Raw genomic sequence first — 72,089 nt, 5'->3', positions numbered from 1 at the left:
GCAGGCTTATTTTTTGACTTGCCTGTATGTTCTGGTATCAATGTACACATGTCACAGTAATAGTGAACACTGTGGATAATGCGTTAATAATGGAGACTGGAAATCTCTAGCAATCACACTCAGATACAGGCATTGCAATACAAACACAGATAATGATGTCTCTATCTGATTCAGATACCTGTAGTTGGTTGAAGCAACATTCAGCCTAATATGTACAAGTTGCAGTAGCTGGGTATTTCTGAGCATTACTGGAACCATCACATATTAACTGCAGGCAGCAACACCCATTTGTACATACCCAATATATGAGCCAGGGCCTAGACAGCAGATAGGCGGTAATAAACGGGGGGTTTTTTGGTTTAGTTGCAATAAACATTAGCATATTAATGTTGAGAAATGCAGGTGCATGCCGTTTTTTCTCTTGAGGCAGACCCTGTGCATACTGGGTTCGTTGATATCACCCTCTACTAAAGACAGCTCTCTATAAGTAAGACCCTATGTTTAATGGCAGCATTTTATTGTAATCCCAAAAGAAAAGTAGAGAATACATAAAATTCTCTTAAGAAATGCCCATTGGCACAAAATGTATTAGCGGGGGGGGGGGGGGTAAGGGGTCATAGAGCAGTAAGGCATTTCTGTCACTTGGTATGATGTGATGTTATATTTGAATTTATTTTTAAATTTACTTTTATTCACCAAATAATTGTTTAAGTAGCTAATAGTCCCCATCACGTGCACACTGAAATAGGGCTAGAAGAATGCATTAGGGCTTCAAATATTAGGAAGTCCCAAATTCTCAATATCAGCAAATAATGGGAAAAGCCCATACAACATGCCCAAGTTTAGAATATAGCATGTAGCACATATTAGATCTTCTATGAATTTAAATTTATGTGGGGTCAACTTTTGATCTGTTTATAGTTGCCTGTGTGTGCCATACTCTGCCTGCCCTACCTTGCCTGTGTGTGCCATACTCTGCCTGCCCTACCTTGCCTGTGGGTGCCATACTCTGCCTGCCCTACCTTGCCTGTGGGTGCCATACTCTGCCTGCCCTACCTTGCCTGTGGGTGCCATACTCTGCCTGCCCTACCTTGCCTGTGGGTGCCATACTCTGCCTGCCCTACCTTGCCTGTGGGTGCCATACTCTGCCTGCCCTACCTTGCCTGTGGGTGCCATACTCTGCCTGCCCTACCTTGCCTGTGGGTGTCATACTCTGCCTGCCCTACCTTGCCTGTGGGTGCCATACTCTGCCTGCCCTACCTTGCCTGTGGGTGCCATACTCTGCCTGCCCTACCTTGCCTGTGGGTGCCATACTCTGCCTGCCCTATGCTGTCTGTGTGTGTCATACTCTGCCAGCCCTATGCTGCTGTGTGTACCATACTCAGCTTGCCCTATGCTGCTTGTGTTTGCCATATACAAAGGCAGCATAGGGCAGGCAGTACATACTAAAGGTGCGAACAATGAGGGTGTTTACAGTCTGAGCCTGAGGTGTGAAAAATGCAGGGGGTTAACAATGCAGAGATTAAAAGGTGTGAACAGTACAGGGGATTACATGTTTTAACAATACAGGGGTTTACAGCCTGAATCTGAGGTGTGAACAATGCCAGTTAATCTCAGTATTGATACCATTTAAATCTTACACAAAGGTAAGCAGTCACAGCAGCCAGACAGGTGGGGGGGGCCACACGGAGGGGGGCTGCGGGCCGCCAGTTTGACAGCACTGTTTTAGACAATTTTGGCAACTAATTGGACCATGTATGAGGCCCTTCTGACTGCCTGACTGATATCTGCCTGAAAATCTGGCTGTTGCGTAAGGACCATATTGATGCATTGAAGTGGTTTTCTCCCAGTGGGTTGCCATAGGTCCCCATTATGATCGAGTTCATTGACCAAGAGGTCAAGTGTTCGACTCCAGCCTGTTGGTCGCTAAATCATGTTAAGGTCTGATTATTTGGCAATATTGACAAATAAGTGGGTCTTAAAATAAAAGCTTAACTTGTCTGTCTTTTGATCCAGTTTGTATCCTGGCTCTCTTTTTTTCTATGCTCTGACACCCCTGCAATTATTTTGGGTGATTTCAATTGCCATATAGATGACCCTTCTCAGGCCTGGCCATCTCGATTTCTCCATCTAATCTCCTAATTTGATCTCCAGCAGTGGACTAATACAGCTACCCATAAGGATGGTCATTTCCTAGATCTGGTCTTTTCCAAAAATCTAGATCTTTCTGCATTTAACAGTGAGCCTTTTCCTCTTTCAGATCAACATATTATCTCTTTTTCTATCTTGCACATGTCTCCTTCTCCTTCTAATAACACTCAGCTTAAAACCCTGATTCACAACACTCGAATGGTTGATATAACTGCTCTCTCTAACTCTCTTAGTTCTAGCCTCTCCTCCTTCTGTGCTTTCTCTGATCCTGAGTTACTAGTAAATACCTACAACTCTATTTTAATATCCACAATAAACACCCATGCCCCGCTGCAGCCGCAACGTGCCCACAATCCCCGTCCCTGGCTTAACCCTCAGATGCGATTTCTGCGCTCCTGTGCATGATCTGCTGAGTGCATTTGGAGGAAATCTTGTGCAAAAGCAGATTTCCTCCACTATAAATTTCTTATGGCATGTCTCAACGCTGTCCTATAAGGCAACAAAAAGCAAAGGCACTCAGGGCTACAAGGGAACAAACCCTTTAAATATTTATTGCGGAGGTGCAACGTTTCGAGCAAAGATAGCCCCTTTATCATGCATGCTTGATAAAGGGGCTATCTTTGCTCTGAAACGTTGCACCTCCGCAATAAATTTTTAAAGGGTTTGTTCCCTTGTAGCCCTGAGTGCCTTTGCTTTTTGTTGCCTTGCAGTTTTGGGAGGGTGCTGATCCCTCTAGCAGTGTGCACCGGGCGTTCAAGTTTGGAGGGCCAGGGTGTGGGGAAACCGTCTCTGTTGTGCTTATCAACGCTGTCCTATCCCAGGCCAAGCAAGTATACTTTAATACACTAGTAAATAATAATAAATCAAACCCACAGCCATAGGCGGATTTTCAATAAGGCTAGGGGAGGCTAAGCCTCCCCAAACCTGTTTGGCACCTTAAAAAAAACAAACAAACCAAAAAAAAAACCCTCACTCCATTTCTGCACTGTCCTGGAAATCTTGTGTTCCTGCAAGCCGTTTCTGCTGTGCTCTGATTGGATCTTTCTTCTTGTGGATTCTCCAATCAGAGCACAGCTTTCTTGACAGCAGCAAAATTGACCAATCAAGGCACAGATGCAGAAAGGGATCGGGAGATATTACAAACTAAGGGCAGTGCAGAAATGAAGACTAAAAATGAGAATCTGCAGGCTGTAAACTTTACCTAAGAACCAACTCTGAACTTTTGCTGCAGATTTCATGTGCGAACGCGCGAACAACCCCCCACGCGGCAGTGAGTGCGCATGCGCAAACAGTTCAACGGAGCAGTGGGGGGCGCCCATAAATTTCTGCCGCCTTAGGCCTAGGCCTTTGTGGCCTCTCCACAAATCTGGGCCTGCTCCCAGAGGTACTATACCCAGGTGCTATACGCAGGTACTATACGCAGGTGCAATACGCAGGTCAAGGTCGGACTGGGGGGTGCAGGGCCCACTGGGGCTCCCGCTCCAGGGGTCCTGTGGGTGCCCCAGCCAGCCGTGTCCCCTACCCCCCAGGGCCCCCCCTAACCCCCCCACCTGACGTCCTCCCCAAACACGTTTAAATTGAACGCGTCAGGGGAGGAACAGTCAGAAGGGGGAGCGCTGGCAAAGGTCGGACTGGGCCACCGGGGCCCACCGGGATTTTTCCCGGTGTCCCGGTGGCCCAGTCCGACCCTGGCGCAGGTGCTATACGCAGGTGCAATACGCAGGTACTATACGCAGGTGCAATATGCAGGTACTATGCAGGTGCTATACCCAGGTGCAATACGCAGGAACTATACGCAGGTACTATGCAGGTGCTATACCCAGGTGCAATACACAGGTATTATACGCAGGTCCAATACACAGGTACTATGCAGGTGCTATACGCAGGTACTATGCAGGTACTATATGCAGGTGCTATACGCAGGTGCTATACGCAGGTGCTATACAGTTCTAAAGGCTGACCCACTAGCTGAAATTAAATTGTTTTTTGCCTGACCTGACATCTATAATATCCCTATCACCTACCCTAACAGATGGATGGTAAGTTAACTATTTCCCCCTGAAAAAGCTCATTGTGCTTTTATACATTTGTTGTTGTTTTTTGCACTTAATATTTTTTTCTACTTTTGTCATTGTTTTGTTCATTTCTAGTTACAGTAGAGCCAATGTATCAGTGCCAGTGTTATAGTGCCAGGGCCTGAATATCTGCCATCCGTACCCACTGCTTCTCACTGCATATAATGTGCTGGTTTTGTAAATACAGACTGCGTCTCACTGTATATAATGTGCCTGGGATGTCAGTACCCACTGCCTCTATCTCTATAAAACTAACATAAATGGGAGGTTCATTTTTTACACCAGTGAATCCATTTAGTCTCACATTAGCTGTAGGTCAGTCTATGTATGGCCCATCTTTAGCCTCCCCACAGCTATGCCCACACCCTTTATTTTCCATATTTAACTCCCTACTTCATCCTTCACCTAATGAATCAATCATATATAAATATACCCCAGGACTTTGCTGACTTCTTTAAAAGCAAAGTCGATTCTATCCATAAACAATTTTACCAACCTTTAGATACCAGTAATCTCAACCTTCTAAAATCTCCTCTTTTGATATTCAGCTCCTTTGATCTCGTAACAGAGTCTGAAGTTTCTCAGCTTCTCCATTCCTCTCCACCTACTACCTGCTCACTGGATCCTATGCCCTCATCGCTACTAAAACAGTGTGCCCCTGCCCTTACTCCAAGCTCTTACTCACATATTCAATTCCTCACTGGCTTCTGGTACTTTCCCCTCTCTATTCAAACAAGCCTGTGTTAAACCCATTCTTAAAAAGGCTACAATGGACCCATCCTGCCTATTTACCTATTGTCCGGTCTCTCTCTTAAGCTGGCCATACACGTGGCGATCTGACGATGTTTCATGCGACCATCGACCATCGGTCACACGAAACATTGTCAGATCCGCCACACACCATTCAGGGCTGAATCGGCAGGTAAGGAGGTAGAAACAATAGGATTTCTACCTCCTTCTGCCGATTTAGCGCTGAAGGGAGATTTTGGTCAGGCGCCTTCTATGGCGCCCGATCAAAATTTTCAAACTGGTCCGATCGGCGAGTCGGCCGATATCAGCAGCTTCCTGCGATATCGGTCGACTCGCCGACATACCATACACGCACCGAATATCGTACGAAACGAGGTTTTGTACGATATTATCGGTGCGTGTATGCCCACCTTTACCCCTCGCCTCAAAACTCCTGGAACATCTTGTCTTTTCTCGTGTCACTAAATTCGTCCTCCCTGTTTGTAATTGTGTATATTGTAAGATTGTACAGCACTGCATGTCCTTGTAGCGGTTTATAAATAAAGGTATACATAAATATACATAAATAACAGAATGATACAATATTCTGTGAGAATTATATTCTACAAACTTTATTTAGTCCATAATTCCCATGTGCAAGAGTTATAATCCTGTCAGTCACATCTTTCCTTCACAAAAGCTAGGGAGTTCAAACATGTGCTACCTTTTGACTTTGTTTTTTTTGCTGTTTCTATTTTGAAAGGACGACTTGGAGTTCAGACCTAAGATAATGGAATGTTCAATATTACTGAGGTCACTATATGGCTTTTTGCTTAAGCAAATCTACAAATAGCTTTAGGTGGAAAGATCAGAGGTGGTAAATGATAGGAGATAGGAATAGACCTTAAACCCTTCTTTACACGATCGCTTTCCATCCCACCAGATTGTATCGGTTCTTTGCATGCCTCATACTAACAAGTTATACACACCATAAAAGGGAAAAAACTTTTTTTGCACTCAGGTTAAAAACAAAATGAATTCACAGGAAAAAAGGAGGCAGGCATTCTGGTATCCACAGTATGTCAAAAAGTCAAAGGGAGCAGCTTGTAGTAGTTAAAAAAAGTTTAGAATTTATTTAATCCATAAATAAATAAGCTAATGAGATGTGTTTTGTGATTGGCTAAAAACAAAATGAGTCATATAAATTTGATACCTTACTATAGAAATAATACAAATAAATGTTTCTGGGCTCTAAGGTCACATCTTTCTTTGCTTACATTTTATAAAATGAATCTGAAAGTATAGATAGGTTGATGATAGATAGATAGATGTACTATTGTTTTTGAATATAGCATAAAAGGAAAATGGAAAAAAAGGCTGATGGAGTCATACTCTTTAAAAGAACTGCGCACAAAAAGGAAATAATATCAAGGACCTGAGTTCTTTTTGTCTGTAATTTAAAATTTCCTTTAAGCACAAAGCTTTCAGATGACAATGATCCGAACCACAGACGTATCCTCCAACTTATAAAGCAAACTTGGCTAGCAAAGTTGTCAGAGTTTCAGACACACAAAGATACCATAATTCTGTGGTGGTATCAGGGTCGGACTGGGCCACCCGAACACCGGGAAAATATCGCCCCGACCCCGGTGGGCCATACCCGACCCTGTTGCTGCTTCCCCTGACCGCTGTTGTCCTCCCCTGATGCGTTTCACATGCGGCCATTAAGGGTGCATGGCGGGGGCCTCTGTGGGGGATGCGGTCAGCTGAGGCACTTTGGAGGGTGTGGGGCCCCTGGGGCTGCAGCCCCAGTGGGCCCTGCATCCCTCAGTTTGACCCTGGGTGGTATTCACCTGCAAACACAATTCTGCTGGAAACTGTGAGGGTATAGTGGCCCTTTAAAGGCAATAATCCATGTTATGCTCCCATTTTCTGGGTAGAAAAGGACCTAGAACACCCAGAGTTAAATCAGTTACCATTGCTGTCAGTAGTATCAGTGTCTATACATTGTAATAGGCCAGTCTATAATATGATGGTTCTGCACTTACACTGACCAAAGGTTCACTACAATTGGCACTATTCTTGCCTAAAACTTAAGTTAAGTTTTAAACAGGGAACAGGGAGAATTGTCAGTGTGTAAGGGCTTGGACCTCTGGGTGGATTGTGCAATAAGGGACTGTCAACCTGCGACGCTCCAATTGTTGTTAGACTATAATTCCTAGAAACTCACAAAAAGTAAGTGCAAGGAGTTGATCGCCAATAGCTGGTAAGCTGACTCAAATAATAACTAGGCCCCCTGGTACTTGCAGTTTGCTTGCTCCATTTTTTTTCTTGCCTAAAACTTTCAAAGACCTAAAATAGCACCCCCCCCCCCCCCCAATAGTGTCTACAAGCAGCATGTGAACAAGCACATTTTCTATTGTTCTATTAATAACATTTCACTTTCACCCTATATGCAGCCATGTGTATGAGTAAACCTGGAACGTGTGTTTCTGCTGGCTTCATCCCCATTGTCCTTCACACACACACCAGATATACATGGCAAAAACTAAAAAAGTCTTTAAGTAAGCTTATCCAGGTATGATGTGCTCTTTAGAAATGCAAAGCGCAAGTCAACAGGCGGTGTGTGAAAATGATAACTGATGCCAAAATATTTAGAAATTATAGATCTATAATTAGAATTCTCAGTTTCGTGGGTGTGTTTGAGGATAAAGTGACTGAGCGCATACTTGCATGACTTCCCAGGCTAGGCATGCAGCATGCTATATCCTGATCTTCTGCTTCCATAAAGACTTCAAAGATAACATGTTAAGTGCATGGTATGGGAAAATATAGCATGACTATTATTTTAAATTCAACCAACACATTCTAAAATAGCTTTGAAACATTTCTAAGGATTCAAGGTTATGTAATAATTTACTATTAGATGACATGACATAGTAGATACTTTAACACGGGCTTTAAGAGTGTTAGGACAGATGGCAACTTGCATGAAGTCTCTAATCTCTGCATAAAAGCTGCCAAAGCATCAATCACTTGATGCCGTATGTGAGCACAGTTATATCCCTTTGTGCCAGCGGCAGTAATGAACAAGTCAGTAGGTAGCTTTATCAATAAGTGTGAAAAGGGATGTTATGTGCATATGTCCAGCAGAAGCATCTGTACCCTAAAAATCTGACAGAAAATAATGCAATTTTAGAATAGAAAACACAAGGAAGTTGGCACCATAATCATGGGTTGTAAAGACTACAGTCAGGAAGCCCTAAGACAGCTCACCATTACTAATTATTACATGCTGTTACACATTTTTTTCTGGAGGTAAAAACAAACAGTGCATTGATGAAAAACATGTGGATTTTATTATCATGGAATAATTACTTCCTAATATTGACCCTTTGTTCCAGCCAAATTTCTGATGGTATTGAGTAAACACTTGTATCAATGGACATCCCTAGACTTTTGGGTTGTTTGTGAAATCATCCATACACCTAAAAGTTCCATACAAATAAACAGAGAAATGTGAAGTTGAAAAATTTCCTCTGGAAAACTATGGCGAGAGCAAAATGTTACCTTTTGAGAAATATGCCATCCAATGACATCACAGGGATCTATCAAAGGTTGGGCAGAGTGGCAATATGAACATTGTTTGGGATTATATAGACACCTTAGAGCTCTTTGAGTCTCTATAAGGGTCCTGGCTTTTTTTTCTACTGACTTGCACCAGAGAAAAACACAAGAGCAGCTGTGTGAACAATTCTATAAGTGTGGATGTTCTGGTACCCAGATATTATCACTTATTCCATACAGGCATAGAAAGCAGTCTTGCACCAGAATTGTTGCCAAATAAGCACAACATTTTCGCCAATTTCTGTCTCCACCCGTGTCTCCAGAGTGGCTCTATGTGAAAGAAACACCAGATAGTTGTAAGGTCAATTTTTTTACACAAGCAACGTAAATTAGTGAATCCACTGGGGAAGAATGATACTTATAAATGTACCATTAGTGAATACTAATAAATTACTGATATTACAGGTGTTGAAGTTTGTCTTCTCCTGTGTTTTACCTGGCACTGATTTCACTTCCAAGCCCTTTGCATCCAGTGCCAGGCAGAGAACACCCTCATATTAAATAGGCCATGTTTTCCATCTTGCTAGGTTTTCTCTTTTATGTAACACTACTATTCATACATTATTGCACCTTTGGGAAGGTTCTGGGTTGTCCTACAGATGAAGGTACATGCTGTGCATACTGAATAAGGCATTCATTCCAAACATAGATTTCCAACTCCACATATCAGTAATAAACAACAAGCTCCACCCTAATTCCTAAATTAGTATCCTATGAACTTTTAAAATTAAAGGTTACATCATACACATATAATATATAATAATGGTAACACAGAGTGGGTAGGACATTTAAGGGAGGCATACCAAAATATCTGACCACACATTTTAGAGGTCATTTACACAACTGTGCCCCTAAGTGATTCTGCTCCAAACATTTGCAGCCAGATTTTTGCTGCACTCTGTGCCTTGCACCAGTTTCAATATTCAGCACACTGACACAAGGATAGGGCTGGTGGTAAGTAAAGGGCAAGTTAGGGGGTGGGAGAAGATATTGCAGTTTGCTTCAGTCATTAACATGGTGCTGCCAAATGCAGAAAACATTTATTAAAAACCTTTCCCAACATACTGTGGAAGGACAGAATTAAAAATACACAGCAAAGTGTACCTTTAAGGTACATTATATCAGTTGGTAAGAGGTGCCTAACAGAAAAAGCGTTACTCAGCCAGGTATTTAGGTGGCAGATGAGAGCTTGGCTAATATTGCAGGTAAAAGGGGTGTGTTCCCGTGTGTGTGAGAAGGAGAAATGGCTCCTCTGTGGGAGTGAGAAAGTGAGTAAGGGGTCTCTGAACATGGCCCAGGGCAGGAAGGCTACCTGCTTATGTTAGGAACTCCCAGAGAGGTTTGGGGTGCTGTCTGCAACTGCAAGGAGCAGGGGGAGCAACTAAGTAACTGAGGAAATGAGAAAAGCCAGGTGGTTGAGCAATCCAGTTTCAGACTGGCCCACCAGGATACCAGGAAAACTCCCAGTGGGCCCAAGTGTCAGTGGGCCCTCCTATTTATGACTGTTTGGCCTGTTTCATGGTCATTCCCTATTTCTGAATGGAAAGAAAGAGGAGAAATAGATGGAAGAATAGATGCTAGCATGTAAATAAAGGAGACTAGGAGAATAAAGAGGTTGGGTGAGGAAAGGAGGAAAAATAATTTAGAGAGAGGGCCTCTGGTCTAAGGTTTTCTGGTGGGCCACTTGGGTTACAGTCCGACAATGGAGCAATCCCCCAAGAAGAATCATGAGTACAGGGGTAACCCTTACGTATGTATGTAGTCAGGCCCAGTGCAGCCAGGGAACTCACCAAATGTATGCAGGTAGCGCCCAGAGCACAAGAGTTATTTTTATGATTTATGTTTTTTAAACTAAAATATGCACCCTGGTTTATTAATAAACCGCCCTAAACTGGAGAAAGTTGTGGATCTCATGGGTTTACAAGACATTTCCATCAAAAACCATTCGGCAGCTAAAACCTGTCATTTTTCATTTTATTATGGTTAGAAATATTGGAAGGCAGCATATAGGTCTAACCACACAACTGGGTTGTGATATCATCCAAAACAATGAGCAAACACTGAACTAAATGCAAGTCTTTAGGTGACGTTACCAGTCAGTACAACTTTTTATCATTATGATTCTCAAATGGCGTCAGAAAAGAATGATAAATCCTGACTGTACTTTTTATGAGTGGCAACTATCACTACCTCTCATAAAAGAAGAATACTACCTGATAACTGTGCCTTCAGGTCTACAGCTTATTTGTGACATATTAGCAAACCCATTTCTATTCTGTAAGAGATACAGTGCCAAGGTAATTTATTATTATTATTGGGCACTACCAATCTACCAGTTCTCTACTGGGCTACAATAAACGTAACATCCTAAAGACTTAGCCTGTAACTCCCAACCCCTAGGCAAGTGTTTAATTTCACTTTATGTGATATGTCACCTGGAAACCTTTAGCTTAACTAAATATTTCATGTTTATAGTAATAAATTAGTCATAAATATTCAAACACTTTCATCTGTCCTTTAGGGGGGCATTTACTAACGTTCATATTTTTTTATGATTTGTGGTTTTTTTTTTTTGCACTAAAACTCAAATTCATATTAAAAAAACCCCCACAAATTTTTAATGATTTATTAATCATAAAAACCATGAAAGCCACTAATCCAATTCACCAAAAAAACTATTTAGGTCATGTAGAAGTCAATGGCAGTTGTCCTAGGCAAATTGTTTGAAAGTCCACAAAAATTCATGAAAATATAAAAAACTTAGACCACGAAAAATGTTGGTTTTGTGTTCTTTTCATTTTTGTTCTGCATTTTAATTTGTTTGTGCTGTTTTAGTTCTAATTTTTTAATAAATGACTGGGCATTTGTGGTTATACTGGAAATACGTTTAGCTGTGGTTCCAAAAACCTCTAAAACCACAAAAATCAGAATGTTAATAAATCTACCCTTTAATGTTAAGGTAATGGATTTGAAATGTATGTGTTCCTGAATGGTGGGTATGTATGGGATCTGCTAGCATAATGCCCTGTTCTGGAGTCACATTGCAATAAGAGGCCAAGAGCAGCCCTTGCTCTGCACTGTGTAATGAAAACAAAGGAAAATGTATTTCCCATTTCCTTTTCTTGATCAATTTAGTCCTGTCAATTTGTGAACATTTGTCTCATTTTTACATATTTGCAGAGAATATTCTATAGTTACAGAAACAAGATAAAGGTTATTCCTACAAAGCGCCCAATGGAACAAGGGATGTAGTGATTCCAATATTTGATTCAGGATTCAGTCAAGATTCGGCCTCTTTTAGAAGGATTTTCCTCTGGCTGAACAAAATCCAAATCCTTAAAATCATGTGACTTTTTGTCACAGAAACACAAAAGTTTACATTTTGTTCAACATGCACTCTTCATGGTATGCAGTTCTCTTTAGCCCTTCCTTGTCTCCATTTGCATATGCAAATTACGATTTGGATTCAGTTCGGTATTCGGTGGAATCTTTTGCAAAGGATTCGGGGGTTTGACCGGATCCTAAAATAGCGGATTTGGTACATCCCTAGTATTGATTAAGCTTATACATTACCATTTGAGACCTAGTTGAATCTCTATTGGCTTATTACCCCAATGATGTAGTAGCTCTAAACAAACTCTTATTTATAGGCTTCACAGCAACACAATTTTTGCTTATTTGTTGTAGCTAATATTATGCCAGAGAATGTAGAAAGAAAGTTTTTAGGGATATAATTTACAGGATATTCATGACTCTTGTGTATTATGAACACTATAAATAATGTTGAATTCAGGCACAATCGTGGACTTTTTTTTGTAGACTGTGTCCTTTTAGGTGCTAATGCTTCATTTGGGACTTTTCTGCAGATTAATATAATGTATGGAAATGGGATTTATTTGATCTTGTTGCCAGTGTGGTGCAGTTCAGCCAGGCTACACTGACACCCTATTAAGCAGAATGGTGGGACACATTCTGACAAACTGTCACAGGTATCAGCTTTGATAAATGTGTCCATTCATTAACTGTCCGAATTGTCAGGAAAATTCTACTGACATGAAAGGATTGAAAAACAGGGAAACTAAAACCGCTCGGAATCTGCACCTTTGTTCTAGCAGTCATTTTCATTTATTTACAAGGAAACTTAGCTATTGGCATTGGTGTCTGTTTATGAATTTTCAAAAATGAAAAGAGTGAATAAGACGAATTTTTGGTTTAATATCAACTTTTAATTCTTTGTTTTACCTCTTCACACCTCTTCACACTCCTCCCCTCTAAAAACCAGACAATTTTTACTTCTTAATTATTGCTATCACATTTGTCATTTTACATATTTCTATCATTTAACTACTCTCTTTGTCATTAATACAGTTTAACACACCCTACCCTATAATTCTGCCTTCAGTACACTAAATCTTTTACTTTTTCCAACATCCACTCCCGCTTTCACTGGATACACACCTCCTGCACACACGTTGTTATTGTAAACAATTTGCATATCACTTAGAAAACATTATCAAGTAAAATACAAGAGGAGCCAGCCGGTCCCCATGGGCATAATAGCTTGCTGTGAGAAGAAAACACCATTAACCTTTACTCATTCCTACATAAAGTAAACTTTCAAATGCTTTTCTTCATACCCCCTCTCAGTCTCTCAAAGAACACAGTCCTTTCTTAAAGGAATAAACACACAGTACAAGGGAAGGAGTAAATTTGGATTAAGAAGGCCCTCCAGCTGAAAGGACTAAAAGTCTTGATGAGCTATTAACATCCAGGAGGGGTCCTTTCCCCCTGGAATTCTGAATGGCTCATCACGTGGAGTCCTTGGACTGCCAGTCACAGTGAAAGAAATAAGACAACAAGGCCAAACAAACAGTCACAGACAGCGTCCCCTGGGGCACCATTAGGGCAGGGGTACACAGGGAGATTAGTTGCCCAGCGTCAAATATTTGTTGCCGCGGGCAACTTATCTCCCTGCAATGCCATCCCACCAGCTAGAATTTAAATCGGCGGTGGGATGGCATACGTGCCACTGTGATGTCCCGCAGCCGCCCGAAGTTTCCTCTCAAGGCAACTTTGGGCAACTGCGGGACATTGCAGCGTATGCCATCCCACTGGCGATTTACATTCTAGCCAGTGGGATCACATTGCGGGGAGATAGTCACATCGAGTGGCCGCATAAGATATAAAATACTCTGGGGGGCTTCTGCACCCGTGTTCCATTTGGCAAGTCAATGTCAATGCTGAAGTACCATACTGGGGCCCTCTTTCCAACATTGTGCATAGCATTTTTCAAGAATGTACAGCCCCACCACCACTCCAGTGCAGAGATCCCCAACCAGTGGCTCGTGAGCAACCAGGGAGTTATTTTTGAATTCATGACTTGGTGGCAAGTTTTGGTTGAATAAAAACAAGATTTACTACCAAGTAAAGCCTCCTGTAAGCTGATAGTGTGCATAGAGGCTGCCTAATAGCCAATCTTAGCCCTTATTTGGCACCTCCATTAACTTTTATGATGCTAGTGTTGCTCTCCAAGTCTTTTTACATTTGACTGTGGCTCACGAGTAAGAAAGGTTGGAGACCCCTGCCTTAGTGAAAGCCTAAAATCTTTCCTGGGCATGTTGCCTTTTAACAAAGTCAAGGCAGGTGAGGCAGTGAGGGTCCATCTTTTCCATATTGATGTCAGTTTCCACCCACTCCTCAAAATAGTCTCCAATTTGCTTGTAAACCAACACCGGAGCATATGGCATATAGTAGCCCCACAACTTGCACACTTGGAGCATCACAATCCTCTGTACCTTAGAGATGGCCCTTAAAAATTATGGGTCTGCCTCTTATCAGCAGCATTGACTTGTTGTTGCCTTGCAGGCCTCAACCTCCACTGCCACTCTTCCTACCAGGCATCTGCCTCTTTCTCCTGGTCATCCTCAGGGTCTGATACTCTATTTTCCTACACTGCCCCACAATGGACACTCTCCATCCAAGTTCCCCCATGACGTAGAGGTTTGAATCCTACCAACTATGCCAAATGTAATATTGGTACACAGGGTTATCACATTTTCTTCCTGGGACTGGTGTAGGCCTTTACTGAAAACTGCAATCATGACCACAATGTAGTGCGTTGAACAACAACCAACTTTATTGCAGGCTTCTCTCAATGCATAATAGGACAGACTGGAGTAAACCAACAAGGAAACTTACAGTTTCAGGAGTATGAGTCACACACACTTTCATACAGCATATTATCTCTGAAGCCTTAAGGACCCCCGTCCTCTTACAGTGCCCAAGCTTCACCCAAGGTGTGTCTCTCTACAGCTCCACTACCAGATCACACTCATGCTTCCTGTCTAGCCTAGCAAGAACATGTGCCTACTTGATTTAACTTAGTAGCATCTGTCTCTCTGCAGAAGTTTCCAGGCCAAAAGAGGAAGTGCCTCAGCAAGGTATTGTATTATATTGGCTCTGCAGGTAGACTTGGTGCCACCTGCTAGCTGAACCTATACAACATTTACATGACTATAATAACCCCATTTTACCTCTTTACAGGAACACCAGCCCAGGGTATCAGGTAAGTGATTACAATTACTTGGGGGTGAATAACATTTGGCACCACCTTGTGATTTACACCTTCCTTCTTTAATGCCATGTTTACTGAAGTACCAGATCTGATATGGAAACATGTTATCCAAAAAGCTCCATATTATGGAAAGGTCATCTTAGACTCCATTTTAATCAAATAATTCAAAATTTTAAAACATAGTTCCTTTCACTCTGTAATAATAAAACAGTACCTAGTACTTAATCCTAACTAAGATAATGAATCCTTATTGGAGGCAAAACAATCTCATTTGGTTTATTTAATTTCAAATGATTTTTCAGTAGAAGTAATGTATTTAAAGACTCCTTATCCAGAAAACCTCCGGTAAGGTAAAGTATGCATAAGCCAACATGCTTCGTCAAGGCAGTGTCCTTGCGTGAGTGCTTACAAAGTGCAACAAGTTTATTTCACTTGGGGGGAGAACTATACCTGTTAGTCTCTATATTTGGCATGACCTCTTCCAGGGAAACCATTCACCTTTTGAGCACCTTCTTATCTGCAGGACATTTTCCCTTCAATTTTTGCAAGATTAGGATTTCATTTTCTCTTACAACTACTGTATTTAGTGGAGTGCTGAGGTAATGTGTGTATTATATGATACAAGCCACACCTACATGCACACAACTAGTTTTAACTGAATTATACAATTATGGGGTGAGCAGCATCATTGCTTAGTGTGTATATGTGACAGATATATTAGATAGACCTAATTCAAGGCAAGTTTCAAGAATAATGCAATGCCAATTTCTATTTATAATACCCCTAAAACCCAGTATTCAGATAATTTATTCCCACAATGAATGCAGTTTCAATTCACTGTAGAATACCCAGAGAACACATGGCATAGCTTTCTGAGTTTTGTCAATATATTAATTTCCTACAGATTACAGATCTCAGACCTGATATTACAGTACCACATAATTATTGTATACAGGCGTAGTCTAATCAAACAGGTTGCTTTTGGTTCATGACTTTGATTGCCCTTTGCGGACACCGTTGGTTTGAGCACAGTCCTGTGGCACTGCATGCTGCTGATGTTACAGTAGCTAGTCTACATACATCAATAGAAAGGTTGATAGCAGAGACATAACTGCAATAAGTCTAAATTTCAGTTTAAACTCACAAATCATCTAAACAACACAAATCATAAGAATTGTTATGGATAGCTTTTGTTTCAGTAACTCTTATGTAGATGCCCCATGCCCATTTTAAATTGCTACAGTGTATCATCGCTTTCAGTGCACGCTAATATGAAGTAATGTCCAGATGCTTGTAGCAAGAGTTTATGATGAAGGAAAAGATGGTCAGTACACTTCTCATATTCTGTGTTTGCACAGGTTGAACCCCAAAGTCCAAAGATAATTCTGACCTATGATATCATTCATCTCTATAAATATGCCAAAATCTGGGTGATCCCTTGCAAAAGATAAAAGATCATGCAAATTGTTGCTTTTGTAAATAACCCTAGCAGGCAGTATGGGAATACTGAATGAAGCCTGGTGATCAGGTCTCCTGCTCCTGCCTTGTGGAACTGGGAAAGATTCAAGAGACTTAAAGGACAATGAAAGGTTAATATAAATTAAAAGTAAGTCTAAAGGCATTATTTTTAAGTACTTACTGCATATCTAAATTCTCAGATCCCTGCTTGCTTTCTCTGAGATATGGTGCAGGCAGCCTACAGCAGTGTGATTACAGCGACATCACTGAAATCTCTCTTCCCTTCCTGTAGGTGCCAGCGGCAGCCTTCCTATTCTCTGAGCATGTGTGTAACTTGATCCTGTCTGCTGTTCTGAGCTACACATGCCCACCAGCCAATCAGAAGCGGATCTGGCAGAGGGGAGGGGGGGAGGGAATGAAACACATGTGCAGTATGAAGCAAGGAGGGAAAGGAAGGGAGAATACCTTTTTAGAGATGGCTGCCTGTTCTAGAAAATGTGAAGTAAGTGTGACTGAGTAAATATTTGATTAGGTGAGCCAAAAGTGTGGCATTTTTACTAAACAATAGGAGGACCATTGGGCAGTATGCTTTTTAAATTTTGACTTGCATTCTCCTTTAAGCAAGAATCTTAGATGTAATCTTGACATTATGATATTATGTTGTACATACATGTAGAAAGCAACTTTTTTATGAATTTGTCTATTCCATGGAGATAATACATTGAGATTATGGAGAAGTCAGGGAATAGATTGGGCTCTAGCTGTATAGTCAATTTATGGACCTATAGTGTTAAAGGAAAACTATACTATAAATAAATAAATACTTAACCAACAGATAGTTTATATTATGTTAAGTGACCTATTAAAGAATCTCTCCAAACTGGAATATACAGTATATATCAGTAAATATTGCCCTTTTACATCCTTTCCCTTGATCCAAGATTTAGTGGTGGGCTGTGTGCTCCCTCAGAGATCACATGACCAGAAATAATGCAGCTCTAACTGTAACAGAAAGTAGTGTTGAAGCAAAAGGCAGAATTCTGTCCATTAATTGGCTAATGGGGCCTAGCATGTATGTGTGCCTTGGCTTGTTTGTGCGCACTGTGAATCCTATGATCCCAGGAGGCGGCCCTTAATTCTTAAAATGGCAATTTTCTATTTAGGATTACCCAATAGTACATACTACTAAAAAAGTATATTTTTATGAAAATGTTTTATTTAGATGAAGCAGGGTTTTACATGTGATTGTTTATGCAATATACAGTATTTTTATAGAGACCTATGCCTTATGCCTTTCCATTCTCTTAGATAAAGTAACTGTTAATTTATTTACATATTAGTATTACTGGCCCATAGGTTTACTTCAGAGAAGTAAAGGTAAAATCACTGGGGGGGGGGGGGGGGGGGAGTGTGCCAAAATGGTAGGCACTCCCCAGTGATTGTAATCGCTTACCACATAAGCTCCTGTTACGAGAAAACCGTACCAGCCTGGGGTAGCTGCGAGCAAGCAATATTCTTCCATCTGTCTTCGTTCCTCTGAATCCTGGGAAGCACCAGCCCAGGGTATTAGGTAAGCGATTAAAATCACTGGGGGGGGGGGGGGGGGTGCCTAACATTTTGGCACCCCCCAGTGATTGTACCTTTCCTTCTCCTTTAATACACTGTTGGCATTTCCTCTTTGACTTTCTGTTGAACCAGGTGGATGTGTCTGTGGAGCACGGAGTTAACAAGGTCCTGGCAGAGTTCTGCCACAGAGGTATAACCCTTCTAGTGTAAGTTGGGAAACAGGGACCTCACCAATGAGGTTAGTCATTGACAGGATAGAAATTGTTAGAGCTCTTTCTAGGAAGACAGAAAGATGCAGTTAGCAAGGGCAGCCTGTGTTCTAAAAAGAATTGAGCCAAACTAGCTGTGTACACCAATGCTCATTTTAAATCCATACAAATATCTTATACCACACACATGTACAGATGAAATACAACCCCATTCACAGCATTTAGACCAATGCTAGTTTGCTGTTATGATGAGAAAGTACGTTACCATTTTCTATTTTATATATGTGGGTATCATTGGCCCTTAGAAGGGATGACCACTTCCTGCACACTCTAATATAGTATCTAGCAGGAGATGGGCACTTCCTCTTTGACCTTTCTCTTTCTATCAGAAGGTTGTATTCCAGGAAGCCTACTAGGCCCAAAAGCTTCTAGCCCTAGAGAAAAACTACATTTCTAGGGAGCAGGGACCCATGAATAAGCCAGTGTGCAGAATATTAATTTGAAGAGCATATGCTAGGAATGTGAGACATTTCAGCTTTATTTAGAAAAAGCAGTTGTGTGCACCAACTAGCATGTATTAGTGGGAGTAGTTCTCCCTAGGCTCTGCTGTTTAGTGCAACTCCCTGATTCAGGTTCAGGTTCAGGTCCAGGCCATTTAAGTTGGAAACCCTTGGGATTTCTTTTTGTTTTACTACATTGGTCGCCACAGTGGTGCTACACTTCTGTTGTTATTGACTGCACCTGATAATCTGCAGCACTACCTCATTGCTGAGAGTTTTCACCCTGCAATTCTGTTGTTTTGGACAATAAATCAAGTTCCAGTTGTTTGAAAAGAACCACTGACATCCCATTATTATTTTTACTACATCTGGAAGTAGAGAGGTGTAGTTCAGCCACACCTCTCATACTATAGTGAAGGCCCATCCTGTGTGTTAGAGTCCAGTGTACCCCATGCTCTATATCTATCCATCTAGCTGGCCATTGTCTGTTTTACAGGCAAAAAGGGGGTTACATATACTATAAAGAAGAAAGCCTGCTATTACAGACTACCTACCACCTCACTATCTTTTGGTGTTTTGTGTGCTACTATAATTTTAATCCCTAAAGTGCAGCACTGTGTACCTCACTTATTTGCAGGCATATCCCATTACTAATGTGCAGGTTATATAAAAAGACATTCCCCCCCACTTATTGCAGTTCCCAATCATTCATTTTGTATTAATACTCACTCTTTATTGTCAGTATGACTATTACAGATATACAGGTCCCAGAGTAAACTGAATCTACACTTTCTCCCTCACTTCCAGTATAAAGATATACAGTATATTTAATTCCTTTTATAGATCTATTCAGTAGTTTAAATGTCATATTAATCATTTTGACAAAAATACTAGCTTCCTCGACACTTTTCCATTGTTTTTATATCTATAGAAATGCTCTGTATCCTGTGTCTATATATCTAATGTACCTATAGCAGAGCTATATTTCATGTTACACCAGTAAATATGCAGAAGAGAGACCTCTTCCGCACAGCCTAGCACTCCAAAATACTTTTGCCCGGTGCTCACTGCTGGGGGGATAGGCACCCGCCCAAAAACCAATTGTAGAAAGAAAAAGCAAATGGCATTCAGAGCTGCAAATAAGGGAATAAACCCTTAAAAAGTTTCGGGGCAAAGTGACCTCTTTTTCAAGCATGCTTCAAGCATGCATCACTTTGCCCTGAAACGTTGCATCACCGCAATAAACTTTTTAAGGGTTTATTCCCTTATTTGCAGCTCTGAGTGCCATTTGCTTTTTCTTTCTACACCAGTAAATATGTACATAAATATGTATCCCTGCGCAGACTAACCTATGCAAATATACTTTGGAAGATAGTTATATAAAAATAAAATGAAATTTAGAAAAACATTTAGTACATTTTCCCTTTTTTAAACGTTTTATTCCAATTTTGTTTTTTTTTTACAAATAGCGTTTTTACAGGGAGAATAAATACTTTCACTGTGTTAATGTCTGCTCATCATGTATCATTGTGCCCAACACACTACATTTATTCTCTGCTTGATATACACACCAAACTAATTGATGCGAGGCCCAACCCAGTGGTTTCCCTTAATATGATTTCTTTGATAAATATATCCCGTAGCACAGCGTTGGTTGCCTGCAGACTGTGTAAAGTACTTCTTTGCACCTCTCTTCCTGCTGTGTCAATAACAGCAGGATATAGCCTACTGAAGTGAAAAAATATTACTTCCCACAGTATGCTTAAAACAGGACAAACATCACCATTTATCATAAGTTCTGGAAAGGCAAACGCTAATAATGACTTTTTTTTGTATTCATACACCCTTATATGGTACCTGTGTTACTAATGCAATGCTGGTATGGGATCTGTTATACAAATACTTGGAACTTGGGGCTTCCAGATATGGGATCTTTCTGTATTCTGGAGCAGACCTTATGAGAAATCAGGCACCAAAATTATAAAGACAAGGCTGCTATCCCGTGTATAGTACCAAACACTTCTTAAGGTCAATCCTTATGAGGAACTAGGGGCCAAGTCAAATATACCTTTTTGCTTCCTCCTTAAGATGAACCATTTGTATGGGAGAATACATGGGACTTCAGCCTTGTGCTAGGGATGACCTGGTCTGACTTTTGGAGGCATTTAGCCAAAGCATATCTACTCTGTGAAGGTAAATTGTCAGTTTACTCTCAGCATGTGCCCCTCCCTGTATTTCTATTTAGATACTTAAGAATATGTTATTGCCCTGTACAATTTGACAACAACCAAATTACTAATCTTTACTGTGGATTTTACACCAATAAAGAAGCAGCAATTTTTAGTACTGACAACTGTGTCTCTGTACTTGGACTAATCAGTACAAACAATCTGAAACAGAGATATTACCCCTCCCTGTTGGAATTAAATAGACTGATTACTTTACATTTTCTGTATTTAATCATTCTCTTGCCTTTTCCTTCCCTTATCTTTGTGGGCTTAATTTATATTTAAAATATATTAATTAAAAGCCTAGCACATAGATTTTATTTTTTTGTCAACAACTTAAAATTCTATACTATAGGATGCAAAAAGTATATTGTCTAGCACAGCGTTTTTCAACCACTGTTCCGCGGCACAGATGTTGCCTGGTGTGCCGTAGGCAGGGCACCAATGTACTAGGGGGGCACTGCTCTTGGCACCAATGTACTAGGGGGGCACTGCTGCTGGGCACCAATGTACTAGGGGGGCACTGCTCTTGGCACCAATGTACTAGGGGGGCACTGCTGCTGGGCACCAATGTACTAGGGGGGCACTGCTGCTGGGCACAGAGTTAAATTTTTTAACATTTTCTAATGGTGGTGTGCCTCGTGATTTTTTTCATGAAACAAGTGTGCCTTTGCCCAAAAAAGGTTGAAAAACACTGGTCTAGCAGCATGTGGTTTCCATAGCAGCATGGCAGAGACAAGGTTAATGCGAATATGGTTACTAAATATATAAACACTCAAAACCCCACAATAGGGCTATTTAGACATTAGCCTAATTTCCATCAACTATAGGTGCTGTTTTACTGTCACGGAAAAGCAGGTCTGTCAAAATTAAAAAATTTTTAAAGGGTAAATACCACCCCTTGTGTTTTTTTTTTGGTTGGGCTTATGTAGAAAAGTTGCATAAGCACTATTTAAAATGCCACACATAATTTTGTTTTTATACAAACTTGCTTGATTCACAGACTGAAAGGAATCCATGATACTCTTTCCAACATCCTTTATGTTCACAGTGTAATGCAATGGATTCTGGGACTTGAAGTGGTGCATAGATTCTCTGGAAGGCAGAGGGACTTTAAGTCCCAGAATCCATCACGTCCCAATGGAACAATGGGGAGGAAGGGGTTGCATTATACTGTGAGCCTAAGGGGAAAAAACCTATTCCAGCAGACAAAATTGGACTCTATGACAGACAGCCACTGCCCTATTTTAGTGCTTTCAGGATAATTAAGTTTTGTATTATAGATCCCATAACTTAACAAATACCAACTAAAATACATTTATACCTGTAAGTTAAGGCTTGGATGCACATTTTGAAGGATATGGAGTTTATGAAATATTTCACAGTAGTTTTATTCTAAAAAAAAACAAAAAAAACATGCAGGGCTGGAAAAAGAAGCAAATGTAAAATATGTAAACGTGGTTAAATAGATTTAAAAGCGAATAGGAAAACTCTTAGACAGCAGAAAAGCTAAATGAAAGCCTGGAAGTTCACAAAGCATATAATGTGCATTTTTAGATACAATGCAACTTTATGTGGAAATGTTAGACATAGGTACGGTATATCTTGGTTTGAAATATTGGCTTATTGAATGACTGTGATCTGCACATGCTATCATTATGTATAGAAGCTGTTACCTTGGCATAGGCAATGAAAGCACTCTCCTTCCCCCCCCACCCCCACCCCCACCCCACAGTGGGACTCAGATTTGGAAGCAATTAAACTTCACTGTCTGTGCTGATGCCGCTCTAGAGCAGTTCTTTATTGCACTAGGAATAAATGTGTTGCACATAAAATGAGCACTGTAAAATGCCTGATGTAGCACTGGGTTTATTGCATGTGGCAGACAATATGTCACATTTTGAATCTGTTTACTGCAGTTTTTCTTAGAACTGTATTTTAATAATCTGGTGATACTTGTCAGATTAACAACATAAAATCCCCACATTTGGCTAGGTCACCAAAGGAGCAGATCTTTCTCCCAATATGCCCAGCTAAGGTGGGTGGATATTGGGATAATTTGATTGTTTGGCCCAAGGACTAATTAAAACAATGGAAATAAGTGCCGTTGGAGCAAAGACCGCATCAATGAGCCTATGAAAAATCAAGCCCACTCGATCCACATCGAGGAGGCCCATCAGAGGGCCCCATAAGCTGCCAAATCGGTCTGAAGGACTCAAATCAGCAGCTTAAACCTGCCCATGTATGGCCACCATTAGTTTCAGCAAGCTCTTAGCTGGTCATACAGTAGCTTGTATTAACTCCCCTGTCTATAGCACACTTAGAACTTCTCTTCCATTTGTCTGCTGGGTATCATTTACTGGGCACTGCCAAGAGCTCTGCTTCACCTACCTTAACCAAATTCTCGCCGAGGAGCCAAAGACCGATTTTAAAAAGCCCTCGCTTTACATACACAGAGAAGTTCATCTGATACAGCTGACACACTAAATTTAAATTCTTACATGTGACATCTCAAGACAAAGCAGTTGATAGTTTTGTATTTAGCAGGTGTCAAAAGAAACCACGTTTATATACGTAACCATATTAACAAAGCTCAATTGAGTTCTTGCATGCATTGCAGGAGGAAGTTAAATGCTTTACAGTAGTTTTCTTTAGATAAAAAAAAGCTTAATGGATATGGATACAAGCTCTGCAGCGATGGTAAAGGCACAACAACACCATACTAATGCCTTAAACAACGCATTGTGGAGTCTGTAGCTGGGCTCTGAATGCTATTTTGATATAGACCTTTTAGTGAGTCAACAGCTGTCATTACTTTGGTGTGAAGCAGGTTATAGAATTTGTGCACCTACTTTTCACGTGTTCTTTAGGTAAACAGCTGATGGTGCTGCTGCACAAGTTGTTAAGCATTTAGCCTTTAATGATGTGAAAAGACTGCCCCAATAAAATATACTCATAACCCAGAAAATGTCAGGGTTATTAGCTATCATATTGGAGAATGAACTGGAAGTAATCTCTAGCTAGGTGGCCAGGCACTCTGTATGATTCAGCAGGACTGCACATGATACTATTAGTGACCAGAGTCTCTGGAATGCAGCATGCAGAAGGGCCATATTTGCACACAAAAACTGTTAATATTTTGGGCATTGCAAGTGCTTTGCCACATATAGATACTGAGCAATCTAAATGGTCTATGTTTATGAAATGCCAACATATATTTTGTAATAAAGGGGAAACTACAGAGTGCACCCATGACCTTTTGTTACATGCACATGATAATTAAAGGTACAGTATACCCCCTTTTTTTAGTAACAGTGCTGTGAATAGGGCTTGTGCTGGACAAACAAGTTCCCACTTTTTAATAATTAGCATATATGTTTTTTGGTATTTTTTGGGGCAATAAACTGGGCAAAATCTGAAACTGAAAGTATAATCACATTCTGCTTTTGTTTCTTATAAGCACAATGAAAACAATTTAGTAGACCACTGAGAGGCCCTGATTATAATTAGCTGTTCCATAACAAACAGCCTAACAAAGGGAGCAGCCAGGGAAAGGAGGCGTTTGTTTATACATTAGACTTTCAGTAGACAGTCTATTTGAATTTACTGTGCTCCAAAGAACAAAAAGTAGAATGTGAAGTTGCTTTCAATTTCAGATTTTGGCCTGTTTAGCTCAAGAAAGAACAAACCCCCATACATATTTCATAATATGAAATATATGACTAATAAGACAACTGTCTTTTGAGGGTATACACTTTCCAGGGCACTCTGTTCCAAAAATTGCCTTGAGAGGAAACTTCTGCGATTTCGGGAAATCACATCGCTGCGTATGCCATCCCACCGGCGATTTACATTTACATTGTACCGCTTGTACTTTAATCAGCTTTGCGAGTAGGCATCTCTTTTAACTATTTATACATCATTAAAAATTTGAATGCACGATGGTATCTTTTATTGTTTTTTCCCACATTGAACGGGTTGCCATTGCTAAAATGCTGAGGAATCAAATTGTCTTTTGAAAAGCAATCTTTAACCTTGTGTTTGTGAGTATATACCCTTAACAGATACATTTTACTCAAATTGCCTACTAATTGATAACAGGATTGTGAAACCTTGTAATTATACCATTGGTGATACACTAGGGGAGTGCGCTTTTTTTTTTTTTTTTTTTAAAGCACTTAATGGTTGGGGCAGATGAAGCTGAGCATTCTACAGTACCAAGAGCTGCATTTACTTGGATTTGAGTTCAGAGCAAAACCTTTATTCTCTTACTAGGTGGATTCAAAATTCCATACAGTCTTGTACTAGAAAGATCATAGCCATTTAGACATACCATCCAGTCATGGGCCTAAGGCTCTGCAGTATCTGTATCATGTTGTTCATCTAATGCCAATAGTTTACCTATCTTTATGTAAATATTTCTGCCATTTTCTTGGCATTGATCTCATATTTTTGTGTTCCTGCATATATGTATGCACCTGTTGGATGAAACCACTGCAGTATTCTACCATGACATACAGTATTGCCATTGCTCTGTTTACTTGTATTTTATATTATTTGCAAGTCTCCACTCACATGGCTGATTCACATCTACCCTTCCATCTTCACTCATTCTACACAGAACCTTCTTACAGCCCACCATTTAATCTCCCATCATTCGCTCTCCATCATACTTCATACTGAGGTTATATGCATACAGTACAATGTGTAACCATCATCATATCCTTATAAACTCAAAGACCTCCTTAGCCACACCTCATGCTTGGTTATTAGGCACCAAGTCTAGTAACCATTGACAAGTAGGATTTAATAGTATCATGTCTGAAAGCAAATATCTGGTTGCTGTGGGTTACAAGTACCGCAGTCTTAAATCTGAATGGTAAAGGTATTTCTGGGGCAATTCAACTAGTGGGCTTCTGCTGCTGTGGATTTTTTAACAGATTTCTTGAAAATTTCACCTACTTATCTTTAGCCCTTTTCATCTTTGTCATTGCAACCTTTATATACACATTTTATACATAATTATTTTCAGAATTTATCTAATGAGAACACTTAACAATAATTTGCATTAGCTGAAAAGGTCAGATTCCAGGAAAACAGTGTATCTTTGACTGTTTAAAGAGACAACTTCCTTCTTCCTCTATAAATGTTTCCCAACTGCAGCTTATCATATAATTGAGCCAAAGTTAAGTCCCATTTAACATTTTATCAATACTTTTGAAAGAGTGTTGTTTAAGGACTATAAAGCTTAGCAATTAATCACAGGCAATAATGTTACCTGCTTACTGATATTACTCAGTTTATCCCATACTCATTTCATTTAACTTACCATACATATAAATGAACATTTAAACAAATCTGTTAAGAAAAAAAAGCAGCAATAAAACATAACAAATTTTTATATTATGGATTATGGTACCCATGTAAAAAGAAAGTAAGAGCAGCAGATTTGTCTGTGAAGGTTCTCATTCAACCAGGTCAGTGCTGTCCAACTGGTGGCCCGTGGCACCCACCTGTCTGGCTGCTGTGACTGCTTACATTTGTGTACGTTTTAATTGGTATCAGTTCTGAGATTAACTGGGCCTCCTCAGGCTCTAAAACTCTGTATTGTTTAAGCATGTAATCCCCTGTACTGTTCACACCTTTTAGTCCCATTTTTCAATCCTCATGCTCAAACTGTAAGCCCCCACATTGTTCTCCAGTTCACACCTCAGACTGTAGGAGCAGTGCCAGCAATGTGTCATGTACTGCCTGCCTGTGTGTGCCATGGAGTATGACACACAAAAGCAGAATATGGCAGGCAGAGTATGGCACACACAGGCAACATAGGGCAGGCAGAGTATGCTGTGTTTTTTTTAAAGATGTTTCTTAAAGGCTGACTCTTTTATTCTGAAAGCCAGTTAGATGATTAGTGAAATGTCTTCTTCAAGAATAACACTGCAAGTCCAGTTAATCTGACTTATTACTACAGATATACAAGATCAGCAGAGTTTTTCATTTGAGCCTTTTGGTAACCATTGCCAGAAGACAATGGGCACTAAGTTAAAGATCTGTGCGGTCCAAACTTGCCTTGCTCATTTCTCTGGCTAAGCTATCCTTCTCCAAGTCTTTTAAAATACTGGGCTAACTGTGCCTGTTTCAATGCAAATATACTGCACCCTGGGTGGAAGTGCAGTAAGCATGCGCTATACTGGGATCTTGGAGAAGAAGGACCACATTGGAAAACAGAATAATTGGATTTACAGTGCACACAAACAAGCCAAGGCACACATACATGCTAGGCCACATCAGCCAATTAATGCCTTTTGCTTCCACACTACTTCCTGTTATAGCTAGAGCTGCATTATTTCAGGTGATCTCTGAGGGAGCACATAGCCCATCACTAAATGGTGGATCAAGGGAAAGGATGTAAAAAGGCAATATTTACTGATATATATATTCCAGTTTGGAGAAATTCTTTAATAGGTCACATAATATAAATCTCTTGGTTAAGTATTCATTCTGGGGGTGCAGGTTTCAATAAAATAAAATGGCCTACTGTTGCCAATTTTTGCACTTTACATACTGCCTGGGGCATTGGAAACAACCCCTTTAAAGTACAACCTATTCTAAGTGTTCTGATGCTGTAGTATTGATGCTATGTTATGCAGTGATCAATATATAACAGCACAGGGGGAAAAAAACCACAAGGCTGATAATATATAATTATACGTTTAGGATGTCCGATAAATACAGGAAGTTTTTCTTATCATCTGAATTTATTACATATAATTTACATTCCTACACTTGCAAATTCGATTTTGTCTCCTAAATATAACATATGAAGAAAACATAATGTTAGTCATAGCCAGAATTCCACAAATGCATAGTCACAAGCAGCAGTAAGGACAAAAACCTTACAAGTTACACCTGCATTAGCAAGTAAATGGGGGAGGGGTGATTAAGTTTTTTGCCCTCCTACCCCAGATATGGTAAATTGCAGACAGAGTCAAAATTGTTGACATTTCCCCATGTGCAACAGCCCTTTGTTAGAGACACAGCGGCACTGCAGACACAGGTGGCAAAGAGAAGCACGTTGGACCTCTTAATGCAGTTTGTATTAAAACATATTTCGCACATATTAATAATCTTTGTTTTGAGGTCTTTATGGCAAATTGTTAAAAGCTGCAGGTGGAAAGCTGAGGTATGTCAATATACAATTAACCCCTACTAGGCTTACGAATGAAATGTGTGACGGAGGAGCTGCTCTTGCATCTATACAGGCTCATTTATTAACACCGGGCACATTTGCACTTGGGCAGTAACCCATAGCAACCAATTAGTGATTCCATTTTGTTCAGCCAGCTGCAGGTAGAACAATGAAAAAACACATTTGATTGGTTGTCTTGGATTACTGCCAGAGTATGTTGTTACTGAGAACACATTAATGTTTACACTTAATTAAAAACAGACTGGCAGGACAGAGAATTGATGAATGACTACATTTAATTAACTAAAGCCTTAAAAAGAACATGATTAAAAAAAGCCCTAATTTATATAGTAAACTAAGGGGCATATATTTTATAGTGTGTAAGCCATGATCATCGTTGATAACATAACAACCAATCAGATCTTTACTTTTATTTTCTAACTTGTAGTTGACTTTTCAAATTTAACTGCTGATTGGTTGCTATGGGAAACATCACCGGTGATGTTGGCTTACACACTCTAATAAATATGTACCTTAGTGTACCAGTGGCAGGTATAGTGGCTCTATAGTAGTAATATAATTTTGTTAGGCCATCTTTTGAGTGTCAGACACTCCGGACTGTGGGGTCTGTTGTTTCCTCAATAGTTAGTAAATAAATAAAATCCCATCTCCCCAGCTGCTCTGGTACATGCAGGCAAGGACTGGGGGGACATGAACAGGCAGTGGGCAAGCTAGGCACCAGGTAAGAGTGGCTGTGTGCTGGGCCCCTCTGAAGACTTTTTTGTTGAAGGGGGTAGGGCTGAAGCCGACTTGTTACACATCTGATGCTACTGAATAATAAACCAGAAAAAAAAAATCGAAAGCAACTGTGGGAATCTTTAGAGGCTAGGATCTAAACTCAGATGAAGTCAAAGGAATGCAAGAAAAATAAAAAACCCATTTGCATTTTGCCTTTCTAGTTTGCCTCAGAGGGGGAGAAAATACCTTGCAGATTCCAAAAGCAAAATGGAACCAGTCCCTGGATCTACTTTTTTAAGACTGTTTAAATAGTATTTTCTCACCTTTATGCATCTAAAGATGGAACCTCCTTACTTCAGTATAAATAGCCCTTGTGTTTGCTAAAGGACCTACTAGTAAATAAAGTATGAGAGTTTACAGTATGGTGTATTTATTTTAAAGGAGAAAGAAAGTTAAAAACTAAGTAAGCTTTATCAGAAAGGTCTATGTAAATACAGCCATAAGCACTCACAGAAACACTGCACAGACTTCTCTGAAAAAAGATTAGTTGTGTAATTCCTGTGCCAGAGACATGCAGCTTTCTGTTCTCTGCTCTTTCCTGCACCCCCCTCCCTCAAGAATGCTAAGGACTCACTCCCCCCCCTTAGGAATGTGGATCCGAGCCAATCAGCAGGAAGCTGACTCATAGGGGCACATTTACTAATCCACGAACGTCCGAAAAGCGCCCGAATGCATTTTTTTTCGTAATGACACAGATGCCACATCCTGGGTGGAATTAATTGGCCTACATTGGTAACACAGATACATTACTTACACTGGCCTCCTCCAAGTCATTAAAAGAGATATACAGAATAAGCAAAAAACCACCATAATACTGTAGAATAATGTGTGTTAGATAAAAATTAACCTTATCCTTTAAAAAAATGGCCCCTTATTTGGTCCTTAACGGTCCTTGCCAGAAGCACAGTAAGAGGAGGACAGCCAATCACAGCCATGCAGTCACAGAAGCAAAGTCAAGATTTAGTTCCCTATCAAGTCCACCTAACTGCTGACTAGTTCATATTCTGGGAAAGGAGTGAGAACAGACGGGGAAAATTTTGCACAGTACTTCTATATTTAACAGAGTATAATGCACCAGCACATCCTTGTTTTTTATACAATATGTATCCTTAAATAAACAAATTAGATAAAAGTGGGTTGAATACAAATCCCTTCACAGAGTAAAGAATGTACCATTGCACTACATCAAAGGCTGTGGCAAAATTCAAGTAGCCCTATCCTTTGCAAACCCACTATCCATCTTTCTACTTCATCGTAAAAAGGTATTAAATTAGTCTGACATGATCTGTCCCTCATAAAGCCATGCTGATTATTAGTTATAAGGCCATTCTCCAGAATATGATCTTGAATGTGATCCCTAAGCAAACATTCAAATAGCTTGCCAACAACAGATGTCAGATTTCCAGGTGGTAATTTCCAGGTGGCTTTGGACTGATACGGAATATATTAGAAGTCACCTTGGAGTAACGTGCCCTGTATAAAAGCAAGAGGTCGCTTATGGCCATATGTTTATAAAATACTGTAAACTATATAATTCGATTTAGTACGAAGATATAGGTTTTTTAATCCTTAATAGCTTTGTGACTGATTGACAGAACACATGAATACTGTGTTTTAAAGAATGCAGTATGGGAATGTGTGCATATCACACTACAGTCCCTGCAAGCTTAGCCACGCAGAAAGGTTTTACAGCTGTAGTGGCAGTGGCTATAAGGTGAACCCAAAAGGAGATGTTTAAAGAAGAAGGAAAGATAAAAACTAAGTAATCTTTATCAGAAAGATCTATGTAAATACAGCCATAAGCACTCACAGAAACGCTGCACTGAGTCCTCTATCAAAAGATACAGGATTACTTGTCTGTTTGTTTTCCTCTGCCAGAGACACAAAGCTCTCTCCTGTCTCACCTCTACTGCTCCCCCCTCCCTCAAGAATGCTATGAACTCACCCCCCCCCTTAGGAATGTGTGATCTGAGCCAATCAGCAAGAAGCTTCCTCATAGTCTTAGTATGTACACCAGTCTTGGTGCAGGAGTGCGGCATTATGGGAGCTTTCTTTACAGAGCTCAGTGGTTTTTTTCCTATGAGGCTTCTGATCATCTAAATCAGCGTTTTTCAACCACTGTTCCGCGGCACACTAGTGTGCCGCGAGATGTTGCCTGGTGTGCCGTAGGCAGGGCACCAATGTACTAGGGGGGCACTGCTCTTGGCACCAATGTACTAGGGGGGCACTGCTGCTGGGCACCAATGTACTAGGGGGGCACTGCTCTTGGCACCAATGTACTAGGGGGGCACTGCTGCTGGGCACCAATGTACTAGGGGGGCACTGCTGCTGGGCACCAATATACTAGGGGGGCACTGCTGCTGGGCACAGAGTTACATTTTTTAACATTTTCTAATGGTGGTGTGCCTCGTGATTTTTTTCATGAAACAAGTGTGCCTTTGCCCAAAAAAGGTTGAAAAACACTGATCTAAATGGAAGAAATATGGGAAGACTTTAGGGCACTATTGAGAGAACTGAAGGTATGCCTGCATCTTGAGATTAACTCTTTATTAGCCTTTCCTTCTCCTGTAAGGCACAATACATGGTTGTAAGTGCAAATGCATGATAATTAGTGCCGTAACTATGGAAGAAAGCTTCCTCTATAGGCACTTTTCATACAGAAAATGTGTGCATGCATGCTAGCGGGCACGGAGGTGGCGAGGCAGGGGCCGGGTCAGCTGCAGAGTGGCAGGCCCCTCCAAAGATACAGAGCAGTACTTTCCTCTGCAAGGTTGACCACAAAATATCTTTAGCCAAAAGGACACTCCATTAACAAATTTCTTATATATGGATGCTAAATAAGAGAACAAAATAAAACCGAGATATTAAACAATTTCAGTCCGATTTATCTGACGTGAATGAATAACTGAGCTGGGGCAAGGCAGCCCTCATACAAGTATAATAGCAAATATGCAAAGTAGTAATGTGTAACATACACAATAAACTATTCTTAAATGTAAACACTCCTTGTAAACAGTATATTTGTCTTTATACGTTTCACTTTTACAGATACATTTGGCTAGCAAACCAGGATGTTTTAAATTACTTAATTTATTAAAGCTGCTGCAGATACAAAAAAGAAATCTAAATTATAAAAAATAAGCATAAAAGAAATATATTCAGTTCATTCAGATTGTAAGCTCTACGGGGCAGGGACCTCCTTCCTACTGTGTCTCATACCACATGGCACTTATATATATATATATATATATATATATATACATATATGTATTTATTGTACTTATTTATTATATCACTTGTCCTCCCTGTGTGTAATTTTGTATTCTGTAAGACTGTACAGCGCTGCGTACCCTTGTGGCGCTTTATAAATAAAGTTATACATACATACATACATACATTTGTGCCACAAAGTGATTTGAGCAAAAAAGATAAAAACAGTCTAATGTGCCATTTGATGAGCAGTTAATTGTGACATTTCCTTCATTGTTCTCATGGATCTTTGCAACAATTGCCAGCTACTTTTAAACTTGTTTGCATACTGCTTGCATATTGATGCAGTTGGATTAATAATATTGTTCTCTATTCAGTGCTTTGTAAGAGTAAAGTTCAAACCTCGGAAAAGACACAAGTTGTCATATTTGTTCACACCCTTCTTTAAGGGCTTTACTGTATTTCTGCCAATCAGATTTGTGATCTTAACAGCGCTGGCTGATTAGGCAGAAGCAACTAGACATTGCTCACTCGTGTTTCTGCTGAAGAATCTGGAGCTGCTGTTGTGCGTGACCTCTCACGGCGAACATACCTTGGCTTTCGAACTGAAATAATTAGCAAAAATAAGCTCAAGTCACTAGTGTGTAGTCTCTTCACCAATATCAGGATCAAAGTTACATTTAGGTTAATAATAAAAAAAAAAAAAGACAAAACACACACACAAAGTACTTGGGGGCTTATGACATCTGGTCCAGATGCTTTGTTTTTGAACTACTAAGGAGGTCTTGCTTTCTGTACAACTACTGCTCTGTACACATACTGAAAATACAAGTCATTTAGGACCCTCAGATGTCATACAACAGCAGGTCCGGACTGGGATTTTAAATATTTCTAAACATCTCTGTCTATGGCATCTTATGGCATTTGCCAGCATCCACAGATTGCCAGTCCAGGCCTGCACTACAGGGCCTGGGTCTGAAAACAGTCTTTCTGGTACCAGCATATTCTCATTAATCTCCTGACACACCCAGACCACACACCAACTTCTTCAAACAAAACAGGACACTGTTATACATTTTGCAAAAACAGTCTAAAAGCAAACCTACAAATGTATATAAAGCTTTTTTTTGCTACTGGCCCACTACACATATCAAATTGTCTTAGAAAATGTTTGGAATGTTTAAATAGTTACCTGAAGATTTGGGATTTGGAATCATAGAAGCCTTAATAAAAAAAAATAAAAAAATCTCCAATGAATATGCCGCATACCAAGAATTAAACAACAAATGTCACTATTGTTTATTAATAGCCTAGAATGCCTAGAGTGCTGGCCTGGTGTCCGAGTTAAGCCATAACATTATGGGTCTGATGTGGCCAAACTGCCACCACCTCCCCAATGCTTAACCCCTTCCTTGTCATTTAGATTGGCTTTTTGATGCAGATTGCTATTGGGAAAAGAAGACAGTATGACTTACCATTTCACTGGGTTGAAAGATGGATGCTAGAAATAAGAAGATAGAAAAATATTTATGCTAAAAATACATTGATCATCCCCAACTAAAAAAAAAAAAGCTAACCTTATAGTTCTGTTGAATGAAAACACTAAGCAGCCTTAATAAGTATTTAATACAAAAACTTACATAGAACACAAGGCTTAATAATTTTCCTCATATTAAAAACAAGTGTATAATGCCCCTTTAAGGACGAATAATAGGATAACCACAATGCAAACAATATATTTACAGTACTGGTTAGGTTTCTGCAATATGCAAATTAGGGTTTGGAGTCTGTTTGGTATTTGGCCAAATCGTCACAAAGGGTTTTGGGTAAAGCCGAATCCCAAAATAGAAAAGACACAAAAGAAGCTGTGTTCAAGGGGCACTGTACACCTGTGTTCAGTTGGAATGCATTATATTATTGAAGAAAACCCCCAAGATCTTCTGAGTGCCAACAAATATAAGAGCCACTATGTAGAGACTGTATCAGAGCAAAGATCATGGTACGCACCCTTATTTCTTCTGTAGAAAATTTCAGGAAGTTTTTGTGAACGTTTGAGGTAAAAGAATGAGGCCACTGAAAGAATGAGGAACAGACTGATGAAGAGTATGCCCAGCAGGAGAGAGGCAGCTATTCCTGGACTACCTGTAAAATGGGAATAGAATCAAATACAAGTTCAAACCTCCATTCCACCATGTCACTGCATTAACAGGATCCCTGCTGCCTGACATCCGCTCTTAAATCTTTATTTTTAGAGGTAACAGCTGGGTATTAACCTGCCAACACATTTGCTACAAAAAAAAAAAAAACAACAGGCAAGACATTAAAAACCAGTGTTGTTAATAAAGACCCCAAATTCACCTGAAAGTGTCACCTGAAAGGGGGGTGTTAAACAATCACTGTACTATGTAACCTGGAAAGCATAATTCATAAAGCATTTTCTCTACGCATCTGAAGTGAGTGTATTTCTGATCAAGAATAAGCTGCAGTTGCTGGTGAAGGGGAGAAATAAGAGAACCCACCAATCAAAGCATAACATGCACTGGCTTTCAAAGCCAGAACTTCAAAAGACAACTCAAACAAACTGCTAAATCCAGGCAGTTAGAATACTTTATACACATTTTTAGAGCTGCCTGTCCAGCATGCACGCAATCTTCTTCGATCATCAGTCATGTTTTGTATATGAAATGGAGATGCAATGATATTGATGATTCACAATATCGGATTCAGTATTTGTACAAACCCAAATATTATTAAACACCAAGCTTTCGGGGGGGGGTGGCCAACCGGGCAACTGTTAGGACGCACTGAAACGGCGCTCCCGGGGTACAGTCTCTAAATCCCCCACAAACGGCGCTGTGCAGTCCCCACGGCCCGCCGAACACTAAACCTGCCATCCGGGAGGCTGATAGCTGCTCCCGAAAGCAATTTCAGTGCCGCAGCACGAGCAGGAAGAGTGAGGCCTAACAATGCGAGCGCGACTCGCATCGCGCACCCGCCATCTTGGACGCGTCTCCCCTGCACGGCAAAGGAGCCCGGCCCAAACACTAACAATCAGCGCGGCACGGGGGAACTCCCCAGCAAGACGGTGAGTCCAGAACCCCGGGGGCGCCCACCATAGCCTACCCGGACTTCTCCCTATAGCTAGTGCTATGAACTCTGCCTAACAAGGGCTTTATATATAGCAAAGCCTGCAGTGTTGCGCCACTAGAGAGGCTGCATCTGTCCCAACACTACATAATCACACTAGGGCACCTGCTGAGAAAGTATAAAGGGTTGGTGATAATCCAAAAAAGGGCTAGGAAATACTAGCAGCATGTAATTGCCTATGATCCTGGGGAGGTGCTGCACAAGCCATTTCTATTTTATATGATAGTGCTGAATACATAAATCGGGTGTAGTGGTCTACAATCAAAGCTACACTAGACAGTAATAGTGCCAACTACACTGCTCTAATCACAAATGGGTAAAAGCACACACAAAGTGAAATCGGATGCGGCAGCGCGGCTAGAGCAGTATGCCCGCAACAATAGCCAAGAAGCTGCAAGCTCCTCTCCGCACTCTCCAAATGCCTCTCCTCCACAAACGACAGCCACAGAGCTGGCGGCAGAGGGCCAAATAATACCAACCCCAGCAGACCTTATGACAGCCATCTTGAACTGCCAATCCACCCTAACCTCTATGTTTACCTCCAAAGTCGAGGAGTTAAAGGTGGACCTCTCAGTTATTAAGCAGGACATGCAAAATATCAGAGAGAGGACCGGGGAGCTCGAGGAAAGAGTGGGAACAGTGGAGGACCGCACAGCTCATCTGCCCCAAGACATAAATCAAATAAAAATACAACTCGAAGCAGTGACTGACCGATTAGATGATCTGGAGAACCGACAGCGCAGATCCAACGTCAGAATACTGGGCCTCCCAGAACGTAGTGAAGGCACCCAACCAGAAAATTTTGCAGAAAAACTACTTAAGGAGCTCCTGGGCCAAGAAACATTTTCTCCACAATATGTAGTGGAACGAGCGCATCGAGTCCCAATGAGACCACTACCCCCTGGAGCCCCACCACGAGTATTTCTAATCAAGCTGCTCAATTACAGGGATAGAGACACAGCACTGAGAGAGGCCAGAAAGAGAGGAGATCTCCAATATTCTGGGGCCAAGATTTCACTTTATCCAGACTACTCCACAACAGTGCAAAAAAAGGGCAGCTCATATGTTGGAATCAAACGCCGGCTTCGAGATCTGGGCCTAGAATACGCCATGCTATACCCGGCCAAGCTTAAAATTATGGAGGGTGGCAAAGCCATCTTCTTTGAGCGACCAGAGCAGGCACTCGAATGGTTGGAACAGAGACCTGGCAATGCCCGAAGCCCACCAAGAGCACAACACTGAAAGAAAAAGAGCAGACCACGAACCCGACTCTACGACTTCTTTGTGCCGTACAAAATATTGAGCAAATGCACTTATTTTCAGGACAGGGTGGTGACACTACACCGATGGCAAACCCACAGGGCGCCCTTGCACAAGCCTCTTGGGCAGGTGGTTCGGTGGAACAAACATTTTTCTGTTAACGGATTACAATGGAAGACCCGACAAGGGATGGTGAAGGGGAACCCCACACCACACCTGGAGACATACGGATTACAAAGTAATAGACAAAGAGGTCTAGTCCATTAGAGCAGACCATGTACACTTTGTTTTTGGCTCTAAAATACACACCGCTCTGCACGAGCCGACACGGAATAATATACAGTTATTGGTACAGCACTCCAGTTCAAGTGCAGCAGACCTACCCCATCTACATGCTGGATCAATCTAGCAGTTGCTACTTGGTCTTATTTCTTATTTTATATTTTTCTCTTTTATCTCCGACATTCCCCTGTTGGGAATGTGGATAACTTCCACAAACAGTTAAGAAACCACGCTCCTTGGTTGACAAGTTATGTTTGGGATAATGTATCTTCATGGTTGGGGAAGGATACCGGGTGGGGGGATTGACGGGGTTGTTACTTATGCTTTCTTTCTCTCTCTGTTTCCAACCTTTCCTTTTGAGCTGGGGGGAATTAGAGCAAATTGTATAATAAGGCTGGGAAGCTGGGAGGGCACCTCTGAGCCTGAAGCACACATACGGAGCCAAAATGTGCAGCGGCTCCCGGGTGGCCTCTCAATGAGAATAATGCACGATATGGTATTGTGGATATACAATGTCACAAATAGGTTTTACGGTAGTGTCCTGGAACACTAGAGGGTTGAACGACAAAGTCAAAAGATCTATAGTATTGAACATACTTAGAAAATCTGGTGCCGATATAATAATGCTGCAGGAAACACACTTGATAGGCCAACGAATTAGAGCACTAAAGAGACATTGGGTACCAATAATGTACCATGCAGAATACTCATCATACTCCAGAGGAGTGGCAGTATTGATACGCAGATCTTTGGGCTTCTGTTTGGAACAATTAATCACAGACCCAGGGGGTAGATACCTGTTGGTTAAGGGGCAAGTAGAGGGGAGGCCATATCTATTTGTAAACGTATACCTACCTCCCCCAGCAGACATACATATTCTACATGAGATTACCCAGAAGGTAGCCCACTTTGGACACATACCCACACTCTGGGCGGGAGACTTTAACATGGTAATGGACCCACATATTGATCGTCTACGCCCCAATGTAGGAGACACTCTGGCACTAGCTCAATGGGCCTCTGCCCTGAGCCTGACAGACACCTGGCGCTGGCGTAACCCTGATGCCAGGCAGTACTCCTGCTATACTAGAGCCTCAGCTGCCCTCTCACGAATAGATTTGGTATTGGTAACCCCAGAACTACTACAGGGCCTGACATCCAGTAAATTTCTCCCCCGAGTCTGCTCAGACCACGCACCATTACTGGCGGCCTTCAAATGGGATAGAGACACTCGATCTTCGAGATGGAGATTGTCCCCCAAGTGGATACAGCACAAGTATATAGCAGAAAAGTACCCCCCATTACTAGCTCAGTACTGGGATGCAAACGAAGGCACAACTCAACCTAATATTGTCTGGGATGCGGGAAAGGCATACTCTAGAGGCATGTACATATCGTTAATTAAGCAGGCCAGGCAGAAATGTGAAGAGTCCTTGATGAAGGCACAGGATAAGTTGACACAGGCAGAAGCCGCAATAGCAGAGGATGACACTGACCAAAATGCACATAGACTTAATGAGTGCCAGAGAGATGTCAACCTACTCTATACGGAAAAATACACGCAAACAGAACTATACAGGGCAGCCCACTGGTACGACAAGGGAGATAAAAACAGTAAGTTACTAGCCATGTTGGCCAGAGGTGAAACTCCATACTGGACCATTAGGGAACTATTACTGGAAGATGGGGCTATGACCACCCTTAGGACGGAAATGGTAGATCGTTTTGCCCGATACTACCAAACTCTATATGACTTCCAACCAGACCAGACAAACACTGGACTAGCCGCCCTTTTAAATACCATAGACATCCCAACCCTTGCAGAACCAAGCGCCACTGAATTAGATAGGGACATTTCACCGGAAGAGGTTACGGAGGCTATAAATAGTCTACCCGGAGGGAAAGCCCCTGGGCCAGATGGACTTCCGTCTGAATGGTACAAGCAGCACCTAGAATTTATTGCACCAAAACTATGTTCATTATATAATGAGGTCACACCGGACTCCCTGCTACCAGACTCCTGCTATGAGGCACACATCACATTGATCCCAAAGGAAGGTAAACCCCCTCAAAAATGTGAATCATATAGACCAATATCCTTGTTCAATTGTGATGTGAAAATCTTTGCAAAAATCTTAGCACTGCGGTTACGGGGAGTAATAAGGGATTTGGTACATCCAGACCAGACAGGATTTATGCCAGCTAGAGCAACCGATATAAACATAAGACGCCTTTTTAATAATCTCTGTGTACGCCATCAAAACTCGGGCACCAGGGTAGTAGTAGCCCTGGATACAGAAAAAGCTTTTGACACTGTATACTGGCCGTACCTGTGGGAGGTCCTCCAATGGTTTGGCCTGGGGCCCAGATTTGTGGGCTGGATTAGGGCGCTTTATGCTCGCCCTCAAGCTAAAATCATGGTAGCAGGCATGCTCTCAACTGTTATATATCTAAAAAGGGGCACCAGGCAGGGCTGTCCACTGTCACCACTGCTCTTTTCCTTAGCGATCGAGCCATTAGCAATTCAAATACGTGAAAGCAAAGAAATAATAGGGCTCCAGTTAGGAGACCTGGAGGAGAAAGTGTCCCTGTACGCGGATGATATGCTGCTATATTTGGCAGACCCTAAAAACTCTCTTCAGGCGCTAATCCGAGTACTAACTAACTTTGGCAAACACTCCGGTCTAAAGGTGAACTATGACAAGTCCCTTGTTTTCCCCATAGATAACCTCCCACAAAGTATACTATGTAGCATTACACAGCTGAACACTGTATCAGAATTTAGATATCTGGGCATACAAATCCATAAGGAACTAAAACGGTATGAACAGCTGAATATTTCCCCTGTTTTAGCTCGACTAAAGGAAAAGACACTGGTGTGGCAAAATCTTCCACTCTCAGTCCCAGGGAAAATTAATTTGCTAAAAATGGTTTTTCTACCAAAATTCTTATACGTGTTCCATAACGCACCTGTAGTGCCTCCCAAAACCTTCTTTAAAGCACTTGACTCAGTGATAAGGGGTTTTATATGGTCAGGTGAAAGACCCAGAATGTCGTTTCAGACGTTGCAAGCGCCTCTGACGGGTGGGGGGTTGGCTCTGCCCAACTTTGAAAAATACTTTCTAGCCAGCCAGTTGGTGTATGTTCATTGGTGGACTGTCCCGAGGTTAGATAACCGAGCATTAGTATTAGAGGCCGCCATTGTAGGATCCTTAGAGGCGTTAGCTAAATTACCCTACAGGGGCATTTCCCCATATTACCAAACAACACTTCCTATTAAAACAGTGGTAGAGTCCTTTCAGAGGGCACTCAAAGTAGTTCAAAATAAACAACCTGTCTGGTCCAAATGGACACCCATATAGGGCAACAAATACCTTCTACACTTCCAAACAGTGCCTGAAGTAGCCAGGTGGGCAGCCGTGGGAATAAAAACACTAGGAGACATTACTGCGGGAGGAGAATGTAAACAGTTTAATGCACTTCGAGCTGAATTTCAGCTCCCTACAAACATGTTATTTCAGTATTTGCAACTAAAACATGCTTTCCAGTCGCAATTCCCCACAAGGCCGCTAACAATTACTGAAACTACATTGGAGAGATATCTCCGTCGGCCTGATCTGGTGAAAGTATTAACATACATGTATACAGTAATAATGCAAACAAACACCCCCCAACACCATAAGGTTAAACAACAATGGTGTGAAAACATACCAGACCTAGAGGAAGAGCTGTGGAAAGAGGCTTTAGAACAGGTACCCCAAATAACCATCTCCAGCAGAGATAGATATATACAGATCAAGTTCTTGAATAGAGTGTATCTTACCCCACAAAGAGTTGCTAGAATATATCCTGGGGCCTCTGATCTATGCCCTAAATGTCCCAACGAGTTAGGGACCTTCTACCATCTCTTCTGGGAATGTCCAGCAATAAAGGGATTTTGGCGAGAGGTGCTCAGTTATGCTGAGTCGGCACTAGCATTTCCCAATATATTGTCACCCAGTCTATGCTTATTAGGTATACTGGACACCCTACAATTGAGACCTCCAGCCAAATTGTGCTACTTACAATTGCTATACTATGCCAAAAAGGCATTGTTATTACACTGGAAATCTACAGGTCCACCCTCGCTGAACTTCTGGAAAAAGCTCATTAATGACTCCTTACCAAAACAGAAGCTAGTGTATCAAGTCCGCGGATGCCCGGACAAATTTGAGGCCATATGGGGGGCATGGCTTTTGGCAAACGCACCACCTTAGCCGACTTTGAACACCCAGAAAAAAAAAAGACACAAGGTCTCCTTCTTGGCTTTATACAAATGTAAACCTTAGATTTTACACCCCACCCCCAGCTCATCTCCCCCTTTCTTCTTCTTCTTCCCCCTCTTGATCTTCTTTCTTCTCTTTTTATTTTTCTTAAAGGGATTGTTCCCTTATGTTGTTTAAATTTAAAAATGCAAAATAAAATCTCTTAAAAAAAAAAAAAAAAAACACCAAGCTTTCAGGAAAATAGCAAAACAACAAATTAAACTCCTAACCTGCATATTTGGGTTTGAGTCTGATTATTTACAAACAGAAAGGTGTTGTCTTCAGGGCAATGGTACAATTGTAGTGGCAATCAAAACCTGCACATAATCCTGGAATGCTGGAAAACCCAAACAGGGTATCTATAAAAATATACTGCATAAACAAGCTTATATGTAAAACCCTGCTTCATCTAAATAAACCATTTTCATAAAAATATACCAGTACTTTTTTTTTTAGTAGCATGTGCTATTTACCTATTTATCTGCTCCTAAATATTTAATTGCCATTTTAAGAAGGAAGGGCCGGGGCGTGGCCAACATGGCGACCTGAACAGAAGCAACTTTCTGAGCTCCGTGCACTGCATCCTGGCAATAGCAGCAAACACCGAACCCATCACTAAACCTTGCTCACCCCAACTGCAACAACCATCCCTCGCAGGATGGGAGGAAGCAAAACCCAAAGAAATAAAACGGAAGCAGCTGCCAGGCTGGAACAGTTTGCTAGACTGGCTCCACAAAATGGCGGCGACTCCCAAAGCAGCCAAACTAGCGACGGGGACCCAGCCCTCCCCACCACAGCCACAACTAGAAGCAGCAACTCAGCTACTGCTGGACGCAATTACAGACAGCCGAACATCCCTCTCTACAAAACTGGAGGATGTTAAAACAGACCTTTCCCTCTTGCGGTCTTGACCTCCAAAACATCCGCGAGGATACCTGCAATCCGCTTCCCTGACACAACTCGAAACCAAACACAAAACATATGCGGACAAGCTCGATGACTACGAAAATAGGCAGAGATGCAATAACGTCCGCATAGTAGGCCTACCGGAGCGTGCTGAGGGAGCCGACCGGTTGACCTTTACCGAAAACTGTCTAAGAGACTCCTACTCCAAAGCCAATTTCTTGCAATTCTTTTCGGTCGAGCGAGCCCACCGAGTACCGGGCAGCAGCCCCCCACCAGGTAGCCCACCCAAGCCCTTCCTGATCCGCCTGCTCAACTATAAAGACCACGACGCCATCCTACAGGCAGCTCGCTCGGGTCCTGAAGTAATGATGGAGGGAAAGCGAGTATCGGCATACCCCGACTACTCTGCCGAGCTGCAACACCAAAGAGGTACATTCACTACAACCAAACGCCGGCTGAAAGAAGCCAATTACAAATATGGAATGCTCTACCCAGCAAAATTGCGGGTACAAGCGGACGGGAAAACTCTGTTCTTTACATCCCCGCAAGAGGCCAATGACTGGCTCGACTCACGAGGGCGCCCTCCCCAAAGAGCCAGCCCCAACCGCCAACGCTAAGAACACACAGCCTAAGCAAACTACACCGATGCTTCTGAGAAAGAAACAGCACCCACCATACCAGGGTAGAAACACTCCCAACCAAATAGGACATTAAACTAAATCTGCAGCCAGTGCAAACGAGGGGGTATATCCAAATAACAACCCAACCCAAGTGGCTAAAAGACACTGCCTTCATCTCATGATGGCGAGAGACAACTACCCGGCAATCGACACCAGCCCATACCAACTCAACTCACCCAAGAGAACTCCGAGACAGAGATCTACACTAAAGAACCAAGGGTGGCACTTAAACTTACCGCTGAAGAAAACCACCTCCAAAAGACCCAAGCCCATAAAGCCTGACCCACTTCACAAGCTATAAGACTGGACTACTCCGAGGACATCCACAACGGAACTGACCTACTTGGGCTTGCCACATCCAAAGACGCCATGAACTACCGCAGAGGCCTACCAACCGACTGCACACACCCGAGGTAAAAGCCCCCCCCAAGAAACGAATGGGGAACGGACAACCCCCAATACCCAAATACCCCCCCCAATGTGCACCGATTGCCGCATCCATAAACCAAAGAACAAGTGCCATGGCACACTATGATTTATATGGTGCCATAAGAGCTCACCACTATTGCTTACCACCAAACAGTTTGAAAGTTCGCCATTTGGGAACGATACCTGCCATGTTCTCGGTCAGGTCGGGCAGGAAGGGAATTGTGGGAAAGTTATGGTATGTACAGTTATTATTCATGATGGTTACAGAAATGTCAGATAACAGATAGCAAGGCCTCCTACACAAACAGGTACCCAATTAGCACTACACAAAAGGTCCAAACTAGACATGGGGACCCCACTTAGATTGATTTCCTGGAATGTCAGGGGCCTGAACTCCAAGTTCAAAAGAGCAATAATGTTTGACTATGTCAAAAAATACACCCCTGACATACTACTACTACAGGAGACCCATCTAATAGGTCAAAGGTTGATGGCACTAAGGAGACCATGGATAGCTCACATCTACCACTCCACCTTCTTCTTCCACGCTAGAGGCACATCGGTCCTGATGTGAAAAGGTATACACTTTGCCCTGAAAGACCTCACTACAGACCACTATGGTCGTTATATATTGATTAGCTGCACCATCTACAACCAACCACTTACCCTGGTGAACCTCTACATCCCCCCCCACCCGTTTGATCACAACCTTCTAGACACTATCATAACCAAGATAGCTCTATTTCCCCTGGCCCCAATACTTTTTATGGGTGATTTCAATGCCTTACTAGACCCCTCCCTGGACAAACTACACCCAAGTCCCCAAACTAACCCCAAATTCCCTCAATGGGTCCAAGCCATGAGCCTCACAGACATCTGGCGATGGAAACACACCGATCAGCGAGACTACTCCTGCTTCTCCACAACCCATAACACCCTATCACGTAAAGATCTAGCACTTGCATCCACAGATCTTCTCCCACGGGTGGCGAAAATAAAATATTTAACAAGAATGATGTCAGATCACTCTCCCCTCCTGGTCCAAATTAATTTTACCCAAAACCCCGCTACAAAACTATGGCGCCTTAGCCCCATGTGGCTGACACACACCTCAGTAAAAGAACAAAACGACACCACCTTAACAGAATTTTGGGCAACTAACCCAGACACGGCGACACCAACCATGGTATGGGAAGCATGCAAAGTAACACTAAGGGGAGCCCTAATAGCAGCCATTAGCGGAACTAGAAAAGCATCAGCCCAGGAACTAGAGGAAAGACAACATGAGCTCAGGGAAATAGAGGAGGCATACATTTCTAACTCCGGAGCAGACACCCTCCACAACTTCAGGGCAGCTCAAACTGCCCTGGAAGAAACCAGAACCAGAAATAAATGACCCAAAAAAAATTACTCTACGCCACCCAAAAAACGTTTGATAAGGGGGGAAAAAAACGGAAAACTCCTAGCCCACCTGTCCAGGGCACAAACACCCTCCAACACCATCCCTAGGATTACTCCCCCACAGGAACACCTGTCACTGACCCCTCTCAGATAGCACACACATTCGCCCAATTTTACCAGCAACTATATGCAACTAAGTTGCCTATAAACCGGACCAACTCTCAGCATACATAAGAGATATACCATTGCCAAAATTAGCCCCACACAGTACTGCACAGCTAAACAGACCAATAACCCTGGAGGAAGTCAGAGAGGCCATAGCCTCCCTCCAATCTCAGAAAACCCCAGGACCAGATGGATTACCCTCAGACTGGTACAAATCCACCGAGCTGTTAACCCCATGGCTCCACAAAACTATAATAAGTGCACTAGACCACAACCAACTCCCTCCCTCCTTCAGCAGCGCACTAATAGTTGTTATCCCAAAAGAAGGTAAAGACCTCCTCAACTGCGGGTCATACAGACCTATATCCCTCCTCAATACAGATGCTAAAATCTTTGCAAAAATTCTATCCAATAGACAAACTAATAATTGAGGAACTAATAGATCCATACCAAACTGGATTCATGCTGAACAAAGCCACAAATATAAATATCCGCAGGCTGTTCACAAATATACATGCAGACCACCTAAACAAGGGTTCACGCATTGTGGTCTCACTGGATGCGGCGAAAGCCTTTGAATCGGTGGAATGGTCATACCTCTGGGAGGTCCTGGGGGTATATGGCCTAGGCCAGGGGTAGGGAACCTATGGCTCGGGAGCCAGATGTGGCTCTTTTGATGGCTGCATCTGGCTCTCTGCCAAATCATAAATAAAAAAAATAACGAGGGGCGTGGCCTGCACTCGGCGGATAGAAGACGTGTTCTAAGCCTTAGAACACGTCTTCTATCCGCCGAGCGCAGGCTATGCCCTCCTCCGCATCGCTTCCGGTATCCTTGGCACCCACCCTACCTTGCCCCTGTGCTCGGCGGATAGAAGATGTGTTCTAAGGCTTAGAACACGTCTTCCATCTGCCGAGCGCAGGCCACGCCCTCTGCATCCGGCATCCTTGGCACCCACCCTACCTTGCCCCGCAGCATCCGCGGCCAAACATATTGTATGGCTCTCACGGAATTACATTTTAAAATATGTGGTGTTTATGGCTCTCTCAGCCAAAAAGGTTCCCGACCCCTGGCCTAGGCAACCAGTTTATTCAATGCGTGAGGCTACTTTACCAGTCACCATCAGCAAAAGTCAGAGTCAATGGATACACATCACCAGAATTCAGCCTAACTAGAGGCACACGACAAAGCTGCCCCCCTCTTGCCGTTGCTGTTCGCCCTGGCCATCAAAATAAGACAGTCCCGGGGCATTACAGGGCTAAAGCTGGGTGGAGTGGAGGAGCGCATATCTCTCTATGCAAACAATGTTCTGCTATACCTTGACAGCCCAGGGAATTCCCTCCAAACAGTGCTACAAGTGGTAAACCAGTTTGGAACCTTTTCCGGTCTTAAAATAAACTGGGAGAAATCCAGTGTATTCCCAATAGATGAGGGCATTGAACCCAGCAGATTTCCCCGCACTCCCCTCACTTGGGTAAACTCCTTTAAATACCTTGGAGTGGTGGTCCACAGGAGAATAGAAACCTTCTTCCCAAGTAACCTTGACCCAATACTTAAAACTATGAAAGAAAAAATGGCGATATGGGCTAACCTACCCCTTACCATCTGGGGCAAGATAAACCTGATAAAAATGATCTTCCTCCCCAAATTCCTATACATCTTCCACAACTCCCCAACCCCAATCCCTAAGCACTTTTTCACCACCCTAGACACAGTACAAACAGCATTTTTATGGGCAAATAAAACACCCAGATTTGCTAGAAATAAACTAAGGGCACCAGTTACTGAAGGAGGCCTGGGCCTACCACACTGGTTCCTATACTACCTGGCATCACAAATATATTACATCCAATGGTGGCTGAACCCAGACCCCACAAACCCTAACTTCCTCCTCCAGGCCAAGAGACCAATATAGGCATTCGCAATCCCAAACAATACTTTCATGGTATTCCTACCTCCAACTCTGCCATGCCCTTCGGGCACAATTCGGGGGATCTGAACCTCGACTGACCCCATCCAACATAGAACTAACCCTCCGAAACCCCTCGAACAAAAAACTCACCACAACACTATATGCGCTCCTCCTCGACAGTTAAATCCCCCTTCAAAACAGACAAAACACACAATGTGGCAGAGAGATTTCCCAGATATTGATGATGACGATTGGGATGAAGCCACGGAGAGAGCCTACGACTATCTTGTCTCAACTAGAGACAGGCTGATACAATTCAAGATCATTCATAGGCTCCACCTAACCCCATTGAGACTATACCGCATGAGTAGGCGCAACTCATCCCAATGCCCCAAGTGCAACGCTCCAGAGGCAAACTATATACACCTTATCTGGCAATGCCAGGCAATTCAGTCCTTCTGGGTGCAAGTAACAATGTACATCCAGGAAAAAACCTCCCTCCCCAACCTCTTAACACCCAAGGTTTGCCTATTGGGAGTAATTGATGACCTTATCCCGACAGCCCACATGAGAACCCTCTACAGTAGCCTACTGTTCTATGCCAGGAAATGTATACTCCTGCACTGGATAGCCCAGTCCCCTCCTACAATAGATAGATGGCTAAACCTAATCAAAACCCTACTACCACTGTTCCAAATTACAGATATTGCACGGGGATGCCCCCAAAAATACGAAAAAATCTAGAGAAACTGGATAGATGCTACCATGTGAACTGTTCCTACTCTAAGGGTTTCAGGGACCATCCTCAACAACAGGTCCTCTAATTAAGACTACATCATGTGCGAATACTGTCATATATGCTATCTGTATAAATAACAACAAGACAACAAGATGTAAAACCACATGATACTTTATTAGTGTTACATGTATGTATGTTTTCTAAGCTTTAAAATGCAAAATAAAAACCTCTTGGGAAGGGCCGCCTCTTGGGATCATAGGATTCACAGTGCGCACAAACAAGCCAAGGCACAGATACATGCTAGGCCTCATCAGCCAATTAACTGACAGAATTCTGTCTTTTGCTTCCACACTACTTCCTAAACTGCATAATTTTTTGTCATGTGATCTCTGAGGGAGCACACAGCCCATCACTAAATGGCGGGTCAATCGAAAGGATGTAAAAGGGCAATATTTACAGATATATATGTATTCCAGTTTGGCGAGATTTTTTAATAGGTCGCTGAACATAATATAAACTGTTAAGTATTCATTCTGGGGGTATAGTGAAAAAACACTGCGGGCCAGAGAGCAGCTACAATAAGCACCACTAAATTCCTGCTCTTCCAAAGAATCCAAGGAGAATAGCAGCAAGTGATTGAGATGCTGCATGTATTAAAGTATCTAGTGGAATTAAGTCTAAAAACAACTGGACTTTTCTGAGTTTTTCTTGAAAACATTTCACCACTCATCCGAGTGGCTTTTTCAGTTCAAATGACTGGTAGGGAATTCCCTGGTATTTAAACCCTTGATGGTAGTTCAGACACAGATATCCAATGACAATGGTTCCATTGAACTGGTTCAGTTAGGTGTTAGCTGAAAAACGGACAGGTGTAAGAAGGTATGATCCAGTCATAATGGTACCATGATTCTCATTGATGCAGGTGTTAATCCTTCAAAGTACATGACTGGAAGTGTGAGCTGTTGTAAAACTGCCAGGGGTAAGGATGTCAAAGCGGCATTGTATGTTGATGACAAGCGGTGTTAGCAGGCCCTCTGTTCAGGATGGTTTTTCCAGGCTGGCATAAATAGCCTCTTTCACACCTCGTTCAAACCATCGGTCCTCTTGGTCCAAAATATGTACTTTACTGTCCTCAAGAGAGTGTCCTTTTTCTTTGAGGTGTAGATAGACTGCAGAGTCTTGTCCTGAGGAGTTCGTCCACCTATATTGGGCCATTCTCTTACAGAGAGGTTGTTTTGTCTCCCCAATGTATAGGTCAGAGCACTCTTCACTACACTGGACAGCATAGACCACATTACTTTTCATGTGCTTGGGTGTAGGGTCTTTAGGGTGTACCAGCTTTTGTCTCAGAGTGTTGCTGGGTTTGAAAAAAGTTTTTCTGACGTTCCAGCAACATATGGGATGACTATGTTGCTTTGCCTGCTGTGTTCCTCCCTTCTGTTTGTTGGTCTGGTCTTTCTGTAGTCTTAGATTTGGTTTTGATAAAGGCCCAGTCTGGGTACCCACAAGTTTTCAGAGCAACTTTTAGATGTTTATATTCCTTCTCTTTAGCCTCTGCATTGGATGCCACAGTTTGCCACCCAGTTGGATGCCACAGTATAACATATGACATATGTTCCAAAGGGTGGTGGGAATCAAACAGCAAGTACTGGTCTGTGTGAGTGGGTTTCCTGCATACTTCAATATCCAGCCCGCCCCCCCTCCTCTTTGATAACTATAGCACAGTCCAAAAGAGCCAGTTTGCTGTCTTTCACATCTTCCCTTGTGAACGTGATGTTTTTGTCCAGAGTTTATGTGTTTGGTGAAGGCTGGAACCTCGCATGCTTTAATTTTGATGTTGTGTACTGTGCATAATGTATTCATCCTATGATTAAGTACCTCATGGTACGAAACGCGTAAGGCTTCTTGTTTTTACATATGGATCAAATAAAATTTATACTTTTTTAATGTAAACTTCTTTTTTGGCTGCTTTTCTCTACGCTTTGAAAACCCATGGCACAGCCATGTTTTTGTCTATAGAAAACTTTCTTGTGCTTGAAGTAACTGGTATTGAGACATAGGTCCAGTAAGGAACAAACTTGTTCTGGGGTAAGCTTTGTTCTGCTGCTGAGGGTGGTGTCTTGTTTTAGCCGTTTCCTCGCTGTTTCAATTGCCTCAGTAGTAGGTATGCATGTGAACAGAGATGTTACGTCATAGGAAACCATTGTATCATCAATCTCCAGCTTTAACTCCTGCACTTTTTTGACAAAGTCCATGGAGTTCTGGATGAGGTGTACTGTGTTTCCAACTAAGGAAGCTAAGAGGGCCAATTGTATCTCATACAAAATGTTGCAGGGGCATATTCAATTAAAATTATGATGTCACATAATAAAGTCTGAAGTCTCTGAGCAGTTGGGGGGGCCATAAAAATCTTTTGAAGGACCTCAGGCCTCCAGTTGGACAGCCCTGAATTAAGGGAATTGGCTAATCCAAATTTTATAGAACCCAAATCACAAGTTTTAAACTCCACAAGCGTTTTACAGCCGATTTTGAGGGACAGATTCAATCTTACCCTTCATGCAACACCACATAACAGAATCCTATAAAATCCTGATTTCCATAGGCTGTAATGTAATGTCAGTTTAGATAAAGTCAAATGGAGTCTTTTGTTACTGCGTCTACATGCAACAGACAATGTATTCCAATGCAAAAAAAATAGTCACTCCGACTAGATGCAATAATATCACGTCAGACGCAGATGCGCCATTCTGCAGTTTGCCCCTGACAGTTGCGAAAACCGCTTGTGGAGTTTAGCCAAAAAAAAAAAGTTTCATCTAAATGGTGTTTAGAGAGTACAAATAGATGTGACTATAATGTTATAATTCTAAATAGCTTATCTTCTATTTTTTTATGAACTGGGGGCCCTAAAGCCCAACACGGCTGCTACAAAGTCACTTATTCATACAAACCTTATTATCGCTTAGAAAACAAACAAACAAGTGTAGAAAGGTACATTTTATTTAAATAAATCTGAATAACAAAAGAAGCCTTTTTTAAACCAGGTGTATAAAAAAAAAAAAAAGCAATGACTCACCAAGATTGTGGGGCACATAAGGAGTGCTGCTGGAATTCAAGCTTATATCCAGTGTACTGGAGCCAACTAACAAAGAATTCAATAAAAAAAAAGAAACAATAAAATATAATGCTGTAAACAAAACAGAATTTGCAACTGATCTGACTAATAGGAAAAAGTAGTAATGACAGTGCCTGTGCATCTAGGTGGTAGGTGGTGTATATACAAGAGCAAAACGACTGCCCGCATACAAACACAATACAGGTATGGGACCTGTTATCCAGAATGGTCGGGACCTGATGTTTTCCGGATAGGGGGTCTTTCTGTAATTCGGATCTCCTTTAATTCGGCGAAAAAAATTATTAAACCCAGTAATTAAACCCAATAAGATTATTTTGGCTCCAATAAAGATTAATTATATCTTAGTTGGGATCAAGTACAAGGTACAGTTTTATTATTACAGAGAAAAAGGAAACCATTTTTAAAAACGTAAATTATTTAATTAAAATGGAAGATGGCCTTGCCGTAATTTGGAACTTTCTGGATAACAGGGTTTCCAGATAAGGGGTCCGAAACCTGTTCAAAGTTTATGAGGCAGGATGCTAAGGACCACTGAAATCACTCAAAGACAAAGAATGGAGAAATAGCAGCATGAGATAGAAGGGGCATATTCTCTACATCCCTCTCCCTGCCACCTCCCATTATGTGAACGGGAAACAAATAACAGAAATAAGTTTCATTTATTTTCAATTATTATTATTCAATTAAAATGACAAGTGTTTTTGGGCTAAAGAGCGCCAGAACCAGTTTTGACCCACATTTCACAATGAAATAAATGAGATCTGGTAGTAAGTTTCCTGTGATTCTCTGCTGTCTGAAACACATTGGCAGAGCAGTGTGTGCCATAGCCCAAAAATAAAAAAAGAGGAGTCCTCAACAAGCAATATAATTCTGGCACACAGTATCCCTGAATTGCACAGTGCCCTAAACCTTCTTAAAGGAGAAGGAAAGGCAAAGTCACTTGGGGGTGCCAAAATGTTAGGCACCCCCAAGTGACTTAAATCGCCTACCTTTTACCCCGGGCTGATGCCCCTGTTCGGAGAGAACAGCAGCAGCCTGGGGTAGCTGCAGCACTTCTTCCTTCCTGCTTCGCTTGTGCGCATGCGCAGTAGAGTGAAAAAGACTAACTTTAACAGAGAAGTTGGCTTTTCACTCTAATGCACATGCGCCAGTCCCGGGAATTTGCCGGCAAAACGAAGCAGGATGGAGGAAGCGCTCGCAACAGGTACCCCAGGCTGGTGCTGTTTTCTCCTAACAGGGGCACCAGCCCGGGGTACAAGGTAAGCGATTTAATTCACTTGGGGGTGCCTAACATTTTGGCACCCCAAAGTGACTTAGCCTTTCCTTGTCCTTTAACATTGCTGCCCCACACAATGTCAGTAATTGAAAAATGACCATACACAGCTTCATATTGCATTTCCATGCTGCCATTCCTGACTGAGATGCCGGGCGAGAGAGGCCTCCAGAGACTTCACAGAGAAGGGATACGTACAGACCTGTCTTAACTGCAGGTTCAGGTGCTGAAAAAAATCAATGTTTGATCTGGACAACAACCCGAGTGGTCAATTTTACAAAAAAAGGATTATACCACACAAGAGAAGGCACAGGTACTAAAAGTAAAGAGCTGGGTACTTTGTCAAACCTGGCCCTATGTGCAGAAGGATCTATCCATATTATATGGATATGGAAGTCCAGAGTGGGATTCAAAATAGGCCTTTCAGCTACACAGAGGCCCAAACAGCCCCCAGAGCCCAAATAAATAGTGACTGTCTATGGCATTGTACAGCAGCCTCTCTGGCATTTGCCAGAATCCACATATTGCCAGGAATTGTCTCAAATTGCTTCTCATTAGCTTGCTTTATGGCAGATGTGAGCAACTATCTGCTAATAACAAAGCTCACTGTATGTTTGGTTAACTGATGCTTATTTGTACTATGAGCTTGGAGACTTCCTTTACCCTTGTGTGCCATTAGGATAACAGCAAGAGCTGTGAGGCTTTCAGAAGGGGTTGTGAAAATTCAAAGAGAGAAAATACTGAAATTACAGTGGTGTGAAAAACTATTTGCCCCCTTCCTGATTTCTTATTCTTTTGCATGTTTGTCACACAAAATGTTTCTGATCATCAAACACATTTAACTATTAGTCAAAGATAACACCAGTAAACACAAAATGCAGTTTTTAAATGAGGGTTTTTTTTATTTAGAGAGAAAAAAAATCCAAACCTACATGGCCCTGTGTGAAAAAAAAAGTAATTGCCCCCTGAACCTAATAACTGGTTGGGCCACCCTTAGCAGCAATAACTGCAATCAAGCGTTTGCGATAACTTGCAACGAGTCTTTTACAGCGCTCTGGAGGAATTTTGGCCCACTCATCTTTGCAGAATTGTTGTAATTCAGCTTTATTTGAGGGTTTTCTAGCATGAACCGCCTTTTTAAGGTCATGCCACATCTCAATAGGATTCAGGTCAGGACTTTGACTAGGCCACTCCAAAGTCTTCATTTTGTTTTTCTTCAGCCATTCAGAGGTGGATTTGCTGGTGTGTTTTGGGTCATTGTCCTGCTGCAGCACCCAAGATCGCTTCAGCTTGAGTTGACGAACAGATGGCTGGACATTCTCCTTCAGGATTTTTTGGTAGACAGTAGAATTCATGGTTCCATCTATCACAGCAAGCCTTCCAGGTCCTGAAGCAGCAAAACAACCCCAGACCATCACACTACCACCACCATATTTTACTGTTGGTATGATGTTCTTTTTCTGAAATGCTGTGTTACTTTTACGCCAGATGTAACGGGACACGCACCTTCCAAAAAGTTAAACTTTTGTCTCGTCGGTCCACAAGGTATTTTCCCAAAAGTCTTGGCAATCACTGAGCTGTTTTTTTAGAAAAATTGAGACGAGCCATAATGTTCTTTTTGCTTAAAAGTGGTTTGCGCCTTGGAAATCTGCCATGCAGGCCGTTTTTGCCCAGTCTCTTTCTTATGGTGGAGACGTAAACACTGACCTTTATTGAGGCAAGTGAGGCCTGCAGTTCTTTAGATGTTGTACTGGGGTCCTTTGTGGCCTCTCGGATGAGTTGTCTCTGCGCTCTTGGGGTAATTTTGGTCGGCCAGCCACTCCTGGGAAGGTTCACCACTGTTCCATGTTTTTGCCATTTGTGGATAATGGCTCTCACTGTGGTTCGCTGGAGTCCCAAAGCTTTAGAAATGGCTTTATAACCTTTACCAGACTGATATATCTCAATTACTTTTGTTCTCATTTGTTCCTGAATTTCTTTGGATCTTGGCATGATGTCTAGCTTTTGAGGTGCTTTTGGTCTACTTCTCTGTGTCAGGTAGCTCCTATTTAAGTGATTTCTTGATTGAAACAGGTGTGGCAGTAATCAGGCCTGGGGGTGACTACAGAAATTGAACTCAGGTAACTTAAGTTATTTTTTAACAAGGGGGGCAATCACTTTTTCACACAGGGCCATGTAGATTTGGAGTTTTTTTTCTCCCTTAATAACGTAAACCTTCATTTAAAAACTGCATTTTGTGTTCAATTATGTTATCTTTGACTAATAGTTAAATGTGTTTGATGAGCAGAAACATTTAAGTGTGACAAACATGCAAAAGAATAAGAAATCAGGAAGGGGGCAAATAGTTTTTCACACCACTGTAACTTTTATTACAAAGCTGATCCAGGTCCCGGTCTGATTTCCCTTTTGGAGTTGGTAAAATATTTTTTCCCCTTTGGGGAGGCATAAGGCAGGGTTGATTGCACTCCGTGGTTAAGTTGTGAGTTTCACATGGAGAATATTAGCAATCTTTAATGACTTTCGTCATTTCTTCATTGGTTGCCCTTAACTGCCCCATTTGAATTTAGATGATAAATCAGAGTGGGGTAGACCACCCAAAAAATAAAAAACACTGTTCCTTTTGCGTAGGTTTACAGTATAGGAACAGTTCACTCATGCACACAGTGTCCCTTGCATCCCAAAACTTACAATTTCTGCACTCTGTCACATTAGGAATGACTTCAGAACCCAGACTGGTCTCATTTTTGCATTTAACGCAAGTGCTGCTTCCATCTTCTGACCAGAGTCTGTAACAACCTGTTTGGTTAAGGGAACAGCAACTCATTATTGCTCTGGTAACTTTTCCACTGAAATTCATTAACAGGCATGATACATTAAACATGATGTTAATCTAAGCCTTTTACAGAAGGTTAAAGGCAAAGTTTACCTAACAATTAACATTACATGGGGTAGTTTACCTATCAATGTATTTTTAGTATCTAGACTAGACTGTGGTATTCATTTGAATCCCACAGCAGTAGACAAAGTGGAAATTGAAAAGATAACAAAAAATGCTAAAATTCAACTTAAGGGTAAACTATTCCTTTAAATATAACTATTATAATACTAATATAACAATTCTAAAAATGTGCAACTGGTCTAAATTATATACCTAAAATGTTATATGTATAAATGCTATTACAAGATAATCTTCTGTTATAATAACATTTACTTTTCATGATAGGCAAATGTATTTTTCACTTTACTTGTGCTTTAAGAGGTTACTGCGTTTTAATTTATATTCAACAAGAACAGTTTTGCAAAATGTAATAATTTTCAGACATATTACAATTTTTGGCCTCACCTTACCCAATTATATATAAACAAATATCATCATACATAATAATACTACATCTCTCACATATTGGGAGATTCTATTTGGAAGATATGCACATGTAACAATGCATAATCAGAATATTCAGTATCACACTAATATAACAGAATCTAGTGCCAGTGTTAAGGTAAAAAATATAATTATATGCTATTGTCTTGTTTTTATACAAGTCTAACACCCCCTTTTACTTCTGTGTTACATTCTGTAACTGTAAAAGGAGGAGCATGTACCTATTAGCAGAGTAATAATTACCTGGACTACAGCGATGGGATATGGAACAGGAGCCATTTAAATCTCTCTCACTGCAGCAGTCATACACCTGAAGCCAGCACAAATTAGGACAAAAGAAATTACTGGACAGGGTAATTTAATTTAGTATTATATATATTGCAGTAGCCAGTTTGTTATTTGGGCTCAAGTACATGGCGCTATTTTATTATTACAGAGAAAAAGGAAACCATTTTTAAAAATCTACTTGAATTATTTGAGAAAAAACTATTGGAAATGACCTTCCTGTAATTTAGAGCTTTCCGAATATGGGATCAGGATCTGCTATCTGACTGGGTAACTACTAGTTATGCCACCGAGTATATTTATACTATACCATTTCTATTTAGTTTAATTTGTTTTTCTTTTAGCAATGCCCGTCATATGTAGTCTATAAGTGTCTAAATAAACTGGTTTTCATAAAGGCCCACCAATCAGCATTTAATTGATGGAAAATTGGCTTAGCTTAAAAGAGCAGTTCAGTGTAAAAATGAAACTGTGTAAAATAGATAGACTGCACAAAATAAAAATGTTGTCAATATAGGTAGGCAAAAATGTTATCTATAAAGGGCTGCAGTGGGCATAATAACATAATGGCCAGAACTCTACTTTCTGCTTTATAGCTCTTTAAGCTGTTAGCAGTCAGTAACCAATTAGTGGCTTGAGGGGGGGGGCATATGGGATATAACTGTTCAGTTAGTTTGCACTTAAAACTGACCTGTGTGCTCACAAAAGGCACTGACTAAATTGCAAATTTTTTTTTATTTTGTGCAGGCTATCCATTTTACCCAGTTTCATTCTTACACTGAACTGTTCCTTTAAGGGGGAGAGGAATTTCCCTTAGGTGGCTCACAAAAAAAATTACCAGGCCAAGTGTTTTGATGCAATTTATACAGAGTAACAAAGGAAACACCTTTTAACAACACCAAAGAGAAAAGGCTTGGTCTACTCTTCCTTTAAAAAAACTGTTCAGTGTAAAAATATAGAAGTTTGCTTTTGATCCCAAACTTTGACCTCAGGACCAAAAGCAAACCAACTGAACAATTATGTCCCATATGCACCCCCCCCCCCACCACCCTTTTATTAGCTGACTGATTAACAGGTTTTTTTTTTATTTTAGCCAGTTTTTTTTTTTTTTACAATGAACTGTTCATTATACTAAATGTACCTTACGCTGGCTACACACACCAAATTTTTCATGTGGTAATTTTGGTGACTGATATCTGTGCAAGGACACAAATAGGTGCCTTGGCCAACTAAACTGTGCAGAGATAGAGCCATACCTTTTCAGCCATAAATGAAGCAGCAGGCCAGACCTGCCCTGTTGGTAATATGACGTGATATGTATTACAAGCAATGGAAGCCTTGGGGCAATATCAGATGTTTAAGATTGCTTTGGAGCAATGAGAAACATATCAGGTCTGACATTCTCTGTGAATAGGCCAAAGAGACTGTCTGATTACATTAACATTTATTTATAAAGCGCCAACATATTCCGCAGCGCTGTACAATAAGTGGGTTACATACATTGGACATACAGAGTAACATATAAAGCAATCAATAACTGATACAAGAGGTGAAGAGGGCCCTGCCCAAAAGAGCTTACAATCTACAAGGAGAAAGGGTTGAGACACAAGGTGTGGGAATGGGCATGACCAGAGTTGTGAAATGTTGGGACTTAGGAAATGGTAGCACCAGTGCCTGCCCCTGACACTAGTGCCATCCCCAAGGCTGCATCATAGAAAACAATTCCTGCTTTGTAAAACATCAAACAGCTGTTATCCTTATGCTTTTTAAATTTTCACTGGCAGGTATATTACAATGCATAATAATTTAACGCAAAACAAATTGCAATGTTTTTTCATTTTACCCTTTGGTTCGCCTCAAGCCTTTGGGATAATGCAGGTGTGCACTGGCATAGAACAGTCCCACTTTAGCTCTCTGAATCAACTGTGTTCGTGCAAAGACTCCAATCACTCCTATCATTTATCCTTACTCTTTCAGCCCTATGATGTACTACTACATCTTGCCAGTTAATTACTATGCATTTCATCAGACCCTTCTGAATTTATATTATGCAGAGTTCAACTGGTGAACAGCAAACATTTACATTCTCTTGCAATGCACCTGTTTCCTGCAACCATTACAAAAGAGAGAACCTTACAAACGGCAATCATACTGAAGCAAAGGGAGAATGTAGGCATTACTTATAGGCAGCCATTGCTTACAAAGGCACCACTGTGTAATGAAATCTATTTCTGTAGTGAGGCTGAGCTGGATTATTTTCATTATGCCTATTAGACACCAGCTTTCCATTTACTTACAGCAGCTGTTTCATATGAATAGAAGTTCATTAGAATATGATTTCACTGGAATGGAGCAGGAGAAGAGCAGGAGAAGAATACATACCATAGATAAAATGGATACTCCTACTGTGTCTGCTATAAACCTGCCCAGGAATATGGCACATGGAACAGCCATCCTAATATAAGAAAGACAGTTAAATACAGATGCTAGTAAGTAGGTAAACAGTGTCCGAACAGTTCATTCCCAAGTACATTTTGGTGTGGGTTATTCTATATCTTGGTTCTCACTAAAAATTACCTTTCTGTAAAAGTCAGATTTCAGACAAGCATGTTGGCATTGGCATGTATTTTCTTTTTCGGTGGCTGCTAGGTGACCAGGGTGCTTATCATTTTGTTCCTGAATTTCACATACAGAATCTGCCATTAAAAGAAAAAAATCAATGTGGTTCAGAGTTACAGTCTGGAACTGCAGATAAGCATTCAGATTAGCGTTGCATGCTGTCTACGAGTGACAGGGGGATGGCAAAGAAAGACACAAAGGCTGCTCAGTCCATGGAACTGATGTTCTGCATCCTCAGTTGCCTAAGAAGAGTACCACATACCCATAATGCTGAGGCACATCTCTCCATGCACCCAGGCCAGGGTCATCCCATAAAAGAAGCTGAGCAGAGAGTGAAAAGAACTTTCAGTACAGTTAAAAACATTTAGATTGTAGCTTTTTTCTGGCAATATCAGACAGCTCATTTTAGATGTTTTAAGAGAATTCCTGGTATAAAACAATTTGAGGAGGCTGGGAGGGGCCCACACATTTTTCTGTAATAATTAGGCAAATACAGATATATATAGATTTAACTTGAAAAAACTGCACAAATCTGATTCACAGATCATGCTTAAACTATGTACTTGTCTAAACCGATACATTCCCCCCTTGTTCTGCCTGTAAGTTTTCAACATGATTAAATAAACCTATCCCAAAAGGCACAGAACCGGAAATCTCACACAGAGGATTATGATAATCACGTAGCAGCCGCCGCCACATAACTGAATAATAATCTGCTAAAACTGTCAATCTATTTATAACTATTTAAAATAGGACAACGTGGCTAATCTGTATTCTCTAATTTTGTTCTATTCATAAAAACAAATAAATGCATAAATGTAAGCACTTACTATACAAGATAAATCAGTTTCCAGTTCACACACTGGAAGTTTTTTCAGATATATGCATGGGTTGATAATATATTTATATCATAACATTTTTCTTTACTTATAAGTCTAGTCAAATGCAGTCATTTACATGCATCAGAGAAATATTTGAGAGAGTTTGCATTTGAGACAATGAGCTTTGGTCTATAAGTTAATCTTTAAAAATGTAAATTTATTAGGTGTGCAATGTTTCATTTGGAGTTTGTCTGCTGTTTAGAAACACTGTTTGCACAAGGCTTTTTATTAAATCATCAACAGCATACTGTAAACAAAAGCAAAAATGTCTAATACTATGCCTAGTCCTTTAAGGAACAAAAATGTATCCAATATCCCTATACCTTTGCTGCTATTTGCAATCAACTATTTAACAGTAAGAAAAAACTAGCAAGTAAAAGGTACTGGTGAACTGCGTTGTGTTGGGCGCTTTCATCTCTGCATTTTTAAGCAGCACTTAAGGGAGCCAAAAGCCTAGTATTGTTAAGTGATAATTTGTGATGGTTTCAAGTGCTTTGACACTGCATTTGTGGGATATTTAGATACTTTCACTTTTCCCCCCTTTATGTGTTAGTTGTGGCTTTTTTCTCCCAACACAGAAATGACAGAAACTAATTTTGCAGTATATTAACTTCTCTGTGACATACAACTGCTCTGTGACAGACATAACAATGCCAGGCAAAAACATGCTTAGTAGAAGCTAAAGCTGTTGCAAATGCGCATAATTGAATTTATTAACTAACTGTATCAGTTTAGAGAGTAAACTACCTGGCTAACTACCGCCTAGTAAATCAAAATTTTATTAATGTTTTATTAAAATTTAGAGAATTTAGCACATTACAGAGCTAGGAAGAAATTTGCAAGATGTTATGGGAATTAGATTATAGGCTAGAATAAAGCTGAATAAAAACAGCTATTGGTCACGTTGGAAAAAGTAAACCATAACATTTTGTTTTACAATAATTTACATAATAGTTTATAATAGTTTACTAGTATGTTTCATACTTTTTTTCATAAGTTTTTTTCAAATCCAGGCTTCCATGGACACCAGATTTAGGGATTTTGACTTTTTTTTTTTTATTAGCTCACTAACATTGTGCTCTTTGTGCACACAATGTGTACTGGCCTCAAATGTGTGTGTGTGCACAGCTTAGAAGCAATAGTGCTGGAGGGACATTGGCATAGACTACTACTATGCTCAGAAAAGGCTTTCGCATTTCTGTGCCAAATTTGCTGACACTGGGCAGTAGAGAGTGGATTGTGTTTTTAGGCACAGATATGCTAGCGAAGAAAACGCAATGTGTGCCCATGGCCTTTTGGTGCAATACAAACCTATGATTTGAGGTCTGAAATCAACCCTAGCATTGTTCTATTCTCAGAAAGTCTGTTAGGCCATTTACAAAACTGGTATAATGCCAGCTGCACGGCTCATTAGATTAACAACCATAGCTACATGACATCCTTCTATTAAGCAGGCTATACATGCACAGATAAAATCGTACAAAACTTAAGGGCACATTTACTAATCCACGAATCCGAATGGTATCCGAACGTTCATTGGAAGAAGACTGAATTCTGAACCTTTATTTGAGCTGCAACTTTGATTGTTACAGAACCATAACAATCACTGCTAAAACTTACATTTATAAACAATCTTAAACTGCTAAGAGGCCCACCAGAATCAGGATAAAGACAAACTATGGCAAAACAATATGCTGTGTACAGAGAGGCACTGCAAATCGCAAAAATACTATAAACAGTGCATAAACAAGTGTTGTAAAAATGTGTTTAGGCTAATGCTACACGAGATGTAGGGCGGATACTTTCGGCAAGCGGAAAAGCACTTACAAATGAAAACGCGAGATAATGCAAAGCCTCGCATTTATATTGGATACATGGGCCTGCACCCGAGCGTATCTCATTCATTCGGGTGCACGCACATGTAGGAGGCGTAGGGCGGAATTTTCAGCAAGCATTTTTTCGCTTGTCAAAAATATCCGCCCTACGTCTCGTGTGGCATTAGCCTTAGAGCTTGTGCTCTCATTAAGATAAATAGGCTGTGCATGATTTCTTACTCAGTTTGTGAAGCAAATACTCATCTGGAAAAGGTATGCATGATAAAGATGTGCACATATCAGTATGGGTCGCTCTATGTTTGAACCCCTGTGACGATAAAACTAGAAACAAGTAGTTTGTGAAATTGTAATAAAGTTACAACTAAAGCTGAGAACAGACTATAAAAAGGACAACAGTTTGAACCAACAACAACAAAAAAATAAAAATCAGCAGGAGACAAATAATCAAAAGGGGTTTCAAGAGCTGAACGAATTAAAAATTCAAACCCCTGGATCTACTGCTGCATTGATTATTTATGCATATACAGTGTTCACATTTTTGTTGAGCAAACCTATCCCTTATGGCATTTTAAAGAAATGATATGCGTTAGACATAAGCCAAAAAATAAGACTACACATCGTCCAATACAAATACTGTGATAGCAGAACAGCACATGAAGTCTAGAAACACAGCAAATAAAATATATATCCAGCAAAAGTGGAATACAAGTTTTGTCCAATACAAACAATAGAAATAGCATATGGTGCAATTCACTTCAAACGTATGCATGGAAATAAGGCCACATGCACACTAAACATGGCCAAAAAAAATGATTTATTGGGTAGCACAAGGTTTATGCTTAAACAGAATTAATACAGGTACAGAAGTTCACCAAAAGAGCGGGGGGGGGGGGGGGGGGGGGAGGGCCAGGACACTTGCAAAAGTTATGCAAATAGCGTAAATGACATATAAATTTACATCAAAAAGTACACAATTTACGCAACTTCTGTTTAAACTGCCTAGAAACTCACGTAACTTGCCTAGACGATTATATAGCTTTTTTTCTTTGAATGGCTGCCCCCATGGCTACACAGCAGCTTTGTTTACAGTGGAGGAAATAATTATTTGACCCCTCACTGATTTTGTAAGTTTGTCCAATGACAAAGAAATGAAAAGTCTCAGAACAGTATCATTTCAATGGTAGGTTTATTTTAACAGTGGCAGATAGCACATCAAAAGGAAAATCGAAAAAATAACTTTAAATAAAAGATAGCAACTGATTTGCATTTCATTGAGTGAAATAAGTTTTTGAACCCTCTAACAAAAAAGACTTAATACTTAGTGGAAAAACCCTTGTTTGCAAGCACAGAGGTCAAACATTTCTTGTAATTGATGACCAAGTTTGCGCACATTTTAGGAGGAATGTTGGTCCACTCCTCTTTGCAGATCATCTCTAAATCCCTAAGGTTTTGAGGCTGTCTCTGTGCAACTCTGAGCTTGAGCTCCCTCCATAGGTTTTCTATTGGATTAAGGTCCAGAGACTGACTAGGCCACTCCATGACCTTAATGTGCTTCTTCTTGAGCCACTCCTTTGTTGCCTTTGCTGTATGTTTTGGGTCATTGTCGTGCTGGAACACCCATCCACGACCCATTTTCAGTTTCCTGGCAGAGGGAAGGAGGTTGTTGTTCAGGATTTCACGATACATGGCTCCGTCCATTTTCCCGTTAATGCGAATAAGTTGTCCTGTGCCCTTAGCAGAAAAACACCCCCAAAGCAAAATGTTTCCACCCCCATGCTTGACGGTGGGGACGGTGTTTTGGGGGTCATAGGCAGCATTTTTCTTCATCCAAACACAGCGAGTTGAGTTAATGCCAAAGAGCTCTATTTTGGTCTCATCAGACCACAGCACCTTCTCCCAGTCACTCACAGAATCATTCAGGTGTTCATTGGCAAACTTCAGACGGGCCTGCACATGTGCCTTCTTGAGCAGGGGGACCTTGCGAGCCCTGCAGGATTTTAATCCATTGCGGTGTAATGTGTTTCCAATGGTTTTCTTGGTGACTGTGGTCCCTGCTAATTTGAGGTCATTAACTAACTCCTCCCATGTAGTTCTAGGATGCTTTTTCACCTTTCTCAGAATCATTGACACCCCACGAGGTGAGATCTTGCGTGGAGCCCCAGAGCGAGGTCGATTGATGGTCATTTTGTGCTCCTTCCATTTTCGAACAATCGCACCAACAGTTGTCACCTTCTCTCCCAGCTTCTTGCTAATGGTTTTGTAGCCCATTCCAGCCTTGTGCAGGTCTACAATTTTGTCTCTGACATCCTTGGACAGCTCTTTGGTCTTTCCCATGTTGGAGAGTTTGGAGTCTGCTTGATTGATTGATTCTGTGGACAGGTGTCTTTTATACAGGTGACTAGTTAAGACAGGTGTCCTTAATGAGGTTGACTAATTGAGTAGAAGTGTCTAACCACTCTGTGGGAGCCAGAACTCTTAATGGTTGGTAGGGGTTCAAAAACTTATTTCACTCAATGAAATGCAAATCAGTTGCTTTTATTTAAAGTTATTTTTTCGATTTTCCTTTTGATGTGCTATCAGCCACTGTTAAAATAAACCAACCATTGAAATGATACTGTTCTGAGACTTCATTTCTTTGTCATTGGACAAACTTACAAAATCAGTGAGGGGTCAAATAATTATTTCCTCCACTGTATATAATCTATAGTAGTCTCTGAAGTTAACACACAACTTTTGCTAATGCAGGTCAGCAGTACATAATAGTTTAATACATATTCATGTTTCCGATGTTACTGTTCCTTTAAACATAGGGCATGCTCCAATGCCCCCCAATGAATTGGTCATTAATTAGTAGGTTAATAAATGGAACTCTTTATATGAACTGTGTATTATAAAGTTACATCAGCTGTTTATAGTAAACACACCCTTAAGGCATGGCCAAAATGTTGGTATTGTGTGCGTGTGCATAAGGGCCCCCATATAAATACTTGTATGGGGTCCCAAAGTTTCTGATGGGGGCCTTAAACAGAAACCTAAGTGAGACTAATGCAGAGCAAAGCACAGAGGCACAATCAAAATCATGGGGCCCCATACTACTTAGTTGACAAGGAGCCTGGGCTATTAGCCCACTACCTGCCCTGGATAAGTGGGGAGGGCAGTCAACTAAGAATGGGGCCCCAAATTAATTAAAAAAAAGTTTGTCTAAATATGTCATGTCCTTATTCTGTCCTTGACACCCCTAAACAAACTCACAATCCATCAAAACACCACCTAAACTCATGTTCAAAATCTGCCCTGTATGGGCCTCAGACAGGACTCCCATCTGTCTGGGCTCACACATAGGCCAACAGTCTGCTGATTTTTTTGGGGCTCAGTAACGAGTGACAGTTTTATAGCTAAAACTGGAAGAGCAGATTCTGATTAGCATTATCTGTAGTTCTGTCAGGCTGACTAGGGTTCTGAAAAATGCCTACATGGTGTGTTGGATATTATGTTGGGTCTGAACCAAAAACCTAAACTAAAAAACTTAATTCTGGTTAAATATCCAACCCACTGTGAAAATAAATGAACGCAAAGCAAACTCATAATGAGCACATCACAGCACCTTCCTGCTCTTGAATGTCCAGGTCATGTGAAAAATAGTTTGGGACTTTCTGGCCAAATAACATTTGGCGGTAGGAGTTTCCTGAACACTCCTCTAATTTATAACTAAACAAAAACAAAGCCAAGAGCTTGCTTCAAGTTGTAATAACTCGTATATTTTCGGCAAAGTCGATGCATCATTTTCAGAAAGCGCTCATTCGCTGAAATATCCCCCCTTACCCAACACACGATTCCTAAAAGTTCTTACACATAATCGTTCTTAGTGACCAAGTGACCGGCGTCCCTAACTGCACGTGTCGTTCAATCACTGTCAATTGTTTTCTACTTTCCGACAAATAACTCTGTCTCTAAATCTTACCTCTGCTCCGAGTAGTCAGACTTCACCCTATCCGCACGCCCAGTCTCACCTTACCGCTCTGTCCCCGCCCTGGGACTTGTAGTCCTGGCAACTCTCTGTGGCTTCTAAATTTACGCCTGTGAACTACGCTTCCCATAATCCTCTGGGGCCCCCTCACGCACCTGTCTACAAATGCACCAGGTAACAAAAGCAGCTCAGACGAAGGCGGTAATATCCAATGTAAGGGGCAGTTCAGTCATTCCCGAAGCCTGATGGGAATTGAAGTTCCCAACTTCCCCTCGATACGCTATTGTTTTATGAGACGTACTTCATTTCCCAGAATGCGCTATACTTAAGGGACCAAGCCAAAATCCTTGCGTGTCTTGTTACGGCGCCTTGCTTAAGTGTTGCTAGGCGATGTGGACGCTATAAGTGGAAAACTGCTGGAATGGTCCTCATGCTGGTGTGTATGGGGTAAAACACACAGCACGAAACTTAAAAGCCAGTTTATTATGAATAGCAAATTGTAATCAATGTCTGCTTGTTCTGCTGAATAATTGTTGCGTTATTGTTTGAGATAAATAGATTGACAGGCGGATAGATAGAGAATATAATTAAAACAAATCTTTATGTAAGGTATTCAAGGTAGCCGAGCAATCAGGCAAGCTACGATTGAAATGATAAAGGAATACTAGGGGGCACATTTACTAACCCATGAACGGGCCGAATGCGTCCGATTGCGTTTTTTTCGTAATGATCGGTATTTCGAGATTTTTTCGGAAAATTGTCGCGACTTTTTCGTTACTAATATGATTTGTGCAAAAAAACGCGAGTTTTTCATAGCCACTCCGAAAGTTGCGCAAAATCTGGCGATTTTTCGTAGCGTTAAAACTTGCGCAAAAAGTTGCGATTTTTTTCGTAGCGTTAAAACTTGCGCGAAACGTCGCACCTTTTACGTTTTAACGCTACGAAAAAAACGCAACTTTTCGCGCAAGTTTTAATGCTACGAAAAAATCGCCAGATTTTGCGCAACTTTCGGAATGGCTACGAAAAACTCGCGTTTTTTCGCGCAAATCGTATTGGTAACGAAAAAGTCGCGACAATTTCCGAAAAATCGTAAAGACGCCGAAAAAATCGCAAAAAATACGAAAAAGTCGCAAAATGTTCGTTTTCAAATCGGAATTTTTCCAATTCGGTTCAGATTCGTGTCTTAGTAAATGTGCCCCTAAGTGTACGCTTATCTCTACGGGTTTACGTTCCAGTCAGCAAGATAAAAGGGCTGGTTCACTTTTAAAACTTTAGTATGGAGTATGGTATAGAATGTCTTATTTCTAGCAACTTTGCCATTGGTCTTTGTTATTTTTTTTTTTTATTGTTGTTTAGTTATTTGCCTTCCTTTTCTGCTTTTTTCTTGCTTTCAGATGGGGGTCACTGACCCTGGCAGACAAAAAACATTTGCACTTTCTGGCTACAACTTTATTGTTATTGTTACTTTTTATTTCTTATCTTCCTATTCAGCCCTTTACCTATTCATATTCCAGTCTTTCATTCAAGTCACAGCCTGGTTTCTAGGGTAAATAAGACCCTAGCAACCAGATAGCTGCTGAAATTCAAAACTTGAGAGCTGACAAACAAAAAGTTAAGCAACTGAAAAACCACAAGAAATAAAAACTGAAGATCAAATGCAAATCGTCTCATAATATCAATATCTATTTAACACTTAAAGTAAAAGTGAACCACCCCTTTAATAGGTTAAATGTCAGCACCTACTGGGGTTTTTGGAAAAGATAAAATAAATATATAGTGTAGTTATTTACAATAAAAACTCTTAGATATATTATAGTTCCCACTGTTTTTTAGGGTACAAGAAAAAAATGCGTTATATATTGGTGACACCACAAAAAAAATGGTGTAAAAGGAGAGGAAACTTAAAATTAAGGGATGTAATATTGATGTTTCACTGTAGTTGTAAACTGTCGAGTGTTGTGGTTCTGCACCCTTATTAACTTTTATACAAAATGTGTCACCACAAAGCACAGTCAACCTTTAACCACAATATAGAGTGCAGATGTTTGGCTATAGCAGTGATCCCCAACCAGTGGCTCGTGAGCAACATGTTGCTCTCCAAACCCCTGGGATGTTGCTTCCAGTGGCCTTAAAGCAGGTGCCCATTTTTGAATTTCTAGCTTGTGGGCAAGTTTTGGTTGCATAAAAACCATTAGTACTGCTAAACAGAGTCTCCTGTAGGCTGCCAGTCCACATAGGGGCTACCAAATAGCCAATAACAGTCCTCATTTGGCACCCCCAGAAACATGTTTCATACTTGTGTTGCTCCCCAACTCTTTTTACATTTGAATGTGGCTCACGGGTAAGAAAGGTTGGGGATCCCTGGGCTATAGCAACCTCATATGAGGTAGAGAGTTAGATCGACAAAAATGCAAATTCCAAGTATGTCAAGCTTATATAACAATATAAAGTGCAATTCAATACAAGTGTCAGTGCAAGTACAAATTGTTCAAACTCTGTTCATTGGCAAGCCTTTCTCCTAGTGTAAAGTGCTTAATGTGCTGTAATCTGTGTCTGCCAAAAACACCTTAAAGGAACAGTAACATCTAAAAATTAAAGTGTTTAAAAATAATGGCAATATAATGTACTGTTGCCCTGCACTGGTAAAACTTGTGTGTTTGCTACACTAACCCTACTATAGTTTATATAAATAAGCTGCTGTGTAGCCAAGGGGGCAGCAGTTCAAGCTGGAAAAGGCACAGGTTACATAGCAGATAACAGAGAAGCTTTGTAGACTACAATGGTATTTTATGTTATCCCCCCTTGGCTATTGGCCCAATATCTAAAGGTGCCCATACACGTGAAGATCCCTCGCATGGCAGGTGGGCGATATTGGGGAACATGTAGGCTAATTTAGATCGAATATAATTAGATCGGATTATAATGGCGGCAATGGGGCAGTCGGTTCGGGGACCGCATCAACAAGCCGATGCGGTCCCCGGTCCGACTAAATCTTTTAACCTGCCCGATCGATATCTGGCCAATTTCAAGGGACAGATATCGGCAGCTATAATTGGCCCGTGTATGGCCACCTTAAGTGCTGTGAAATACAGGGAGATTAGTCGCGCCGCAACAAATCTCCATTGTTGCGGACGACTAATCTCCCCACAATGCCATCCCACTGGCTAAAATGTAATCTCCCTGTTTGTCACAGCCTTAAGGGATGCAAGATTGTCAATTTGCTAATGCGGAACCAGAATTTTGCTTGTATAGATCTCTGCTACAACCTCATTTTGAGTATGATGTGCACCTTGTTCTTTAGATGCCCTTTACAGAGCTGGACTGGGGGTTGCAGGGCCCACCGGGGCTGCCACCCCAGGGGCCCCACATTCCCCAAGGTGCCGCCGGCATGTCACCCGCACCCCCGAAGGGGCCCCCCTGCCCGACGTCCTCCCCTGAGCACGTGTAAGTGAAACGCGTCAGGGGAGGAAATCAGCGGCCAGGGGAAGCGGCAACAGGGATTGGGTCTGGGGCTCCGGGGCCCACCAGGTTTTTTCCATGTGTCCTGGTGGCCCAGTCCGACCCTGGCCCTTTATCAGATCTTTGCATCCATTTTATAATTTGTAGCCGCCTGATCTAAACTAATTGCTGTGGGTAATTACATTAGTGTTGTTTATTATCTATATTAATAAAATAACCCCTTCTATATCCTTCTTCACATGAATCTGGACAGGTGAGCAACCCTTCAAGTGGTTGAACCTTAGGCAGCGTAACATGATTTCTTTGCCCACAGGGCAATAAGATGGAAGAGCCACACATGGCATGGTTGCCTATTTATTGTTCTAATTTTTGTGCAAAGAGCATAAATGATCATAAAAAAACTCCCACATCTGGTGATGCATCATATACTGGCTGATATGGTGCGTCAGAAAATTGCATTTTTAAACTTTTCTGATCCCTGAACCAGCCAATATGCATAGCATATAGATATCAGTTGGAATCAATGGGCCTCCATACACTCACAGATAATCGTTCAGACTTTGTTTCACGTGATCTTATCAATGTATGTGACAAAAATCAATCCAGTCTTAGCCCTGACACCATAGCCCATAACTAAATGAGTTTATGTAAAACAGGGGTATAGTTTTCCTTCAATAACATCAGAATGAGAAAACGAAAGGTGTGTTTTTTATGTGTTATTTGTCAGTGGTGGACAAAACTCCCCCAGGTGTCTGCTAGCTTAAATAAAGGAAAAATATTTTATTTGATCAGAACTTGTAGAGTTCCTTTGTGTGTTTTTTGGACTATTTTTTAGGTTAATGGAGTAATTTACCATTTTAATTTTAAATAGTGCCGTGCAGATTAAAATGAGGGACCAGGCATATCAGATAGATTTATTTTTTCAAATATCCTTGCAGCCAACAGGGCTGAAGGTAGTCCCACGTTTGATAACCCCTAGGCAAATGCCTGTTTTGCCCATTTACTGAAGCTGCTATGATAAACTGATATTGAGAAGGTACCTTCTGTATTATGTAATTTCCTACCCTATATCTCTGTTTATTATATGTAAATGTGTTTTTTGGTGATTTGATGTATATTCATTTGGAGTTTTCTGTCTAATTCTGTGAAATACTCCATAAATCTACGTATCAGATTTTATGAACTAATTTGTATTGTCATAATTGTCTGCAAAGAAATCAGCAGTTTGTTGATTGCTTTTTTCCATTTTGCCTCAAACAAATCCAAGTTTGTGCTTTAATAGCCCTTTCTCAAAATTCAATGGCTATGTGCCAAGCACTTTCCAGAGAGTTGTAATTTTACTGGGCCCTGTGATTCCAAATTCTTGCCTGTATTTGTATTATTATTATTACTGAAAAAAGTACCAACATATCCCACAGTACAGTGTATACATAAAACATACAGTTTCCATAGAAACACTGACTGATACAAAAGAAAAATAGTGCCCTTATATACATCAAATGAAGCGTCAAAGGGGGGCTTACATCAGTATTCTATTTAGTTTCATTTTTTTGTTTTTTAGAACTTGAGACAACATGCAAATAATTGGCCTTTCCTTTAATTCATAGCAAACTAAAGGGTGGGGGCAGAGCTAACATTCAGAAAATGTCAAATACTTTCATTGTGTTTCTGTACAAATTAGGAGTGCCTCAGTAGGGGGTAAAACACTGGGCTGAAATAGTGGGAACAAATGCATTTCTTCTTTTGGTCCTTCATATATGTAGGTCTGAAAAGCAAAATATGTAAAATACTGTATATTGTGTTACAATTATTATTACAGGTATGGGACCTGTTATCCAGAATGCTTGGGTCCTGGGATTTTTTGGATGAGGGATCTTTTTGTAATTGGATCTGCGCAGTTCCCGCAATGCGATGCAATGGGTTAAATGCTATTGCAGCTATGCACAAACTGTTTTTGATCAAACGTGTGGTATGCTAGTACACAAAGTGTACCTCAACTGTAAGCATGCAGACTGTTTAATATTTCTGCTAAGTGTTCACATTTAGCATCTATGGGAGATTGGGGAAAACATGATGGATTACTCAAAGCACAGATCATAAGACAATTTTATTGTTTTTCCTTCTTGCCTGTTGGGTCAGGTACAGAGCACAGAAGACATGCTATCAAATTAAATTAAAGGCTTCAGACCAACATTCTATAAACAGGGGCATTTTGTAGGTCCAGTAATGAAGAGGTTTCACATAAGAGGAAAATTTCAGGGTTTCAATCAATACATGCTTGCTAGTCAAAAATACTATATCAAGCAAGCTTGTGTTATCCAGGAAAGCTACCAGGTATGATATACCTACATTATCCTGATATGCAGATCCTGTACCTGTAAATAAACTCCTTACCTACAGTTTACTTTATAAAAGTCTAATTTGGCAGAGGTTCTTCCAGGGGTTGAGGGCCTTTATAGATTTATGGTTTTGATTGTCTTGGTAAATATCTTACTTCTTGTTGTATCATTCTCTTGGTTCACGAAGTGCACTAGACCTTTTGTTTAAAATAGTACATGTAGAGTCATTTTAACTGCTCCCATAATGAGTTGAGTGGTGCACAGGGACCATGTAATGAGGTATGAGTGATGCACAGGGCCACAGCACCATGGCATGCCAGGCAGCTACCTAGGCTGCTGGGAAAAATGCAGCAACATAAATGCTTAGTCCATTTATAAATTAAATGAGAGGTATTTAGCCTTCTGGGAAACACACTGGCAAATCTTCCCAAAAGCTTACTGCTCTTATGACTAGTTAATGGTAAGACAACAGGTAAATAAGGGCACTATATGCCCTACACGTAATTAACTGCGAAAGTTGTTTAGGTTGTTTATATGTTTAGTGTTTTCTAATCTAAACCTTTTATACTGCATGATCATTTTTCTAAAACTTCCCTATTGCTATCTTATCTCATCGCTAACTCCAGGCTTTGCAAGAATGAAAGGTAACATCGCATATTTAACTTTCTGGGAACAAAATGTTCACAGAAACAGGAACCAATTGCCAAAGGAAATAGATGTATAAGAACACATACTTCCCCCAGTGTCTCTTTTATTACTCCTTCAGATGAAAATGGGAAATTCAAGGAACATAAATAGCTGTCCATGTTCAACTGAAACCAAATGCTTGCTACAGTATTTACAGAAAACCTATAGGTTAAATAAAATCTGCCCTTATATGGAATTTTTATAAAGTATACTGGTATATAAATAAAAAAAATGAATGCCTTATAATTTATTAGAAATGTTCTCCTTGGACAGAAGTTTCATTTTAAAACTTGTCAATTCTTGTTCAGCAGAGCGTGAGCCTTGTGAAACAGGCTGTAAGGCTATTATAAAAAATAGCAGGTCAAAATTGTGCTGAGAGACTGCATTGTTAAAACAGACTTTGCCAGATTAAAGAGGATGTTTGCCAAGACAGGCTAAGGCATTAGTGTATGTTAATCTCATGGCATACTACATCAGCACTAAACATTGTTAAGGCTATCCACTGGTCAGGCCCGGTCCCCTCGCATGTGCTTTGGCATGCATGCGCAGTTCCCGCGGCGGGATGGGTCATTGCCCCCACCGCTTAATGACAAGCGCGGGGGCAATGACAAAGGAGCACGGACTAGGGGTAGGCAGGAGAGTCTCCTGCCTGGCACCCCCCAATCGTTGCGCCTTCGGCAGCTGCCTCTTCT

At 41.1% G+C, this 72,089-nt stretch overlaps 1 protein-coding gene across 4 annotated transcripts; it reads right to left on the bottom strand.

Moving 5' to 3' along the window:
- Positions 1–31,968: 31,968 nt before the first annotated feature.
- On the bottom strand, positions 31,969–65,044 carry c1orf159 (chromosome 1 open reading frame 159). 4 transcript variants are annotated; one of them, XM_018095417.2, is made up of 11 exons: positions 64,907–65,044; positions 58,188–58,306; positions 57,993–58,065; positions 55,569–55,635; positions 54,632–54,739; positions 52,050–52,169; positions 50,611–50,676; positions 34,322–34,456; positions 33,790–33,815; positions 33,507–33,537; positions 31,969–32,919 (listed from the first exon to the last, which is right to left on the bottom strand). In XM_018095417.2, exons 3-11 carry the CDS (start codon positions 58,062–58,064, stop codon positions 32,831–32,833), a joined length of 714 nt encoding a protein of 237 aa, XP_017950906.1. In that variant the 5' UTR covers position 58,065; positions 58,188–58,306; positions 64,907–65,044; the 3' UTR covers positions 31,969–32,830.
- Between the last annotated feature and the right edge of the window lie 7,045 nt (positions 65,045–72,089).

This window comes from Xenopus tropicalis, chromosome 7, assembly GCF_000004195.4.
Source record: "Xenopus tropicalis strain Nigerian chromosome 7, UCB_Xtro_10.0, whole genome shotgun sequence".
In the NCBI taxonomy this organism is placed as follows: Eukaryota; Metazoa; Chordata; class Amphibia; order Anura; family Pipidae; genus Xenopus; species Xenopus tropicalis.
The sequence above is the reverse complement of the archived record's forward strand: the minus strand, read 5'-3'. Positions and strand labels throughout refer to the sequence as shown.

Bases quoted from the DNA above. Each gene is read 5' to 3' on its own strand.
- c1orf159 (XM_018095417.2), bottom strand. From the start codon at position 58,064: ATGGCTGTTCCATGTGCCATATTCCTGGGCAGGTTTATAGCAGACACA. The intron at 54,740-55,568 runs GTAATTATTACT...TTAACCAAACAG, and splicing joins ATCCCATCGCTGTAGTCCAG to GTTGTTACAGACTCTGGTCA. The intron at 33,816-34,321 runs GTGCGTACCATG...TCTTATTTCTAG, and splicing joins TTTCTACAGAAGAAATAAGG to CATCCATCTTTCAACCCAGT.